Here is a 72,089-nt window from a genome sequence, read left to right on the forward strand (position 1 = left end):
CAGTTGCTCTACTGTCAGTTATCAGCCAGGATCTAAGTTGATGTCTTTATAAAACATAAATACATATAAAAATAATATAAACCTATTGTAAACAGAAATGACTTGCTTAGTAATATGAAAATGGTGCAGCTATTTTAATCTCATTTAAAATGATGTCCTCAATTACTTTAAGTTATCATTAATTATATAAACATTTTGACCACTTAAGTTTGTGTCTGAGTCATCTTGCAGCTCTTACATAGCAAAGCATTTTGAACTTTTATATTGCCTTTCCTATTTTCTCATGCTTATTAGGGACTTGCATAGGCACTATTTTTTCTATGACTCTATAAACAGATGTATGCCTGAGATTTTCTTTTGTGTCTCAGTGTCTCTAGCATTATATTACTGACAGATTTTTTGTTGGTTATCAATCTAATTTTTTTCTTGGTATATATAGTCCTTTCAAATATATATATATATGTAGTCAGTTTACACTGTTGTGTCAATTTCTGGTGTACAGCACAATGCTTCATTCATACATGAACATACATATATTCATTTTCATACTCTTTTTCACCATAAGTTACTACAAAACAGTATTGGATATAGTTCCCTGTGCTATACAGTATGAACTTGTTTATAAATTGGGAGTTTGATTTGCAGGTACTAAATATTAACATTACATTTTATGATGCTCACTTTATCCCATATTCAGACATGCTTTTAAAACTTTATGTTCACTTAATATATAAGTAAGCAGACTTACTCTAAATTGTTTTATTTTCTGTCTGTTTCTAAAATAGAATTAGCTAGTAAATTCAGTGATAAAAGCTTGAATTATACTTTTATTTTATTTGCCAAGATCCCACTCCTGGCTGACCATTTTGGGTATTTAAGTATAAAGTAAGTAAATGTCAGTAGAATTAGGAAACCATTCCTGTGGTAATATTATTTTCAGTCCTTTCAAATAAACTCAGTGCCCAATATTTTGCAGAGGAAGCATTCTAAACATGATCAGGGTCTTCTATCTTGTACGTTAGTCATAAAGTGTCAAATGTTAAACAGTTTGATAAACAGAATAGTGCACCACACTGACCCCTACCTATATCCATGCTCTAATCCTGAAATCTGTGAATATGTTATTTTACATGGCAAAGGGGATTTTGCAGATGTATCAGGTTAAGGACTCTGAGACAGGGAGATTAGCCTGGATTATCTACATGGGCCTAGTCTAACAACAGGAGTCCTTAAAAATTGAAAATCTTTCCCAGCTGTGGTCAGAAAGATATGACTTTGGAAGAGGGATTATAAAGCTGTAAAGCTGTTAGCTTTGAAGATAGAGGAAGGGCCATGGGTAAAGAAGTGTGGGTGAACTCTAGAAGCTGAAAAAGACAAGGAAATTCATTCTTTCTTTGACCTACAGAAGGGCATAGTGCTGCTGACATCTTGATTTTTAGCCAAGTGATACCTGTTCCTGACGACCTACAGAACCATAAAACAATAAGTTTGTGTTGCTTTAAGCTGCAAAATTTGTGATAATTTGTTACAGCAGTGATAAAAATAAGTATAGGGGAGATAATCCAAATTTATGGATTGGAGGGCTCAACATTTTAAAGATGTCAGTTCCCCTTCAACTGTTTCAAAGATTTATATATGCACATCAAAATCCCCAAAAGTTAATTGTTGTTACTGTTTTTTTGTAGAACTTGACAAACTGATTCTAAATACATAGAGAAGCGTGAAGAGCCAATAGCCAAGATGATATTAAAGAACAATGTTAAAGGACTTATTATAAAACAATATTAAGTCTATGTGATAACTACCTAAAGTTAGACATATAGACCAATGGAACAGTATTGAATTAAACCCTGTACCATACATGAACAGTAATTTTAGATAGATTATAAATCTAATAAATTTGAAACATAAAGCAAAGCATCTGGGGGAGGGTAAAGCTCAGGTGGAATGTGTGCTTAGCATGCATAAGGTCTTGGGTTCAACTCCCAGTACCTCCATTAAAATAAATAACCTAATCCCCCACCAAAATAAAGCATCTAGAAAATAGTGTAGGAGATATTTTAATGACTTTGAAGTGGCAAAGAGTTCTTAAACAGGACACAGCACTAAACATAAAAGAAGAGTTTTAAGTTGGACTTCAGTAAAATTAAGAATTATTTTTATCAAGAGATACCATTAAGAAAGTGAAAAGCTAAGCCACACGGTGGGAAAATATATTTGCTATACCTATATCCAACAAAAGACTTGTATCTAGGGCATATAAAGAACAAAAACCAGTGGAGAAAAAGGCAGAACCTTAATATTAAAATGTGCAAAAAAATTGAACAGGTGCTTCTCACACACAAAAAAAAATCCACATAAGCTATGAAAAGGGGCTGACCTCTTTAGTAATAATGGAAATACGTACTAAACCCACAATTGGAACACCATTAGACATCCACTAGTATAGTTAGTTGTTAAGTGATACGAAGCATTGGTGAGGGCAACAAGCAATGAGGACTCTTACACATGGCCAGTGGGAATATAAATTCTTACAAATACTTTGGAAATAGGCTTTTTGAATGAAAGTTATATATGTATATGTGTGTGTGTATATGTGTACACACACACACACCCACACCCTATTACCAAGGGTAGGCCATGTGTGTACCCTTCAGAAACTTCTACATCTGAGCACCAAAGGACATCCAGAAAATTCTCATAATCACTATTTGTTATACCCCCAAATAGAAAATGACCCAAACACTTTTCAACAATACATGACCATAAGTGGTGGCACATGCATACAAGTTGTATAATTTAAAGCAATAAAAATAAATATACTAGTTTACAGAAAACACTAGTGGATGAATCTTACATAATTTTGAGTGGAAAGTATGGGACCAAAAATTTCAAAAGCACAAAAGCCAATCCATGGTGGCAGAATTTAGGATGGTGGGTCCATCAAAGGGGTGCCGTAGTATCTGGGAAGAAACCCAAAGTGGAACAGCAATGTTCTGTTTCTTGACTGGATGAAGGTTACATAGATGTATTTACTTTGTGAAAAATCACTGAACTGCATACTTAAGATGTGTTCACATTTAAGCATGTATATTATATTTGCATTTTTTAAAAAAAATGTTTGCTTGCAAAAAAAGATATCCAAAGCCTAAATATTTATTAGTAGGAGGATGGGTAAAACAAATGATAGTATATTCAAATAATGGAATACTATTCAACAATAAAAAAGAATCAACTACTGATACAAGGATGAACCTCAAAAGCCTAATTTATACATCTCATTGTCAGGTAAATTTTAACTCAGAAGGTAAACAAAACTGTAAACAGGAATGTGCCCTGGGGGGAGGGGTGCTTTAGCCTTTGTCTCCTCAGACCTGTGCCATTACTGGCACATCTCGCAAGAAGAGAGGCAGGGCTCAGCCACAGCTACCATCTCCTCCTGTGCATAGTGCCCCGGCGGGGACAGGGCTGAGGCCTGAATCTGCACGTGGGGGCTCCACAACCTCCTAGGCAGGACTGAGACTTGTTTATAGCCTGAGGCAGGGAGGATCTTTCTACCCTGACACCTCAGAGAACTTGTGCTGCCAAGAGAAACAAGGAGCTCAGATTTGGCACAGAGCGTAGGCGGGGCTGTTCCGCGGTCTTCCCCGAGCCCACCTACAGACCGCCTACCCGAGGCAGAGCAGGCAGCTGCACAGAGCAGCGGAGTGACCAGCACCAGGAGAGGGCACAGCACCTGAACACTGTGCTGGGATGGGGTGTAATCTGCCCACCTGCCTCCCCCTGAGCACAGCATCTGACTGTGGCATCAGGAGGGGGAGTGACCTTCCCGCCCACTGGGTAAGAGCTCAGCTCCTGACCTAGTGTTAGGAGGGGGCACAATCTGCTAGCCAACAGCCACTGAGAGCAGCACAGATGAGGGCGCCAACAGAAGGCCTATGAAACAGCAAGCTGAGTTCGCGAAGCAGGGCGAAGACACAAAGACCTCTCGATCAAATCATTAAGGGCACACCATCTCCAGGTTAAGTAGGTAACTGATACTCCTTAAGCCACGGTGCCAGAGAGATATGAGCAATGTGAAGAAGTAGAGAAACCACTCCCAATGAAAAGATCAAGAGAAATCCCCTGAAAGCATGATCAAGGAAATAGACATTGATGGCCTACTAGATCAAGATTTCAAGAAAAGAGTGATCAAAGTACTGAAGGAACTAAAAGAAATAGGGTTTAGGGATATAAAATATGTCAAAAATGAAATAGAAACTATAGAGAAGAACCAAGTAGAATTAGTAAACTCATTGGCTGAGATGAGAGCTGACCTAAAGGCTGTGCAAAGCAGACTAGAAAATACAGAAGAACAAATATGTGATCTAGAAGACAGGACAACAGGAAGCACCCAATCAGAACAGCTGAGAGAAAAACAAATAAAAAACAATGAAAACAATATATGGGACCTATGGGGTAATATAAAGTGTGCCAATCTATGCATAATAGGAGTTCCAGAAGGGGAAAAAGAACAAAGGGGATTGAAAAGGTATGGGAAGGACTCATGACTGAAAACTTCCCAAACCTAAAGAAGGAATCATATCCAAGCACAGGAGGCTCAGAGGGTCCCAAACAGGAAGAACCCAAACAGACCCTCACCAAGGCACATCCTAATCAAGATAGCCAGAGTCAAGGATAAAGAAATGATCCTAAAGGAAGCAAGAGAAAAACAGAGTGAGTTACAAGGGAACCCCCATAAGGTTTTCAGCTGATTTCTCTACACTGTTTACAACAGCTAAGACATGGAAACAGCCTAAAATGTCCATCAACAGATGACTGGATAAAGATGTGGGATATTTATATGATGGGATACTATTCAGCCACAAAAACTGACAACATAACGCCATTTGCAGAGACATGGATGCTCCTGGAGAATGTTATTCTAGGTGGAGCAGAACAGAAAGAGAAAGAGGAATACCATATGAGATCACTCATGTGTGGAATCTTAAATATATGCAAGATCTTGTGGTAACTCACAGCAAAAAAAAAAAGTGACAATGAATACATGTACGTTCATGTATAACTGAAAAATTGTGCTCTACACTGGAATTTGTCATAACATTGTAAAATGACTATTACTCAATAAAAATGTTTAAAAATAAGTAAAGTAAAATATAACCTTTAAAATACTGTATAATGAGAGGTGTGATGTTCTAGTATCTGTTCTAAGAAGTACGTTAGACACACATAAGAATAGCCAATGGTCAGAAAGATCACATGTTATCAGCTACCACCCCATGCAAATTAATGGCATTTAGTAGATATTCATATATGTGTGTACATATATAAAATGTGTATTAGTATATATGTAAATCAAATAAAATAATTATATTATAATCTAATGTAAAATCATATCAGCAAGCACACTGTGCTGACATAAGTGTCTTGGTGTAAACAGATTACAATTTTTCATTGAGTTTTCATAATGGGATAATATTGTGAACCAAGTGGAAATTGTAAAAAAATGTTATCCAAAAAAAAAAAAAAAAAATCCTGACTACATGAAAAGATGCACAGTTACTATAAGGGCTCTCCCCTTATTTACTATCAGTGTCAGAAAGTCTCTTGGAATAAGTTAGCAGAATTAAAAACTCTAAAAAGACACAAGTATGCACTCTCTGTTAAAGAAACCAAAAGAAAAAACAAATGAATGGACAATTAAGATCCTACAGATAAAAATACCAATTTTTATGGGAAATAGCCTTAATATAAAAAATAAGGAGATTATATTCTAATTTCACTTTTTGAATAAAGATATACAAAATTTAGCTGAATACTTTCGTATTTTGCACTTATGAAGAAAAAATGTATTTGCAATGAAAAAGCAGCCATTATCCTGCCTTTTGAGTATTCTAAAGTTTTAGGTTTGAATATATTTCATCTTAAATGGTCTTAAGCACTATGCACTGGTTGGTGTTTTAAAAATACCAGTGTGTGTGGAACTTCTAAAAGTGATTCAAAAAAAATTTATATTTTTGTAATAATTTAGTAATGGCCCGGATATTATTTTTAACAAGACTACTCACCATGGAATGCTGCAAGATTTTTTCAATGAGTTTATATTCACACATGTTGAAGATTGTCACTATATTATGAGAAAATGTCAACCATGGCAGTATTTTGACTTGAAAACGAGATAAGATGAGAAGCATATTTTAAGTATAAAATAAATGATTGCATGCCTTTAAAGACAAGAAAGTAAAAGCACGATAAACTCTGACTTTGACACACTTAAAATATAAAAATTAACATAATGTGATTTACACACTTCTCTTTAACTCTTTCAGTACTTTCACAGCCCCTTTCCCATTACACCCGCATCCCCGCTCCTGACCCTTAGTGTACACACCCCTGATCACACGGGGGAGCGGGGACCCGGGCAGTGAGGACCAGGGGCACGGACACTCCAGCGGCCCGGATGGACGCGGACACTCACCCGCTCCCGGCGGGCGAGGAGAATAGTCGAAGCGTGCCCGCCAGCGCACCCGTCCCCTCCTGCCCAGCCGGCCGGGGCCCCAGCTCGGTCAGTTCCACACACACCCCGGCAGGAAGCGGGCGCAGGCAGTGGGAAACCGGCGTAACTTCAGACAGCGGGCGGGGAGCGTCCTCCTCCCGCGGACACGCAGGCAGCGCTGTCCCTGAGCTTCCATGGCGCCGCCCGCTCAGTCCTGAGGAAAACCAGCTCCGCCCCCAGGGAAGACGCTGGCTGCTTACGCGAACTGCGCATGCGCACCGCAACCTAAGACACGCTGGCTTCGCGCGCCCCCTGCAGGTCCTCGAGGGCGGTGCAGGATACTCAGAACTCACTCTAGAACACATGACCCCTCCCAGCCAGGATGCTAAATCACTGGAAATCTCAGTGCCCTGGCCTCTTTGTTGATGGCACTGGCGATGCTCTCATCCAGCCATGCCTGCTCTCTTGCCTGACACATGCCTCAGTCCTTGGAATCCCGCCTGAATCAGATTCTGTTCTGGAGGAAGGACAGGTGCAGAAGAATCTCAAAATTCCAAACTTAGAAGATGATCAGGAACCCAAACTCAACTCTGTCAACTCCCTGGGGTCCCCTGAGGAGTGTGGTTTTCTCAGACCATCTGCCCTGTGTCAGGAGCAGACCAAGCCTCAGGTAGCTTAGAGAGACTATCATGCAGCACATGCTTTAGACGGTTCTCAGTTCTGACCTGCATGACCTTGAGACCCTTTTGTAACTCCTAACACTGTTTTCTCATACCTATAGTGATGGTTATTGATGACTGAGTTAATCCTCTTACAATGCTGAGGTGCTGTTGTTCTTTGGATAACCGAATATTTTGAAGGGATCAACTGTTTATCACTTCCCCCTAATTATGTTTTTAAAACTAGAAATGTTTCAGGGGGCACTCAGGTCCTCCTCTTGCACCAGTTCCTGGTGTTGGCAGTTTCTGCTCTGAGCTCCAGATCTTGATCCTGCCGGTGGTCTATGGTGATGCCAGTGTGTACATGCTCTTCCTTGTGCACTGGTGAGGAAAGGAGGCAGCCCTTCCCCTAAATGAGGCTGCAACATGCTGACACTCAAAGCAGGCACAATGAAGAATCAGCTAGAGTTCCCGGTACCAGCTGTCCCAGGTAGAAACATCACCTTCACCACAGTGTTCCTGTGCTCCTATCAGGCCTTCACTACTCGCAGCAGGCCATGCATGAGCAGTGTGACAGGTGACTGCCTGTCCCAGCACAGCATGGTGGTGATGATCCCACCTTATCTGTTTGTCTTTGGAGTGTCCCCACACCTCTCTGAGCTTCACTTTGCTCTTCTCACAGGCAGGCTTGTACAGGCATGAACCTCACAGGATTATGGTAGGTAGTCATGGTAGCTGCTCACCCAGTGGCAGGCTCTGCCGAGAGGGCTGCTGGGAGTGCTGTGTGTCTTCACACTTGTCCTTCACTCTCCCCAATGAAAACACTCTTGGCCTTATCCTTCCCTGGCCTGTGGCCTTTCTGTGTTTGCAAAAGAACATGGAAGCAATCTGCAAAGAAGTTTTGAGGTTCTGTCCATCTGGTCCAGGAAATGCTGACTCTGCTAGATGTGCTGTTGTGTGGGGTCTCATGGGAGAGGCTTGGGCAGGACTTCCCTTGGCAATAAGCTGCCCCACCCAGGCCTTTCCATGATCCAGACTCCTGGGACCAGGGTGCAAATCCCCAGCTCCTCACTTGTCAACAATGTGACCTGGGCAACTTTCTCAAACCCAAGCTTTGTCCACCCAAGGTCAGCAGAGATGGGGGATAACAGGATGTCCTGCACAGAGTGTCTGTGCAGATTAAGTGAGGTAGAACAGACAGAACAGTGGTGGGGCCTGGCCCGTTGGTTGGCAGAAGGGAGCTCACCATGTGCAGCAATTTCCGCGGGTCACCCAGCAATCTGCCCAGAGGCTTAGCCACTCCATCACTATCATGTGTCTGAAGTCCACTTAACCACATGGGAGAGAAACAAACACATATTCTGAGTGTAGCTGCCACAGGAAAAAGTGCATCTGAGCGGGGAGTAATACCAGAGGCTGATCAGGATGGTGGAAGATGCCCCCTTGGGTTGAGCAGAGTGTAGCTGCCCTCTGGAGCCTGGGGTTAGTGAGGATGTGCTTGTAGAAATGCCCCTCTCCTTTACCCATCAATGCTGGGTCCTGCGGGTACTGAGTCCCACAATCGGTGTGCTGCTAGTGCCCTCAGCACAGAGAAAAACCCAGGGGTTCCCACAAGGCTTCGGCCACATCCTCTGCTTCCTGAACTCCCATTCTGGTGACCCCACCTGGGATGCAGAGATGAGGTGAGGCAGGGGCTTGTGCTGTCAACACCACTGCTCTACCCTGGGAATCTGACACACAGTAGGTTCTCGGTAAGTCATTGTTGAATGAACAGCAATACTGGGTCAAGTTTCTGTGGGTGTCTGTGCCCCCAGATCAGGGACCCCTCAGGGCCCACCTCACAAGTGACATGAAAATAATAATGCCACCAGGAGCAATAACAGTTCCTCAGAATAAGTGGGCTTTTCCAAGCACTCTCCACCTGTTGCAAAGGCCTCCCAGCAGGGAAGTGGGCTGTCAGGGGCAACACTGCACTCTCCACTGTAACAAGGAGAAAGCCAAGGGCCACAGAGAGGAGTGCCTTTCCAGTGTCACTGCTCACTTTCCCACCTTTTGGGAGACTGGGAGGCTTTTCTACTACATTCTGGCTCTGAAGCCCCAATATTGTTTGGACATGCCTCCCTCCCTGGAGCAGGGAACCACTAAGTGACCTGTCACTTGTCACCAAGCAGACAGGCTCATTTCAGCTCATTGTGCCACCTGCAGTTTGTGCTAGTAGCAGGATCCTCTGGGAGACATCACAGTCTCCCAACCTGAAAACAGGTGAACAGCTCACAGGTTTCCTGGAGAGGATGGTCACATGGCCTTGATCTGGCCAATCAGCATTTTCCATCCTCCCTGGCCACTGTGATTGGCTCAGGGCTGGGCACCAGCCCAATCAGGCTCCACGGAGGTCAGGCCTAGTTGCTGGAATCCTGGGAGCAGAGAAGTTCTATTTCAGTTGGGAGTTGAGGGGTGGTGATGTCAGCCTCTGGCAGTTGGTGACTATCTTGCTCTCGTAAAGGCAGAGCCATGTGAAGATGACACCAGTGGCAGAGCCCAGAGGTGGGGAAGGATGACTTCTGCTGATGTCACTGAGCACCAGGTACAGCCCTGCCTGAAGCTATCTCCCTGTGGATGTCTCAGTTAGGTAAGTCATTCTCTCCTGCCCTGTTTGCTTCTTTAAGCCACTTTGGTTTTCTGTCACTGGTTTTAAGAAAAAGTTTCACTATTCCTTCAAGCTGGCTAAATGGAGACCCTGGAACTGCAACAGTGTGGTGACAGGCAACAATGTGGCTAATAGACTCCAGAGGCCTCTGTTCAAACAGGGGATTGTAAATGACAAGGGAGAGTACACATGGCCTCAGTGAACAGATTTGCTAGTGGTAGCTCGCAGTTCCTGGATATTAGAGTGCATGCACTCAGCCAAGTCTCAGCCCTGCTCTCACACCTGCTAACCCATACATCTCCTCTCCCACCTGCCCGGCCTAGGGGCCTGGACACCCCCAGGCACCTGAAACAGCCCAGGGCTTTGTGTTGTAATTTACACAGGCTGCCCCCACTTCTGAGGGTGAGGGTGACTGGGTTCCAGTTTACAGAGAAACAGACTAGATGGTCTCACTGGTGAGCTGTGGGGGTGGGACCCCAATCTACCATCTGACCTATGACTTCAGAGTGGACAGCCTCCCCACCCTCAGCCAGGATGCTTGCTAAGCCTAGGGGCTCAGGAGTCCTGCTCCCTCCAGCACCCCTCCTGGAGGTGAGAGTGGGGGCTCTGCCCTATACAACATTCACCCCTGCAGGGGCACACGTGTGACCTCACAGTCTGTCATCCCTTCCTTATGACCTGGACCTCCTTGGCAGGGCATGAGAGGTGCCTTGATGTGTGAGAACTGCAGTTCATGGCTGCACATGTGGGGAGGTGCACCATGACTGAGAGGACAGCACCCCAATTTAAGCCCCCTCCATGCTCAGATGATTACATCCTGGAATTGAGGGGTTCCCAGGGGTCAGGTAGCCAATTCTGGCCTTAAGGACAAATTCTTATCACCCAGGAGGCTAATTTTTAAATTAAATTACACATTTACAATTCAATAGTCAAGCCCCTTTCTCAGCAGCCTTGTAGCCTCTCAGCTTTTACCCCTCGCTGTGACCATGTTCTTAGCTTCAAATTGAGTGCCATTATGGACATGAACATGTCCCTGTCATGTGTCACCTTCAGAGTAAGGGGCCACCCAAAACTCCCCTCCCTTCCCCTTGTCGATACCTCCACACAGGGAGTAGGGCCCTTTCGATGCAGTTGTGCAAATGTGTGAGCTAAGGGTTTAGAATGACCAGGCTAGGAGGGGTCTGCCCCACATGGCAGGGCAGGTGGGCTGGCAGGGGGTGATGGTTCACTTGTAAAACTCAGCTGGTGTCAGGCAGCGACAACAGACTGGCAGCCAAGGGCTCAGCTGGTGCAGAGTAAGCGGATTAAATGTGTTCACCCAGACGCCTCGGGGATGGCAGCCCCAGAGTAAGACTACAAGTGGGGAAGGTGGAGGGTCCCCAGTGCCTGGACCTCCACCTTCTAAAAATCAGGACTGAGATGTGGCTTTGAAATCAGAACACTGGAGTTCAAAGCTTCCCCCAACACTTGGTCAATAATTCAAAGCAAATGAGCCTCAGTTTTCTCATGTGTAAAATCGGAACATTGAAGCCTCTCCCTCTGAGGGTGTGGAGGGAAGTAAATGCGGTGACAGCAGAGCACAGGAGCTGTCTGGGCTGAGCCTGAACACAGGCAGGCCGTTGTTGCTGCCATGACCACCGTCTTCCAGGGCAGGGTCTGCACACTCTCCCTGTGAAGGTCCAGACAGTAAACATTCTAGGCTTTGAGGGACCTACAGTCCCTGTCACAACTACCACCCTCTGCTGTTGGAGGACAAAGGCAGCTCCTGCAGTAGGTAATCCAGGCTCGCACCCCCGCTTCCTGGGATAAGTATTCCTGAGATACAATTGTCACATAACTTTGTTGGCTTTAGGTGTGCAGCATAATGGCCTGTTACATGTGCATATTGTGAAATGATCACTGCATTAAGTTTACTTGACGTCTGTCATCACCCATAGTCACACACTATTTTCCTTGTGATCAGAAATTTTAAGAGGTACTCTCTTAACAACTGTCAAATGCACAGTGCAGTGTTATTAACTACAGTCACCTTGCAGTACATTATGTCCCCAGGACTTTTTTATCTTCTAACTGGAAGTTTGTACATTTTGATTATCTTCCCGTATTTCAATCACCCCCTGACTCACCTCTGGCAACCACCAACCTGATCTCTGTTTCTATGGGTTTTGGTTTATTTTATAGATTCCACATATAAATGAGATCATAGGTATTTGTCTTTCTCTGTCTTATTTATTTCACTTAGCATAATACCCTGAAGGTCCATCCAAGTTGTCACAAATGGCAGGATTTCATTTTTTTAATGTCTGAATAAGATTCCATTATATATACATATATATGCATCACGTTTTCTGTATCCATTCATCTGTTGATGGACACTTAGGTTGTTTACATATCTTGGTTATTGTAAATAATGGTACAGTGAACGTGAGGGTGCAGTTGTCTCATTGACATAGTGATTTCATTTCCTTTGGATATATTCCCAGCAGTGGACTTGCTGGATCATATGGAAGTTCTAATTTTAAATTTTGGGGGAGTCTTCTTACTCTTTTCCAGAGTGATGGCACCAATTTACATTCCCACCAACATTGCAGAAGTTTCCCTTTTCTTCACACCACCACTATCACTTGTTATCTCTTGTATTTTGATGACACCCACCCTGACAGGTGTGAGGGGATATCTCATTGTGGTTTTGATTTGCATTTCCCTGATGGTGAGTGATGTTGAGCACCTTTTCATGTACCTGTTAGACATCTGTGTGCCTTCTTTGGAAAAATGTCTATTCAGTTCCTCTGCCCACTTTTTAAATCAGATTGCTTGTTTTTTTGCTGTTGAATTGTAAGAGTTATTTATATGTTTTGGGTGTTAACCCCTTATCAGATACATAGTATGAAAGTACTTTCTCCCCTTCTGTCTGTTACCCTAACCTCTGCTTTCTGGATGACAGGGGTCCAGGCACTTGGGAATCTCTGCTTCTCACATGTTTCCAATGGTGGGTGGGTGAGGGCTGTGTTCTGATAAAACTGTGCACAACCGTGGGTCACTACCCCTTCTTTTAGAAGGTGGGCTCTGAAGACTGCAGTGTGGGCAGGGATGTTTTCCTGAAGTCATCATTTGGATGGTCATGTGCCCTGGAACTCACATCTTCTAGCCCGGATGTGATGGGGGAATTTGCAAAGGGAGGACCTTGCAGCTAAGAGACTGACCAGGTGTTCTTGTGTCTTGTTGGAAGCACCTGGAAAAAAAGTTTTGTGGAACAGGGACTCCTCCAGGTCACAAGGCTCAGTTCAGGCTTCTGGGATGCAGAGACCTGCTTTGAGCCACTCACTGAGGAGGGAAGGGCCTCAGGCAGGAGGGAGGTGTTGCTGGATTTCACTTGCCCTGTTTGTCAAGTATCAGCTCTGTTGATGTGTGGCACATGGGCTTAGCTTTGGGCATGTAAGAGGAGAGGTTCCTGGGGAAGGGCTGGCTTTTTCCTCTGATTGAGGTCCTACTGTTTGCCAAGCACAGCAGTCCTCTGAGTCAGAGCTGGAAAGCCAAGCACAGAGAGGTCAGGGAGTTTCCAGGTCACACAACATTAGGGGCATCATTAGGGTCTGATGCAGACCTGACGCCCAGCCTACATTCTCTCTCCTTTCCCAGGACCATCATGATCCCACATGTCAGCATCACCCAGAGAGGCCCAGGTATGGGCACTGGGACCTTTCCTGCCTAACATGCCAGGAGCCTTAAGAGGGAGGACAAGACACTTCCTAAGTCCATGATGCCCAGAGGCTGCTCTCAGCGAGAGGCCCAGCACACACTCTTGGATGAATCCTATCTCTGTACTGAGTCACTGTGTCCTCCTTGCCTCAGTTCTTCTGCCCACATGGGGCTGGAAACAGCAGCCACTTCACAAGGGTCTAAGGAACCTCCAGGATCCTGGAAGCAGCGCCCTCACACAGGGAGCATGGTGGGGTCAGCCTCCATTGTCTCCTTAATTTTTCCTCACCTCTTTGCTGGATGAGGAGCCCTAGCGGGGCCCTGGCTTGTCCCAATTCTCACCCCAGATCAGGGTCCAGCAGGGGGTGGTGTCCAGGCTGGACTCTGTCCTCTGCCCCTTCTGGGCAACCTCATTCCCCACACCTTGGCTGCCTGGACACTGTCTTCCAGGGGCCACTCTGTGCCTCCCACACCTACCTAGCATCCACCCACCATGGGTTAGTCCATCGCCCTCTGGCCCTTGGACACACACCTCCGTGTTGAGTGGAAATGAGGTGACGGACATGCTGGGCCTCCTAGACAGTCTGGGGGAGCCCGATATCCCCATCCTGCCCATCGCCCCAAGAGCTCAAGTTGGGGAGAGGGTGTGCCTCCATTCATACTCTGATTTGCTCAGATTCTCAGCACTTACTTTGCTGGGTGGATATGGGGGCAGAGGGATGATGTAAAAGCAGGAGACCTGGACAGCAGAGCATGAGAAGGGGGCTAGCACAGGCTGGTCTCATAACCCCCTTAGCCTTGGCTTTCTCATCTTTAAAGTGGGACAGACTATTGTGAGGTGAGCAGGATCCTGACCCATAGCCAGGCACTGTCCTACAAGCATAAGAGATCACTGACTCCTCATGAAAACCTGTGGGGCAGGGACAGGCGTTATCACCCATTTCTGCAGAAGTAACTGAGGCACAGAGAGAACAGGGGAGGTGACCACCCCAGATTACAGAGCCCAGGCCATCTGATTCCAGTGTCCAGGCTCATGGTCAGTGCCCAGTCTGGGTTTCCTTCCTCCCTTCACCCTCCACTGGGACCCATGGCTGCAGCCTCATCTCAGTGTGATTGTTCATGGGAAACAGGATGGGGGCTCTGAGGGCCTGTTTCTCTGAGCACTGCTTTCCCAGAAGGCTCAAGGGGTTGACTGTATTCACTACTGGACACCCAGGCCTGGGCCCAGGCCAGCCACACTGCAAGGCCTGAATCAATGATTGTTGAGTGAATACCTGAACCTCTGCATATACCTGCATGTTGCTCCCATTTCTTCATCTCCACAGCTGGCTACCCGACCAACACCTCGTGTCATCTGGCCTCTGCCAGGGACAGTCAAGGGGACTAGAGCTGCTCATCTGGGGACAGGGAGCCTCAGGGGCCCTGTGTCTGTCCCAAGCATCTCCTGGGCCAATTCACAGGGAAGCCCAGCCAGCTTCCAGGAACAGCAATCAGGTCCCAATCCCAGGGGTGTAGAGTAGGTCTTGAGGGGTGTTTCCTGAGACTGATTTTGTGTATGAAGGGGTCCTGGGGGTCAGGCTGCTTTCAACCTCCATTCCAGGCCCACACCACTGCTGGCAGCATTGAGCTAGTCATAAAGGACACAGGCCGTGGGGCCAAGGCTATAGCAGGGCTCTGCTCCCTCTCTGTGGCTCAGTGTCCTCATCTGTAACAGAGAACTAGTAACAGGGCCAAGGGAGGGCTCACTGAGACCCTCCTCTGTAGCTTTGGTTGGACACTGCCCTCTCTCTGCTCAGTGCCCTTCTCTGTAATAGAGAACTAGTAACATTTTTCTTAGCCCCTTTTGGCCCCATTTTTCTGAGTCTCTTTCCACATTGAGCCCAGGGCTTTCACAGAGATCACAGACTTGGGAGGTAATCAGAGTGTGGTCTCAGCCCTAGTGGTCCCAACTGAGGCCAGAGGAACTTCAGGAGGGGTGGGAATCCAGAAGTGCTTCATGGAGGAGGTGAGATCTGAGCTGTGTCCCCAAGGATGAGCTGTCATCCAGCTGAGACCTGGCACTGAGCAGGACCCATGTACATGGTGAATGAGGGTGTGAATGAATGAATGGGCACCCCTCTAACAGAGAGTGAGGGGGGAAGTCCCCCAGGCCAAAGCAGGAAACACAGGGCACCCTGGGGGAGCAGAGGGCGGGGCTGCAGTGTGATGCCTGCCTCACCCTTTATGGGTGTCTTGCCCCCACTTTAGCCTGTGTTCTGGTGGATTGGGAGCCCTTGCCTCTCCTCTGCTACAGTATCCTGCTCTTCATTCCTAGCAACACCCGCCTGTGTCACCTCAGTGTCCCCAAGTGGACCTGGACCTGTCTTGTGGGAGATTGTGAAGAGGGAATTGGTGTGCAGCCCAAGACTGAAGTGGGAGGGAGAGGATAATAGGGACCTCCAGAGGGGATCATGGGCTGGGGGAAGTCGGAGGGGTGGGGAAGGCAGAGACTCAGGGCTGAAGGATCCTGCTAGTGGTGGCTCCTTCACAAGGGGCTTCACAGGGAGGAAGCATTCATGGGGTAAAGGCAGAGCTCAGTTTGGGGCTCGCTGACATGGAACAGCTCATCACAGAGACGTCCAGAGGAGCTGGATATAGGGAACAAAGGTGCCACTGATATCAGGGTCAGAGCCTGAGACCCAGATGAGGTGGGGTGGTGGTGCAGGGTAAGGGGCTTGAGAATGTCAAGATGTTCATTCATTGGGTTCCTCAGGGTGGGGAACTTCATGTTCATTTCACAGCCACCTGGTTTCTGACAGAGCTAGGCTTAGGGAGGTCACTGAGTAGACACGTGCTGACAACTTAGATTCTCCTGTTTTCACATAAAGTCCCTGGTGTGAAGCCAGGTGGCACTCTTTAGAGTCATACGCCCTCACCCATGGGCTCTCTGTGTGTCTAGAGCCCAGTGGCACCTTTCCTCCCACTCCCCACTGCAGGACCCTTTGCACACCTGAATTTCCACAAGCTATAAAACATCTTCTCTTGCTGTGTGTTTACCCTATGAAAACTCATTGCCCTAGGAAGAGAGGCCTCACATCCTGCCCTTATTAAAGTGGTAAAGCCTGTTGTTCAGAGAAGCCCCTGTCAGATCTCACAACCAACCAGGTACCTGTGCAAGAATTGATCATGCAGCCCCCTCCTCCTTGTGTGAACAGCACCCCCCCAATAACAGACCCCACACACTCAACCTTGGCCCTCATGTAGGCACCTCTTGCCTGTGTGGCCTGATGTTGCCTATAGCAGTGTCCCTATTAAACTTTCCTAGACCCTTCTCAGACGCTGGTAATTCTTTACCAACCCAAGTAACTAGCCCGCCATTGTGCCCACAACACCTGAAACAGAATTGGCTAAATTATGCAGATTGATGATGCAGTTTAATTTGCTATAAAGGTGAAATCAAGGTTTACAAATAAAACAACATACGTACTCAAGGCAGGACTAAGAACTCACACGGATAACTAAGACCCTCCACCCGCATCCCACTGTGGCCTCAGGGCCTTTGCGCTGGCTGCTCTTTCAGCCAGGATCTCTCTCCGCCTGCTTCTTGAACACCTTCAGGAATCTGCTCAAATGTCCTCCCTGACCTTATTTTTCTCCATGGAACATATCACCTCCGGACATTGTGTATATTTTACTTAATTTTCTCTGTGTCCCCCACCAGGCTGTCTGCTGCATGAGAATGGAGACCTGCCTGCTTCACTCCCTGCTGTGCCCGGTATATGGAACCCGCCCAACACACAGTAGAACCTCAGCGAATGTGTGACGGGTGTGTGATCACTGTAGGTCACAGACAAAGGTCTTCCCAGCAGTGATGGTAAGAGTCATTCATTCTCTACTTACTGAGCCCTACTGTGCACTGGATACTGACCTGGGTGGGAGGCATGCAGTGGATGAGACACAGTGAACACACACAGCATGTTAGGAGGGACACGTGCTCTGGAGAGCACACAGGGCTGGGGGAGTGCAGGAGAGGAGGAGAAGAGAGCCAGGTGGAGACAGTGGTGGCAGAAGAGACAGAGAGGTGGGGCCCAGGTCGTGCAGGGCTTGATGGCTCCTGTGAGGGCTTTTCCTCAGGGCAGCGGAACCATAGCTGGGCTTGGAGCAGGGGCCCGGTTCCTGAATGCTATGCAGGAGATGGAGCAGGTGTCTGCTTTGGAGATGTGCGTGGAGGAGGCTGTCCCTGTAGACTGTGCAGGCAAGGAATGCTCCTCTGAGGGGGTGACATCTGAGCTGAGCCCTTGTATGGGCCATGTTTCCACCTTCTGTAGACTGGATGCTTTCGTCTGCCCTGCAGGCCAATGCAGGACACACCCTTTTCTCAGTCACCTGGGCTTGGCCTCCTGCCTCCATTATGGGCCTTCCCACCCCAGAAGGAGTCCTTCTAGATCTAACGCAGTACCCCCTCCACTGGACTTGGACTCACACTGAGCCACTGTCCACCTGCCCAACTCACCCAGAGTCAAGTCCAGACACTTGGGGGAGCCCCTCCACCCCAGAGCCCATGAACTTACTCAAATGGCCAGTCCTCAGCCTGCTCACATGCCTCACCCTCCCCTCCTGCAGAAACCCTGTGACAGATCCTGTCCACAGCACCCTGCTCCTCCGATCCTGACCCCAGGCTTTCCCATGGGGTGTGACCCCACATGGGGTGCAGTCCCCTCCTCCAGTCTGGTGAGTAGAAACTACCTTTTCTTTTTTCTTTTGTTAATATATTTATTTTTTAATTTTTATTTTATTGAGTTATAGTCAGTTTGCATTGTTGTGTCAATTTCCAGCATAGAGCATAATTTTGTCAATTGTGTTTACTCTTTCAAGAAACCATCTCTTGGCTTGATTTTTTCAAATGTTTCTAATATCTCTATTTTATTTATTTCCTCCCTGATCTTTATTATTTCCTTCCTTCTGCTTACTTTTGTTATTTTTTGCTCTTCTTTTTCTAATTCTTTTCGGTGGTAAGTTTGATTGTTTATTGCAGTTTTTCCTCTTTTTTGAGGTAGGCCTGATTCTCTCGCTATAAACTTCACTCTAAGCACTGCCTTTTCTGGATCCCATAGGTTCTGTGTGGTTGTGTTTTCATCATCATTTGTCTCACTGTGTTTTTTTTTTTTATTTCTTCTTTGATTTCATCATCCACCCATTTTTTTTTAAAGTAATATGTTGTTTAATCTCCATGCTGTCATTTATTTCTCCTTTATTTTTCTGTAGTTAATTTCTACTTTTATGATATTGTGTTCAGAAAAAGTTGCTTCAAATATTTTCTATCTTCTTCAAATTGTTAATGCTTCTTTTGTGCCAAAGTATATGATCTATCCTAGAAAATGTGGTTCGTGCACTTGGGAAGAATGTATATTCTATTTTAGGGAAATATAATGTTCTGAAAATATTAACCAAGACAAATTGTTCTATTTTATCATTTAATTTCTACATTGTCTTATTAATTTTATGTATGGAAGATCTGTCCAGTGATGTTAATGGATAGTTAAAGTCTTCTACCATGACTGTATTCTGATCAAATTTTCCCTTTTTATCTGTTATGTATTTAGGTGCTCCTATATTGGGTTCATATATGTTAATGAGTGTAATATCTTCATCTATGACTCCTTTAATCAATATAAAATGTCCTTCTTAATCTTTCTTTATAATCTTTGTTTTAAAGTCTATTTTATTTGAAATCACTGTTGATATTCCTGCTTTCTTGTCATTTCCATTTTTGTGGAATATCTTTTTCAATCCTCTCGCTTTCAATCTATGTGCGTCCTTCTACCTAACGTGGGTCTTTTGTATACAGTGTATTGTAGATACTTGCTTTATTATCCACTCTGCACTCTATGTCCTTTGATTAAAGCATTTAGTCCATTGACATTTATAATAATTATTGATAGATATGTGTTTATTATATTTTGAACTTTGTTTTGCAGTTGATTTTGTATTTCCTCTTTGTTACTTTTTTTTTCTTTTTGTGGTTTGATAATTTTCCTTTTTATTATCTTGGTGTCTTTTTAGTTTTGTGACTCTATTGTAACTTTTTGGCTTGTGGTTACCTTACTTTGTTCATATATTAACCCATTACTATACCTGTTTGTTTTAAACAGATAGTAATATAAGCTCAAACTCATCCTACCAAGAACAAAAGAGAGAGAGAGAGAGAGAGAGAGAGAGAGAGAGAGAGAGAGAGAGAGAGAGGCCTGTACATTTTCTTGTTCGCCTCCCCCACCCTTAATGATTTAGATGTCCTCTTTTATGATTTCATGTTTATTCTGTTGTAATTCATTGTAGCAATCACCTTTCCAATCATGGTTTTCTCCTTTTTGTAGCATCCTGCTTCTTTTCTGTTTAGAGTAGGTCTTTCAATATTTCCTTTAGCATAGGTTTAGTGTTGCTAAATTCTTTTAGTTTTTGCTTGTCTGTGAAGTTCTTTATCTCTCCTTCTATTCTAAAGGATAGCCTTGCTGGATAAAGTATCGTAAGCTGCATCATATTTTCATTCAGGACTTTGAATATTCCTTGCCCCTCCCTTCTGGCCTGTACTGTTTGTGTAGAGAAATCAGCTGAAAATCTTATGGGGGTTCCCTTGTATCTCATTCTTTGTTTTTCTCTTGCTGCCTTTAGAATCATTTCCTATTCTCAACCCTGGTCATCCAAATTGTAATATGTCTTGGTGTGGGTCTGTTGGGTCCTCCTTGTTTGGGATGCTCTGTGCTTCCTGCACTTGTGTATCTGATTCCTTCTTTAGGTTTGGGAAGTTTTCAGTCATGATTTCTTCAAATACCTTTTCAATCCCCTTTGTTCTTTCTTCTCCTTCTGGGACCCCCATTATGAGTAGGTTGGCATGCTTTATGTTATTCCATAGGTCCCTTATATTGCTTTCATTGGTTTTTATTTGTTTTCTCTCAGCTGTTCTGTTGTCCTGTCTTCTAAGTCACATATTCATTCCTCTCAATTATCTAGCCTACATTTTACAGCCTTTAGCTCAACTCTCATCTCAGGAAATAAGTTTTCCAATTTTCGCTGGCTCCTCTTTAGAGTTTCAATTTCGTTTTTTGACATATTCTCTGTCTCTATAGACAATCTCTTTTAGTTTCTTCAGTATTTTGATCACTCCTTTCTTGAAATCATCTAGTAGACTATCAATGTCTATTTCATTGATTGTTCTTTCAGGGGATTTATCTTGTTCTTTTAATTGAGAGAGGTGGCTCTGCTTCTTCATCTTGCTTATATCTCTCTGGCACTATGGCTTATGGAGTATCAATTATCTACTGTGGTCCTTAAGAGTTTATTTATTTATAGAAAGTGGATGCAGAAATAAAACTAAGCACAAAGAAATTAGTTTTAAAAGCAGTATAATCAATAATAGAAGAACATATTGAAACAAGATAACAATTGAGTTGGGATGAATTTTTAAAATATTAAAGTAAGAAAATATTTGAGAACAGTATAATCATAACAGAAGAACAGAACAAAGATAAAAATGAAATTGGACAAATTGAAAGATAATAATATAAGTATTTTAAAAGAAAATTTTAAAAGGCATTAAAAATAGAAATATAAAAATTATTTAAGAAGTAACATTTAAAAAGTAAAAGAAAATGGAACAGAAAAAGAAGAGGGTATGTTCCCGTGAAGATTGTGTGCCCTTAATAATTTTATCAAGAGGTCCTTCTTAAATATGTGTGGTTGCCAAGTCTTACTTCTGTGCCTTTTGTCTGTTATCCCTTTGGTTAGGGATGTGGCCGTTAACATGTTAACCAGAGCCTACCCTGGTTATTGAATGGGGTCTCCTATTTTTTTTGTGGTTGTCACAGCTCCTGCCCTTGCCTTGCTTCATGAACTCAGCTCGTTGGTTCCAGAGACCCTCTGGTCACACCCTTGGTCTGTGCTGCTCCCAGTGCCTGTAGGTAGACATGTCACATCTCCTCCCAATGCTGCATCTTGGTGCTGCTCTCCTGCATGTTAGGTGGGCAGGTTGTGCCCCTTCCCAATGCCATGTCCAGGTGCAGCAGTGCTGCACAGTAGTTGGGTTGGTTGCTCCCCTGTTCAGTGCTACTCCCCACTCCACATCTGTTCCACACTCTGTAGGTGGGCTTGAGGCAAATGGCCACACCAGCCCTAGTCCCTGCTCTTTGCCAGAACTCTGCTCCTTGTTCATTTGTCTTAGAGGTGCGAGTTCGTAGAGGCACCAGGACAGAACCTTCCTATATGTCTGGGGATGTAAGCAAGTCTGAGTCCCACCTATGAGGCTGCAGAACTGCCAGGTACATATTCAGGTTTCCACCCTGCCTCTGCCTGGGTGGGTATGATGGCTGTGGCTGAGCCTCATCTCTCTTCTTCTGAGAAATCACCAGTTATGTTGCCGTGGGTCAGCAGAGACAAAGGCAAAACTCCCCTTCCCCCAGGCAAGCCAGCAATGTTGCTTTGCTTTATTTTTTTCTTATTTTATCGGGGTCCCAGGCTGTTCTGCTCTGTATAGAATCCAAGCAGTTGTCCACAGCACACTGTAGTCCCCCAGGGTTACCACTGTACATTCAACCAGAGTCTGCCTGGATCCAGCAGCCTGTCCCTTCCCATCCCTGATTCACTTCTAGGTTTGGGGGTTGTTGACACACTTTGTGCCCATGTAACTTAATTCTGTCAGTCAAGGCGGTTCTGTACACTTCTGAGCCTCAGAGGTTCCCTGTCGATCCTGCTGACCTCTCCGTTGGGAAGGGGGAGACCCAGTCAACCAGCACTATCCCTCCTTTGCTGCTCCCTCTTCAAAGGACCAAACCCAAGCCATTTTGCATTTTCTTCCTTCTTTTTTCCGTTTCTCCTACCAGATTGGTGGCACATTTTGTCTTTTGAAGATGGCAATGTTTTATCAAAGTTCAGCAGATGTTCTGAGTGGGTGGGTGTGTCTGTGAATGTCAGTCTTGGTGTATTTATTGGAGAGGATAAGATACAAGTATCCTTCTACTCCACTAACTTGGCCTTTCTCCAAGAATATGCACTCAATAATTTTGTCATAAGGTTGTTTTTAATTATGGGTGGTTGCCAAGTCTTCCTTCCATGCCTTTTGCCTGTTATCCCCTTTGTTGGTGGTGTGGCTAGTGTTCTGGTGTCCTGAGTCTGCCCTGGATATTGAGCAGGAGCTCCTTTTTTCCTGTGGTTGTCACACTCCTGCCCATATCCTGCTGTGAAAACTCCACTTGCTGGTTCCAGAGGCCCTCCAGTCGTGCTCCTGGTCTGTGTCCCAGCATCAGTAAGTGTGTGGTCTGCACCCCCACCAGATGCCTGGTCCCAGTACCACACTTGTGCAAGGTAGTTGGCAGGTAGCTCCCCTGCCACATTAGGTCCATGCTTCATAGGTGGACTCAGAGAAAACAGCTGCACTAGCCCTCACCCCTGCTCTGTTGCAGAACACTGCTTCTTGTCCATTTGTCTTAGAAGAGCCAATTCAGAGAGGCATCGGTGTGTAATGGTCCCCTCTGCTTGGGACTGTAAACAAATCTCAGTGCCACCTATGAGGTTGTGGAGCCCCTAGGTAGGGATTCGGGTTTTGACCCCTCCTTTACCTGGGAACCATGAACCAGAAAATATGGTGGCTATGGCTGAGCCTTGACACTCTTCTCCCAAGAAGTCTCCAATAATGGCACTGTGGGTCTGTGGACACAATGGCTACGGATCCCCTTCCCCCCAGGGCAGACCAGCAGTGTTGCTTTGCCTTTTTTTTTTTTTTTGGATTTTATGGGGGACCCAGGCTGTTCTAATCTGTATACTCTCCCAGCCATGGCACACAGAACATTGCAGTCCCCCAAGGTTTCCTCTGTACAGTCAGCCCGAGTCCTCTGCTCGACTCAGACAGCTTGTCCCATCCCACCTCTGCTGGTTCACGTCTAGGGCTGGGGATCGTTGGGGCTCTTTGTGCCCAATTAACTTAGTTCTGTCAGTCAAAGGCTATTCTGTACAGATCCGAGCAGCAGATGTTCCCTCTCCATCTTGCTGAACTCGCCATTGGAGTTGGGTAGACCCAGTGTATTAATGCTATTACTCCTTTGCAGCTCCCTCCTCATTGGAATGGTCCTGAACTATTTTCCTTTTTCTTCTTTTCTCCTTTTCTCCTACCAGATTTGTGAAAATTTTATCTTTTGAAGAAGGCAATATTCTGTCAAAGTTCAGCAGGTGTTCTGGGTGGTGGGTGTGTCTGTGGATGTCACTTTTGGTGAATTTGTGGTAGAGGGGTGAGCTCTGAGCATCTTTTTTACTCCACCATCTTTCCCCCTCCTTCACTTTTTCTTTTGATTGGAACACTTTGTCCATTGACATTTATAGTAGTTATTTTATAGATGTGGTTTTATTGCCATTTTGAAATTTGTTTTCCAGTTGATTTGGTATTTCTTATTTGTTTCTTTCTTTTATTTTTTTTTTTTTATTTTTGTCATTTGATAAATTTCTTTTCTATAAGCTTGGTTTCTTTTTGGGTTTTATGACTCTTTATATACTTCTGATTTGTGGTTATCTTGTCTTTCAAGTATGGTAACCCCTTACTTCATCTGTTTGGTTTTAGTTGATAGTCATGTAGGCCCAAGTGCATCCTAAAAAGAAAGAAGACAAAAAGAAAGAAGAAAAAAAAAAAAGAAAGGGAACAAAATCTATATTCTCTTGCTCTCCTCTTTCACCTTTTATGATTTTGCTATTCTCTCTTTCTCTCTTTCTTTCTTGCTTTCTTTATTGACTTGCTGACTTATTTATATATTCATGTTTTCCCTTGCAATTCACTGTATTTATTGCATTTCCAATTATGGTTTCCTAATTTCTATAGTTTCCTGTTTATGTTTTATTTAGATTAGAACTTTCAATTTTTTTTTTTTTTAGCATACATTTAGTACTGCTGAATTCTTTTAGTTTTGCTTGTCTGTGAAATTCTTTCTCTCTCTTTCTGTTCTAAAGGAGAGTCTTTCTAAATAGAATATCCTAGTTTGCAGCCTTTTCTCATTCAGGACTTTGAATATACCTTGCCACTCCCTTCTGGCCAGAAGTTTTTATGTAGAGAAATCTGCTGAATGCTTATGGGGCTCCCTTGTAACTAACATTTTGTTTTTCTCTCACTGCCTTTAGAATATTTTCTTTATCTTTAATTTTAACCATTTTAATTATAATATGTCTTGGTGTAGGTCTGTTTGGTTTCTTCTTGTTTGAGACCCTCTGTGCCTCCTGTACTTGGATAATTCTTTCCTTCTTAAGGTTTGGAAAGTTTTCAGTCATGATTCCTTTAACTATCTTTTCAATCCCCTTTTCTCTTTCTTCTCCTTCTGGGACCCACTATTATGCATAGGCTGGCACACTGTATATTATCTTGCTTTAATTGGTTTTTATTGGCTTTTCTGTCTGCTGTATTGGGTTATTTCTTTTATCTTGTCTCCTAAGTCATTTATTCATTCCTCTGCGTTATCTAGTCTGCTTTTGATTGCCTGTAGTTGAATTTTCTATTTTTAACTAGCTCTTCTTTATAGTTTAAATTTTCTTTTCAAAGTTTTCTGTCTCTATTGACAGTCTCTTTTAGTTCTTTCAGTGTGTTGTTCATTCCCTTTTTGAAGTCTAGTAGACTATCAGTCTATTTTACTGATTGTTCTTTCAGGGGATTTCTCTTGTTCTTTTAATTGAAAGTGGTTCCTCAGCTTCTTTATTTACTTATATTTCTCTGGCTCTATGTATTTCTTCTAGACCCGTTTCTGAGCTGTGGTGTGTAGTAGGCAGTGTGGGAGCACTTCAGTTGTGAAGAAAAATAGGCAGATGTCCACTGGGGAGTTCCCTCTGTGGTGTTGTCTGTCACCTGTTATGCAGACTTACAAAGTACTATTTGTTGATGTTGACTTTATCCCTGCCTTAGCTATGGGAATGTCAGCCACCTACTCTGGTGCCCCTCAGGTTCTGAGCCCCAGGAAACATCAGTGCAGATCCAGCAGTGTCAGTCCCTTGGACCTGCCTTAGCAAGTGTGTAGTCACACACATGAATTTGTGGTCCACTACAGGTTCAGCTCAAACCCCAATCCCGCATCCACATATGGAACCATACACCACCCTGTTGTAAATACCCTCACTGGCCACCCTTCTTGAGTCACAACTCCACTCACTGCCTGTAAGTCCCAGAGGTGTGGATCCACAAAGTGACCAGAGAGAGCAAATCCACCCTCTCTGCCTGGGGCTGTAAACAAATCTCAGTCCCGCCTGTGAAGTTGCAATGGCACAGGATATGGATTCAACATTCAGCTCTGCCTTTGTGCAGCAGTGTTGGCTATGACCAAGCCCCATTTCTCTTCTCATGAGAACACACCAACAATGGAGCCAAGTGGAGAAAGTGACTTTGGCACAGCCATGCGTCATTCCTTCCCCATTTTACCAACATTGGTGCTTTTTTATGAGGGTTTCAGTCTGTTCTGTTCCACACACACACACACACACACAGCCAGAGCTCACACTGCCCTCTAGTTTCCTGATGCTGCCTCTCTGCAGTGTGACCCAGCCCTCTGCCTGGGCTCTTCACTGACTCCAGTAGACAGTCCTGGCTCATCCCTGCTAGCTCATGTCTAGTGCTGGTCATCACAGGGACCCTCTGTGTCAGTTCCCCAGTTCTGCCTGCCATGCAGTTGCCACTGTCTCCTCCAAACCTTGGAAGCTCTGCTTCTTTCCTAGTTGATCTCCCAGCTAGAGAGGTTGTGTCCCAGTGTGAGGGTGCCTTTCTTCCTATGCTACTCTTTCCCTGCAGGATCAGTCCTGCACTGAATTTTTCTTTTTTCTTTTTATTCCTTACCATATTTTGTGAGAATCTTCCTGTATTTCAAAATGAGAGACAGTCAGCCAGATTTCAGGAGGCTTCTGTGCAATTCAATGTTTTTGTAGATGTAATTCTTTGTGTATTTGTGGGAGAGGTCAAGCTGTGAGTCTGTCTACTCTGTCATTTTGGCTCCTTCAAATTTTAAAATAGGGCTAGGTCTTTCTTAATTACTCTCAACAAGCTGTTGTAGTTTCCAGCGTACATGTCTTGTAATTTTTCCTTGCCTCTATTGGATGCTGATTCAGAACATACACAACCTTCTGGAAAAACATGTCCCACCCTGCCATTTGCTGCCAACTAGCTGGCCTGTGTCTGAGTCACCAAAAGGTTTTGTTCTTTATCTGATTCTTAATTCTTTAGAATTTATCATTTTACTCTCATAAATGATGATTGTACTTGTAACAAATACTTTAAATAAAAATAATAAACTTTATGCTGTGGATGCAATATGAATGAATCTCAAGTAACATATGCTTTAAATACCTTAGAATTAGTAAAGCAATATAGATACATTATGAACACTTGAAATGTTGCCTAAAGGAAAAGTGCAGAGATTTGCAAATCCCACACCCAGAAGTGACCGTCATGAATGGCTTGGTGAACATCTCTCAGTCTCTATCTCTCTTATTCTCTCTGCCTCTGTCTCTCACACACCACAAGATTCATTTACATCTATGATGATTTGACACATATGTGGTCATAGATGGAATCTGGGATGTAGATGATGGATTAACAAGCATCCAAACTGAGGGCTTCCTTGACATCAGGTAAAGACCTAGCAGTCATTTTTCCAGCTGCACAACAATCATTCCTCCATGTGAACCAGAACTGATGAATCCCACCCCCTCTCCATGAACATTAGTGTTGCTTCCAATCTCCTACTAGTTAAACCAGAACTGTGATGAACATCCTTGGAAAGACATCTTTGAAAAATTGTGCAAGAATTTTAGTATGATCAACACTAAGCATCAGCACTACTCGGAAAGGGGTGAACTTGTGGAACTGTAATTCATCCTGCATACTCTTCTCCCAGAGAGGAGTGTCTGCTCACTCTTACCTCCAGGGTATCTACTGTGGCCTCTGCCTCCTCATGTTGTCACTAGAGCTGGTTGTCAACAGGCTAAAGTCCTGCCAGTGTGATGGTGACCAATGCTGTCTCCAAAGTGTGTACATCTGTGTGCATCCTCACTTGAGAGGTCAAGCACCTCTAATATACACTGGCCACCTGCATTGCCTCTTGTTGGAATTGCATGTGTTTGTTCTGTTTCTGTTTAGAACACAGTGTTTCAAGAAGTTTTTGGACCACAGGGATGTGAAACCTTTCTCTGACTTTAGGTTATGAAAAATGATTTTTCCAGGTTGTGGTTTGTCTTTCATGGCTTTTGAATATTATTATTTTTTATTTTGTAGGTTATGTTTTGCCACAGGAAGAGCTAAGCATCTCCCTTCTGGCTCTGGTTTCACACATAGAATAGCAGTGCCTATCTCGAGATTATGCACATAGTTACTAAATTTTTCATTTTGTACATCTCATGTTTAATCCACCTGGGTTTCCCTTTCAAATAACCAAAATGCTACTTCAAGTAAAAAAAAAAAAAAAAAAAACACCAGTCCCTTGTTAAAATATGAGAGCAGACACAAACAGCCATCTTTTGTATGATTTCATTGATAGGGAACATACAGGGTAGGGAAAGACACACAGAAAGAAATAGGATTAGGGCTTGTCAGGGGCTGGGGGAGGGAGAAAAGAGAATATGTGCTTTGGATACAGGGTTTTATTATGAGGAAAGAAACAGTCTGAAACTAGACAGTGATGATGGTTACACAGCATTGTGAATGCACTTAATGCTCCTGAATTGCACAATTTAAAATGGAAAAACATCTAAATTTTATTATTGTAAACTTAAAACATAAAAAAAGATGATACTCTAAGTGACATGAAAGAAAACAAGGAAATTACAGAAAAAACAAACAAAAATGATGCCAGGAGAAGGGAAGTAAATTTTGGGTCTGGGAGTGGGTTGATTCTGAGAATTAGATGACAGTGTTGGTGTTTGCAGAGGCATCTCAGACCCTGAATTGGCTCTGGGTCTCATAGAAGTGTGTGTGTAGGTGCAGGAGGAGCTACAAGATCAGGCTCAGGGTCTCCCTGCAGGACTGGTAAAGTAACCTGTCTCTAGGTCTCCTGTAGGGCTAGTCTTACAGTCTCCCTGCAGAGCTGGTGGGATGTGACACGGTTCTGTGTTTTTTGCAGGTGCAGGTTCGGGTTCCCCTGCAGGGTTGGTAGAATGGGACCCAGTCCTGTGTCTCCTGCAGGATCCAGCTCAGGATCTCATGCAAGACCAGGCTCAGGGTCTCCTTGTAAGGCTTGTGGAATGAGACTCCATCCTTTTTCTCCTGCAGCAGCAGATTCATGGTGTCCCTGCAAGGTTTTTCAATTTCACCCTACTCTGTATCACCTGCAGGAGCAGGCTCAGACTGTCCCTGCTGGGTTGATGGCATATGACCCATCTCTGATTCTCTGGCAGAAGCAGGCTCAGGGTCCCTCTACAGGGCTAGTCAATTTTGTTCCAGTCCTAGGTCCCTTGCAGGTGCAGGATTGGGGTCTTCTTTCAGGGCTGGTGAAATGTGACTCAGCTGTTGGTCTCCTGCAGAAACAGGCAGAGTTTCTCCCTGCAAGCCTTGTGGAATGAGACCCAGTGCTGGGTCTCCTACAGGAGCATGCTCGGGGTCTCTATGCAGGGCTAGTGGAATTGGACCTGGCTAATGGTCTCCCTGCAGTCCTGTTGGAATTGGTCCAATTCTTGGGTGTCTTGAAGGTGCAGGCTCTAAGTCTCCCTGCATTGCTGGTGAAATGTGAGCCAGTTCTGGTTCTCCTGAAGGAACAGTCTCAGGGTTTCCCTGCAAGGCTGGTGGATGGGACATAGTCCTGGGTATCCTGGAGGAGCAGGCTCTGGGTCATTTTAGAGCTGTTGCAATATGACCAATCTCAGGTTCTCCTGCAGGAGTAGGCTCGGGGCCTTCCTACAGGGCTAGTGGAATTGGACACGGCTCATGGTCTCCCTGCAGTGCCATTGGAATTGGTCCAATTCTTGGGTCTTTTGAAGGTGTAGGTTCTAAGTCTCCCTGCATTGCTCATGGAATGTGACCTGGCTCTGGGTCTTCTGCAGGAGCAGGCTGATAAATTACCTGTAGGGCTGGTGGAATGTGACATGGCTCTTAGTCTCCTGCCAGAGCTGATTCAGGGTCTTTCCACAGGGCTGGTAGAATTGGCCCCAGGCCTGGGTCTCCTGCATGTGCAGGCTCAGGTATCCCTGCAGGGCTTGTGGAATGTGACTGGGTTTCTGTTTCCTTCAGGGGCAGGCTCAGACTCTCCTTGCAGTGTTGCTGGAATGGCACATGGCTCTGAGTTTCCTGTAACAGCAGTCTTATGTTCTTCCTACAGGGCTAGTGGAATATGACTCAGACCTTGGTCACTTGCAGGAGCAGGCTAGATTTCTCCCTGCTGGGGTGGTGGAATCAGACCCTGTCCTGGGTCTTCTGCAGAAGCAGGCTCCAGGTCTTCCTGCAGGGCTGTTGGAACATGACCCCATCACTGGTTCTGCTTCAGGAGTAGGCACAGGGTCTCCTTGCAAGGATAGTGTAATTGGACCCAGCTCAGGGGTCACTACAGGGCTGATGGAATGTGACCTGGCTCTGTGGTTCCTGCAAGTGTAGGTTCTGTGTCTCCCTTCAGGGTTGGTTTAATGGGACCCATTCCTGGGTCTCCTGTAGAAGTAGGTTCAGAGTCTCCCTGCAGGGCTGGTGGAATGGGACCCATCTCTGGGTCACCTGCCAGAACAGATTTGGACACTACCTTCAGGCTGGAGGAATTGGGCCTGTTCTTGCATTTCCTGCAGGAACAGGCCTTGGGTCTTCCTGGAAGAATACTGTAATATGACCCATCTCTGGTTCTCTTGCAGGAGAGGCTCATGGTCTCCCTAGAAGGTTAGCAGAATTTGTCCCATTCCTTGGTCCAAGGCTCAGGGTATCCCTGCAAGGTTGGTGGAATGGGACCTAGTCCTGTGTCTCCTGCAGCAGCAGGTTCTGTTCTCTTTGCAGGGCTGGTGGAATGTGACTCCACTCTGTAGTATTTTTTGCAGATGCAGGCTTAGGGACCCCACCAGAACTGATGGCTCTTAGTCTCCTATGGGAGCAGGTGAGGGATTCCCTGCTGAGCTGGTGGAATTCGTCCCAGTCCTTGGTCTCTTGCAATTGCAGACTCAGTGTCTCCCTGCAGGGTTTGTGGAATATGACTTGGCTGTGGGTATCCTGCAGGAGCAAGCTCAGTGTTTCCGTGCAGGGTTGGTGGAATGAGATCTAGTTCTGTCTCTCCTAGAAGAGGAAGCGGGGTTCTCCCTGGAAAGGCTGATGGAATTGGACTGGGATGTCTGTCTCCTGCAGGAGCAAGCCTAGGGATTACCTGCAGAGCTGGTAGAATGTCACACAACTCTTGTTCTTCTGCGGGAGCTGGCTCATGTTCTCTGTGAAGGGCTTGGTCTCCCCCAGGAGCAGGTTTGTAGTCTCACTACAGGGCTGGTGTTATGTGACCCACTCTGTTTTCTGCAGATGCAGTCTCAGTGTTTGACTGCAGGTTTGGTGGAATGGGACGAAGTCCTGGGTTTCCTGGAGTAGCAGGCTTACAGTCTCCCTTCTGGGATATTGGAATGTGACCCAGTCATGTGTTTCCTGCTGAAGTGGCCTCAGGATATCCCTGCAGGGCTGTTGGAATTGTACCTCGCTCTGTATCACCTGCAGGATCAGGTTTGTGCTCTCCCAGCAAGGCTGGTGGATTTGGACCTATTCCTGTGTCTCCTACAGGAGCAGGTTTTCAGTCTTCCTGCAGGGCTTCTGGAATATGACATATCTCTAATTTTCCTGCAGGATCAGGCTTGTGGGTCACCCAGCAAGGCTAGTGGAATTGGACCCACTTCAAGGTCTTCGTGCAGGGTTGATGGAATGGGACCCAGTCCTGGGTCTCCTGCAGGAATTGGCTTAGTGTCTCCCTGCAGAACTGGTGAAATTAGACCCATTCCTGAGTCTCCTGCAGGAGGAGGCCCTGCATCTTCCTGGAGGGATGGTGGAATATGACAGAGATCTGGTTCTCCTGCAGGAATAGGTTCAAGGTCTCCCTACAAGGCTAGTGGAATTGGACACATTCCTGGATCCATTGCAAGTGAAGGCTTGGGGGTCTTCCTACAGAGCTGGTGGAATGTGATTTGGCTCTGAGTCTCCTGCAGGAGTAGGCTCAGGGCCTCCTTGAAAGATTGGTGAAATGGGACACAGTGCTGTGTCTCCTGCAGTAGCAGGCTCAGGTTCTCCCTACAGTGTTGGTAAAATTGGACCTGGCTCCAATTCAACTGCAGTAGCAGACTGAAGGTATACCTGCATGGCTGGTTTAGTGTGAAGGAACAGCAAGTCTTAATACATTGGGCCACTCCTGGTAAAACTATAAAAAGGGCTTGGTGCATGGTCTCTTGTATTGTCTGAAAAAGCCCCTTGAGATGTGTTGATTATGATGACCTCTTCCAAGAACTTGAACACTTATAGAATCTCTGCCAACTCATCTTGTTTAGACTGAAGGAATCTGCCTTTCATCAGTTCTTGGAATGGGGATCAACACAAAATGAAAGAGGGAAGAAAAAATTACCAATCTATCTATTAAGAAATCAGCTGAAGACATTAGAAAGTTCTCTTGCAATGCACTTGTTTCTATTTTGGTGCATTTAGAATCATTTCTTTATTATCAATTTTGGCCATTTAAGTTAGAATATATATTGTTGTAGGCCTACTGGGGTTCATTATGCTTGGACCCTCTGTGCTTCCTGTGTTAAGATAGCTGGTTCTATCTTTGGTTTAAGAAAATTTCAGTCTGATTTCTTCAAATATCTTTTCAAACCATTTGTCTTTCTTCTTTTCCATGTGGGATCCCTATGAGTCATAGACTGGTATGTTTTCTCTTATCCCAGGTTTCAGTTGCATTGCTTGCATTGGTTTTCAATTGCTTTTCTATGTCGTGTTCTGACTGACTGATTGCGGTTATCCTGCTTTCGAAGTCACTTATTTGTTCCTTTGCATTATCTAGTCCGATTTGGACTGTCTTTAGCTTAGCTATTCTCACCATTGAGTTTTCTGATTATATTTGGCTCATCTAAAGTGTTTCTCTTTCCATTTATACTAGCCTGCATTTGTACTCATAGACTCAAGATTTCCTTCAGTGTTTTAATGTACTCCCTTTTCAAGTCATGTTCTAGTAAATTTTGGTGGTCTAATACATTGGATGTTCTTTCAGGAGACTCCTGTCTTTTGAAAATTTGGAATGGTTCTTTTAATTTTATTATATCTCTCTATCGCTATGGGTTAAGGATTATCAGTTATCTATTATAGACTTGAACAGCTTTTGTAAGTGAAATCATTTCTGTGCACATTTAATATTAATGCTGTGAGGATTGTTTTTGGTATGTAATGATGCCATGCATTCCTTCTGTGTCTGTTGCCTGTTATATCTATGATTGCTAGTGTGGTTTTTGTTGTGGTGAATACAACCTATTCTAGTAAAGTTAGCAGAGTGTCATTTTGCTTAAATGCTTATCATAGCTCTGACAGTCCTGGGACTAGTAATTTTTGCTGGAATAGAGGCTTCCAAATGGTTTCTGGGCTGCCGGCTGGATATGTGGATAGGGAATGGTTCCAATACACTCTCATGAAAGTGCATTCATCCTTACTATTGCCACGGAAAAGTCAAAATTTTATAATGGGTTCCCTCAGGTTCTCTGCAAACAAAAACAAAAGTGGAAACAAATCTAATGATGTCACACATTAGAACCTGTTGAAGCGTGCAGTGCCACAGTTGGGTCCTTAGTGTAGTACTGGGTCAGCACCACAACTATTGTTGCATTAGCATGTGGTAGTCACGTCTGATGGAAAGGCTTCAAATTCACATATTGTTCAGCAGATCTCTGCTCCAAGAACTCTTGCAATAAGGCATTGGAACTCAAAGGCAAGCATGGGGCATTTCAAAAACCTCTGCTTTGGACAATAAGAAATTTCAATCCTGCCTATGAAAGTTGCAGATCCTTGGGCTATAGAATCTGATTTCAACAATAAATTGCCCTGGATTCTAGAAACTAGATGAAGATGGCTCTGAATGAGACCCATTTCTCCTTTATGGAGAAAATGAGCAATTATACCGTGGATGTGGAAAGACTGTGACTAAGGCCCTGGGTTACTAAGCTAATTCACAACACATATGCCAGCAGATTTAATATTAAGAGAGGACCCAGGCAGATCTGTTCTCTAGATAGTACCAACCACAGACCAAAACAATCTCCAAACCCCTGGGAATAAATTTGTGACATCAGCCACAGCCCTAACACACAGATTCCACAGGCACTCCTAGCTCAAAATTAACAGGTGGAGTATTGGTCTGGGAATGAATTGCAGAGAAATTTTGTGATTATTGCTTTCAGATATGTCAACCAAACGTCCACTATGCACTCTTTTAACCCTCAGCACATTGTCTTCCGTCTCAAATGACCTGTCCACTTTAGAGTGTGCATTCCAGTAAAACACAGTTTCCCCTTTACTGCTCCCTCACCAAAGGTCAGGTCCTGCACTGATTTCCATTCTCTAATTTGCCTTCTACTCTTTCCAGGTTATGTGAGAATTCTTTCTGACTTTTGAAGTAAGAGATGTTTGGGCATTATTCAGCAGGGTTCCTGGGCCAAGGGCTGGGAGAGTGTATGTTTATCTTGCTGTATACATGGGAGAGAGTGAGCAAAGTTTGCACTGGTACTCTGCCAGTTTGGCATGGATAAATTAACACAATTTAGTCATAACTCACAGACACTTGATTCTTGTTTAGCTAATTTTCTGTATATCAATTGTGGGAGGATGTGTCCGAAAACTCCAGGTCTGACAATGTGTTCATACCTCATTGCAGACTTTCAAATAATAAACAGAATTAAATTACATACATGGGAAATGTATCAAAATAAATACAGTTTTAGAAACATACTAAATCTAACTATAAGACAGAGTTGCCAAATTTAGGTACCAGCTTGAAATATCCAAATAAGAAAAATGCCCAGAAAATATAAATTAGCAGCCAAAAGTCAAGAAGGAGGCAGGTCAACAGTTTTCTCTTGGTGCCTCCAGCACTAACAGAAACAATGAAATTATTCTTAGAACCATTAACAACCACAACCCTAGGTTTCCATTGTGCATGTGGTGCCCTTTCCTAATAATGCCACATACTGGTCAATGTTGGCGATTCAAGGGGAAAAATTATTATTTAGGAAACCACAAAGAAACCCAAACTATGTATTTTTACATAGGCTTGGTTTCAATAGCACTTAGAGATATTATAGATATGAGAACACTGCCGCAGCTTTGCTAGGCTATTGAGAATCATGTGCTCTTCTATCAAAGATGAGAATGTTTAATTGACTAATTATGTTGAGAAAAGCAATTTAACCCAAAAAATACAGCAATCACATTATATCCTGCTCCTGGGACTTGACAAAAGGGAAAAGACGGTCCACAAAAGAAGTGTCACTACATATCTATGCCAACAATTACACTTCATTTCAATAACTGAATTATAATAGTTACAAATACTGTTTTGAAAAAATGAGGATAAATAAATATCCAAATTCAGGCAAAAAATTCACTCACTTACAAAACTCCCTTCACACCAAAGTAGACATAAGCCCAGCATTTGCTGAATTTAGGGGAAGATCATCATTTCAAGGTGTGAGCGAAGAATTCAATACCAATCTATTTTAGTCGAGAGTAGTTGACAATGGAGGAGTTCACTGTTGTGCACAGAATGTGAAGGAGGAGGAACTCTGATACAAGGAGGGGCTTGCTCAGCTCCTACTGGCTTCATTGCAACTCAAGTGCTGATTCTTTGAAATGGATACATGAGGGGAGGGGAGGGAAGAGCAAGTGCTTGGTACCAAGGGCCAACCCTGGGAAAAGGCTTACCTGTGCTTCGTGCTTGGTCGTCTGAGTGGTTTATAAATGCCCCTTGGGACTTGTGGATTCTCACGACCTCTTCCAAGAACATGAGCGCTTTTATCATCTCTGCCATCTCTTCTCTTTTAGACGTCAGTAATCTTGGACCCGTTCTTGGAGCAGAGAATTGAGTACCTTCCTAAAGTGCACGTTGACACTCCATATGTTTCTGCCAGTATCAGCGAGGTTCAATATGTCTCATGAATGTCTTTTGAGCCTGGTATTCTCAACAGAAGTCTCCGTGCCCGTATTCTCCATTGTAGCAGAACAACTCTCATCAATGTGTTCGCATCTCACCTCAATTCGTGCAGCCAGCTTTTCTGCCAACTTCCTTCATGTCTCCTATAAAGTCAAATTCTAAAGGACAGGGCAAGTCTGAAAGTACCTCGGAGCCTCACCTGTAAGCTGATGACAGGCAGATCTTCCACTATCTGCCCTTTCAGATTCTGGAAACTGACCCGTGAACTCAGGCCATTGCGCAGCACGAGTATCTCGAACTTAAACAGATTCCAGAAAAAGAGACTTAAGCCAAGCTCCATAGAGGGCGGTACCGCCTCCATGACACTGATCCACCCACAGAATTCTGCCCAGTTACCTTGGATCCACCAGCCACAACAATCCTGGCGGAACACACCAAGATTCCACCTGGAATCCAACCGGTAACTGCCATCCCCAATGGTTGCTGCATCTTGTCAGTGTTGGGGGAGGGGCTGCATCAGACGAGAGGTTCCAAAGGTAAATGTGATTCTCTCCATTAGCGTCCCATGATCAGTTTTTTCTTCCCTCTATTCTTTTGTACAGATCTGTATACACAGTACAAACGGAGGGAATTCTGTCCATGTTAAGTTTATGGTTTCACACGTCTTTAAACTTTCTAACAGTTAACATTACACAAAGACCCACTATAAGAATCTTTTGTTTGTGTAATATCCATTCACCCACAATGCATATCCATCTGTTGCTTTTCTGCTGAAATACACACTCTCTCAGAACATGGATCCATTTGTTTCATGGTGGCTGAAATTCCTAGAAGTGAAACCAATCCCAATGTGCACTTTCCTGTCTGTCTCTTTTGCTCTTAGTACAGTTTTGCAGAGCTACTTGTCTTTGTTATAGGTGTATGCCATTTATTCTCTACGTAGTGTTGAATATGCCATTCATTGATCCTGTTGGAAGACTTGTAATCCTATATCACGGACTATGACTCCATCTTATTCAAAATCGGCATTTGGGTTAGGTCACGATATGCTCTTTTGAATCAATATTTATGAATATTAATGCACACGTCTGTGTTCTGAATACATGTGTGTTGATTACATGCAAGCCTCGATACTGGGTCAATGCAGGCTGAATGATCCTTGACATCACTTTGAGTAATTTATTTTGAATTATCATGTTTCCTTTGGATAGATGTCAGCCAACCGTACACTTTTTGTGTTTATTTGTTTGACTGTTTGCTTGTTCTTTGTTTTGCAAACACATTACACCATGAATCTCTCCGTTTGCTTCAGAGAGTTATGTAAGATGATTTACTTAGTATAGTGCAGAAAATCACCTATGATTTCCTGCTCCCCACTTCCATCTTCAGGATTTTGATTTCCTCATTGCCTTCTTGTTTATTCTTTGCAACTCTTTGCTCTTCCTGCATTTCCAATAATGGTTTTCTTATTTACATTTCTACTTGCTACTTTTCGATTCAGGGTGGAATTCTCAATCTTCCTTTAAGGCTAAGTTCCTAACTGCTGAATTCTTCTAAGTTTTGCCGGTCTGTGAAATTATCTAGCTCTGCCTTTAATAGGAATGGCAGTCTTGTAGCTTAGGCTACCATAGATTGCAGCTTTTTCTTATTCAGGATTTGGTCTATGTCTTGTCACTCCTTCTATCCTGCAATATTCCTTTCGAAATATAAGCTGAAACCCCTCTGGAGGTAGTGTTGTGACTAAGTTGTTTTCCTCTAGATGCATTTAAAATCACTCGGTAGATCATGAACTTTGTTGATTTGAATAATACTGCTGAATGTAGGTGTATTGGGTTTCCAACTCCTTTGGTATGTGTACTTTCTGATTTCGTATACCTCATTCTTTCTTGTCTTTCAGCAAGTTACAGTCTGATTTTTCTACAAATATCTTTTCAGACTTTTTTGTTAATCTTGCTTTTCCATCTGGGACTCTTACGAATCTTACTCTTTCATGCTTTGTCTTACCCCAGGCTTCAACAGCAAAGTTTGCATTGGGTTGCACTTCTTTTTCTATGTCTTCTTCTGATCGAGGGATTTCTGTTCCCCTGTCTTCACAGTCTTTCACGAGTCCGTCTGCATTATCAAGTCTGCTTTGGACTGACTTTAGCACTGATATTATCTCATCCTTGAATTTTCTGGTATTATTTGGCTCGTTTTTAGAGTTTCTCTTCCCCTTTCCTGGATAACTGCCTTTTGTGATTCTGAGACACTGTTGTACTTCATGTTTTCCTCACCTCCGTTTTCAATACATGCTCTGGTAGCGTTTTGCAGTCTAGATGTTTGAAAGCTTATTTTTTGGGCCTTCAAACTCTTTGGAACTGAAAATGGTACTTCCTGTTTCTTTTACTCTACTTCTTTATCTCTACTGGTCAAGTAATATCAGATATCTAATATAGATTTATAGGGCTTTGTTAAGTGAAAATTTTAGACCATTGGGTGTACAAAGTTCCATGATATTTCTGTGAGGACAATTTTCCCTAGGCATTGATGCCATGTCCTGTTCCTGTGTGTGTTGTCTGGTATATCTCTAATTGCTGGTGTTGCCTTTGTTGTGATGAACAAACCATATAATTTCAATTAGTAAAACTTCGTTTTATTGCACTTACCTCACATTTCTGAAAGTGCAGAGTACACTTCCTGTTCTGGAAATGAAGCTTAAAGATTTTCAGCTCGGCATTCTGCTGTATGTCATATTGGAGTCTTTCCAAAACAGCAAATTGAGAGTGCGCTTGTGCTTTCTATTGCCATGGGAATGTCCCAACGTTACCAGTTCTTCCCAGAGCTCCTCTGTCTACAGAAACACCAGTGGAAGCATATGTATGGATGTCATACATCAGGGCCTGCTGGAATGATCCCGCAGACCAATCTTTGTGTCCTCTGTGCAGTACCATGTCAGTGCCATCCAAAATGTAGCATCTGCATTTGGGAGATAATGCTGAAGGAAATGCTTCAACTTCTCACGTTGTGGACTTTGACCACTATTCCTTGATCACTCATCCTTGGGTCATGGGTGAACGAATGCAACCACAGAGCTGTACTGAATTCTCTTCCTCAAACCAATCCATAATCCCTGTCCAGGTTATGACTGTAGCAGATCCTAAAGCTTTTAATACTGATTTCAAACCCAAGGGCCACTGAATCCCTCAGACCAGATGCACGACATCTCTGAGCACCACACGTGCTCTATTGGCAAAATGCCAAATTGATCCTGGGCCTGCAAGATGCAGTGGATGTGGCCATGGCACATATTGAAAAACTCAACCTCACACGCCAATGTGGTTGCTTTCTTAATGGGGTAACAGGTCGGTTTGCTCTCTTGATAGAACCCACCACAACCCACAATGCACTCCAGATCCCTGAGACTCAGCGTGTGCCATTATCTGTAGCTCTATAACTCATTTTCTGCTGCCTCTGCTGGCTCAAATTTGGCAGATCGGATCTTTGTCTCAGAATCAATTGTGAGAATATTTTGTGCTGATTTCTATGAGTTACGTCATCCAAGCATCTGCTGTGCACTCTTCTAACACTCAGCGCATTGCCTACAATCCCATCTGTGCTGTCCGCTTGAGAGTGTGCGTCCACGTAAAACAGAGTTTAACCTTTGCTGCTCCATCAGCAGGGGTCAGATCCTGCACAGATTTCCATTCTCTACTTTGCCTTCTCCTGCTTCCAGGTTTTCTGAGGCCTCATCCTGTCTTTGGACGTAACAGGCCACACTTTGGAAAGTGTCCTGTGCCAAGGGCTGGGTGAGTGGATGTTTACATTGCTGTGTACATGGGTGGGAGTGAGCGCAGGTTGCACTGGTTCTCTGCCAACTGGGCATCGATAAATCAACACTTTACAGATATAATTCACAGAATTGTGATGTTTGTTTAGCTCTGTTTAATATGCAGCCATGGTGGGAGGGTTTGTTCTTAGCCTCCAATTTTCACATTGTGTTGATAACTCAGTTGCAGTTTTTAAGAAGGTTAATAGAATTGATTTACATGTTTTGGGATTTATAAGAAAATGAAGGTAGATTTTGAGACATACTAAATCCACCTAGATGCCAGACCTATCAATTTTGTAACATTATGTCAACTATAAGAAAAATATAGACAGTTATAAAGTAAAATCGCTATCCAATATGTTGAAGGGGATATGTCAACTCTTTATTGTTGAAAACAACACCAACCGGAACCATGAAGTACCTATTGGAACCACGAAATAACCGAGAACCTGGGTTTCCCTTGTGCATGTGGTTCCCTTTACTCCCAATGACACATACTGGCCAATGTTGGCATTTCAAGGGGTAACATTCCTCTTTAGGAAAATACAAGAAAAACCAAACAAAATTATACATTTAGGCTTGATTCCAAAGCACCTAGAGGCATTTTAGCTATGAGAACCCTGCTGCAACTATGCTAGGCAATTGAGAACCAGGTGTTCTTCTATCATTGATGAGAACGCTTAATCATCCGATCATATTGGGTAAATCAATTTCACACAACCAAGTGTGCACCCCCATGATATCTTGCACCCAGAGCTTGTCTGAAGGGAAAGACGCCCCACATAACCTGTGTCTTTAATGTCTTTCACGACTTTTACAGTTCAGTTCACTATCTGACTTATAATATTTGACTATACTGTCTTGAAATACTGATGCCTAATACATATTCAAGTTCAGTCAAAGATTCCCCTCACATACCACACTCCCTTCACCTGAAAAAGACTTAACCACAGCATTTGCTGAATCTACGGGAAGGTCATCATTTCTTTGTGTGAGCTGAGTATTAAATACCTATCTATTTTAGTCGAGAGTATTTGACTTTTAAGTAATTCAGCATTCTTCACAGAGTGTGAAGTTGGAGGAACTCTGATTCTAGGAGGGGCTTGCTCTTCTCCTACTGGCTTCATTGCAGCTCAGGATCTGATTCTTTAAAATGGATGACTGAGTGGAGGGGTGGGAAGTGCAAGTGCCTGATAGCTATGCCCAAACCTGGGAAAAGGCTTACCTGGGCTTGGTGCATTTTGGTCTGAATGGTTTGTAAATGCCCCTTGGGACCTGTGGATTCTCATGACCTCTTCCAAGAACATGAGCGCTTTTATCATCTCCACCATCTCTTTTCTTATAGACATCAGGAATCTTGGACCCGTTCTTGAAGCAGGGATTTGAGTAACTTTCTCAAGAGCACGTTGACACTCCATATATTTCTACCAGTATCACCGAGGTTCAGTAGTTCTCATGAAAGAATTTCGAGTCTGGAATTCTCTAGAGAAGCCTCCATGCCGGTATTCTCCATTGTAGCAGAACAACTCTCATCAATATGTTCGCATCTCAGCTCAATCCATCCAGCCAGCTTTTCTGCCAGGTTCTCTTCGTGTCTCCCATAAAGTCGACTTCAACAGGACTTGGCAAGTCTGGAAGTAACTCAGCCTCACCAGTAAGCTGATGACAGGCAGATATTCCACTGTCTGCCTTTTCAAATTCTGGAAACTGACCCGTGAACTCAGGTCTTTGGGCAGCAGCAGGAACTCAAAGTTGCACAGCTTCCCGAGCAAAACACCAAAGCCAAGCTCCACAGAGGGCGGCAGACCCTCCATCACACTGATCCACCCACAGAATTCTGCCCAGTTACCATGGATCCACCAGCCACAACAAGCCTCGCGGTACACAGCAACATTCCATCTGGAATTGCATCCGGTAACTGCCATCCCCAATGGTTGCTGCATTTTTTCAGTGTTGGGGAGGGGCTGCATTAGAGTAGAGGTTCCTAAAGGAAATGTGATTCAATCCACTGGCGTCCAATCGTCCTTTTTTCTTCCCGCTTTCCTTTGGTCCAGACTGTATACACAGTACAAACGGAGGGAAGTGTGTCCATTTTTAGTTTATGTTTTCAAACGTCTTGATACTTTCTAAAAGTTCACAGTACACGGAGACCCACTAAAGTAAAGTCATGTTTGTGTAATATCCATTCACCCAGAATACATATCCGTCTGTTGCTTTCTGCTGAAACATCCACACTCACAGAACATGGATCCATTTGTTTCATGGGGGCTGAAATTCCTCGAAGTGAAACAAATCCCAATGTGCCCTTTCAAGTCTGTCTCTTTTGCTCTTAGTACAGTTTTGCAGAGCTACTTGTCTTTGTTATAGGCTTATGCCATTTCTTCTCTACGTAGGGTAGAATATGACATTCGTTCATCCTGTTGGAAGACTTGTAAGTCTATATCACGTTCTATGAACCAATCATATTCAAAACCGTCATTTGGGTTGGCTCACGATATGCACTTCTGGATAAGTATCTATGAATAGTAATGCACGAGTCTGTTTTTGGAATTCAAGTGTGTTGTGTACATGCTAACAGCGATAATAGGTCGATGGGTGCTGAATGATTCTTGACATCACTTTGAGTATTTTGTCTTGAATAATCATGGTTGTTTGGTATATGTCAGCCAACTGTAACCTTTTGGTGTTTGTTGGTTTGTCTGATTGTTTGGCTAACACATTAGGCCATGCAAATCTCCATTTGCTTCAGAAAGTCATGTAAGCTGATTCACTTAAGATAGTGCATAAAATCAACTATGATTTCCGGCTACTCTCTCCCATCTTTAGGATTTTGATGTCCTCCTTGCCTTCTTCTTCATACTTCTTTGCAAATGAGGCTCTTCTTGCATTTGCAATAATGGTTTTGTTATTTCCATTTCATCTTGCTACTTTTCTACTCAGGGTAGGATTCTCAATTTTTGTTTTAGGATCACTCTCAAACTGCTGAATTCTTTTAAGGTTTGCCGGTCAGTGAAATTCCCTAGCTCTGCCGTTGTTATAAAAGGTGGTCATTTGGCATACACTACCCAAGATTGCAGCTTTTTCTCATTCAGGATATGGTCTATGTCCTGGCACTCCTCCCCGTGCTGCAAAATTTCTGACTAGCTATCAGCTGAAACCCCTCTGGAGGTTCTGCTGTGACTAAGTTGCTTTCCTCGAGGTGCATTTTACATCACTGGGATGATCATGAAATTTGTTTGTTTGAATTCTACAGCTGCTTGTTGGTTTATTGGTATTCCACCTCTTTTGGACGCTGTGTACTTCCTGAATTCGTATACATGATACTTTCTTGGCTTTCAGCAAGTTTCATTCTGATTTTTCTACAAATTCCTTTTCAGAATTTATTATTTTATCTCTTGCTTTTCCATTTGGGAATCCTATGAGTCCTATTCTTACCTGCTTTGTCTTAACCCAGGATTCAACATTGATGTTAGCGTTGGTTTGCACTTGCTTTTCTGTGTCTTCTTCTGATGGAGGTATTTCAGTTCCCCTGTCTTCACAGACATTCACGAGTCCCTCTGCATTATGTAGTCTGCTTAGGATTGACTTTAGCCCAGTTTTTATCACATCCATTGAGTTTTCTGATACTATTGGGTTCTTCTTTAGAGTTTCTCTTCCCCTTTTCTGGTATTCTGCCTTTTGTGATTCTGAGGCATGGTGGTTCATCAGTGTTTTCCTCACCTCCATTTTCAGAGCTTGCTCTGGTATCGTTTTGCCGTTTAGTTGTTTGAAAGCTTATTTTTTGGGCCTTTAATCTCTTTGGAACTGAAAATGGTTCTTCCTGTTTCTTTTACTATGCTTATTTTATTCTACAGGTCAGGTAATATCATGTATCTAATATAGACTTATAGAGCTTGTTTAAGTGCAAACTTTAGACTCTTTGGTGTACGCAATTCCATGGTATTTCTGTGAGGACAATTTTCCCTAGACCTTGATGCCATGCCCTGTTCCTGTGTGTGTTGTCTGGTATATCACTAAATCCTGGTGATGCCTTTGTTGTGATGAACACACCATAATGTTTCAGTTAGTTCAACCTCATTTTTATTACACTAATCTCACAATTCTGAAAGGGCGCAGGGCAATTCCTCTAGTGGAAATGAAGCTTCTATAGGTTTTCAGCTCTGCATTCTTCTGTATGTCATTTTGAAGTGTCTCCAAAACAGCCAACATAGAGTGCGCTTGTACTTTCTACTGCCATGGGAATGTCCCAATGTTACCAGTTCTTCCCAGAGTTCTCTGTCTACAGAAACACCAGTGGAAGCATATGTATGGATGTCATACTTCAGTGCCTGCTGGGATGATCCCGCAGACTGACCTCTCTGTCCTCGGTGCAGTACCCTGTCAGTGCCGTCCAAAATGTAGAATCTGCATTTGGGTGATAATGCTGTAAGAAATGCTTCATCTTCTCATGCTGTGGACTTTGACCACTCTTCCTAGTTCTCTAATTCTTGAGTAATGGGTTCACGAAAGCAACCACAGAGCTGTTCCGCATCCTCTGCCTCAAACCAGAATTTAATCCCAATCCAGGTTTTGAATGTAGAAGATCCTAAATCTTTTAATACTGATTTGAAACCCAACGGCGCCTGGAACCCTCAGTCCAGATGCATGATACCTCTGATTGTGCCCCACGTGTGCTGTATTGGCAAAATATCAAATTGAACCCTGGTCCTGCACATGCAGTGGATGTGGCCATTGGACATATCGATAAACTCAACCTCACGCGCCAGTGTGGTTGCTGTCTCACTGAGGTCACAGTTCTCTTTGCTATCTTGAAAGTGCCCACCAAAACCCACAACACACTCTAGATCCCTGAGTTGTGCAAGAGCCATCATCCGAAGCCCTATCCTTCTTTTTCCGCTGCCTCTGCTAGCTCAGATTTGGCAGCTCGGATCTTGGTCTCAGATTCAATTGTGGGGATATTTTGAGCTGATTTCCTTGAGTTCTGTCAGCCAAGCATCTGCTGTGCACTCTTCTAACACTCAGCGCATCACCTTCAATCCTGTGCCTGCTGCCCGCTTGAGAGTGTGCTTCCACGGAAAACAGAGTTTCACCTTTGATCCTCCATTACCAGAGGTCCGATCCTGCACTGATTTCCATTCTCTACTTTACCTTTTCCTGCTTCCAGTTTTTCTGAGTCCTCAACCTGTCTTTGGAATTAACAGACCACTCTTAGGCAAGTGTCGTGTGCCAAGGGCTGGGTGAGTGTGTGTTTACAATATTTTGTGTATGGTAGCTACTGAGAGCAGTTTGCACTTGTTCTCTTCCTACTGGGCATCGACAAATCAACACTTTTCACAAATAATTCAGAGAAATTGGATATTAGTTTCGCTCTGATTTCTTTACAGCCATGGTCGGCGGGTTTGTCCAAAGAATCCAGCTTTTACATTATGTTGATAAGGCAGTTGCAGTCTTTAAGAATGTTAATAGTATTGATTTACGTGTTTTCGGATTTATATGAAAGTGAAGTTAGTTTTTGAAAATTACCAAATCAACCTAGAAGCCAGACTTGAAAATTCCTGAAAGATTTTGTCAGCTCTAAGGAAAAAACACACAGTCTCAATGTAAAATAGCTGTCCAAATGTTTGAAGGGGACATGCCAACTCTTTACTCTTGAAGCCTCCAACAACAAAAGGAACAATGAAATACCTATTGGAACCCTGATATAACCCCCAATCTGTGTTTCCCTTGTGCATCTGGTGCCCTTTACTCCCAATGACACATACTACGCAATTTTGGCATTTCAAGGGCTAACAATCCTCTCTAGGAATATACAAGAATATCTAAACAGAATTTATAGATTTAGGCTTGATTCCAAAAACACCTAGAGGCATTTAACTATGAGAAACCTGCAGCAGCTATGCTATGATATTGAGAACCAGGTGCACTTCTATCAGTGCTGAGAATGCTTAATCATCCGATCATGTTGGTTAAAGCAATTTAACACAACCAAGTCTGCACCTCCTAGGTATAGTGCACCCGGGGCTTGAAGGAAGTGAATGACTGTCCACATAACCTGTGTCTTTAATGAGTTTGGCGACTTGTACAGTTCAGTTCACTATCTGACTTCTAATATTTTCCTGTAGTTTCCTGAAAATTTGAGGCCTAATACATATTCAAATTCATTCAATGATTCCCCTCACTTCCCACACTCCTTTCAGCCCAAAGAATACATAACCCCAGCATTTCCTTAATCTAGGGGAAGGTCATCATTTCTTTGTGTGAGCTAAGTATTCAATTCCTATCTATTTTAGTCGAGAGTAATTGACCTTTAAGCATTTCACTGTTGTTCACCGATTGTAAAGGAGGAGGAACTCTGTTTTTAGAAGGGTCTTGTTCTCCTCCTACTGGATTCATTGCAGCTCAGGTTCTGATCCTTTGAAATGGATGACTGAGTGGAGTGGAGGGAAGTGCATGTGATTGATAGCTACAAACAAACCTGGGAATAGGCTTACCTAGGCTTGTTGCATTTCGGTCTGAATGATTCGTAAATGCCCCTTGTGATTTGTGGATTCTCACGACACCTTTCAAGAACATGAGCGCTTTATCATCTCTGCCATCTCTTCTCTTTTAGACGTCAGGAATCTTGGACCCGTTCTTGGAGCAGAGAATCGAGTTACTTTCTCAAGGGCACGTTGACACTCCGTATGTTTCTGCCAGTATCAGTGAGGTTCAGTAGGTCTCATGAAAGTCTTTCGTGCTTGGTATGCTCTAGAGATGTCTCCATGCCGATATTCTCCACTGTAGCAGAACAACTTTCATCAGTGTGTTCGCACATCTCCTCAATCCTTGCAGCCATTTTTTCTGCAAGCTTCTCTTCGTGTCTCCCATAAAGTCGACGTCAAAAGGACAGGGCAAGTCTGAAAATACCTCGGAGCCTCACCAGTAAGCTGATGACAGGCAGATCTTCCACTATCTGCCCTTTCAGATTCTGGAAACTGACACGTGAACTCAGGACTTTGGGCAGCAGCATTATCACGAACTTAGGTTCCCGATCAAAAGACATAATCCAATCTCCACATAGGGCAACAGACCAACCATCAAACTGATCCACCCACAGAATTCTGCCCAGTTACCTTGGATCCATCAGCCGCAACATGCCTCGTGGTACACACCAACATTCCACCTGGAATCCAACCGGTAACTGCCTACCCCTCTGGTTGATGCATCAGGACCTTTTGGGGGGTGATGCTGCATTAGACGAGAGTTACTTAAGGGAAATGTGATTTTAACCACACGGGTCCCAAGGTCATTTTCTCTTCCCTCTTCCTTTTGTTAAGTTCTGTATACACAGTACAAACGGAGGGAAGAGTGTCCATGTTAAGTTTATGGATTCACACCTATTTAAGCTTTCTAACAGTTCACAGTACACAGAGACCCAATCAAGGAAACTCATGTTTGTGTAATATCCATTCACCCAGATTACATATCCTTCTGTTGCTTTCTGTTGAAACACCCACACTCTCAGAACATGGATCCATTTGTTTCATGGGGGCTGAAATTCCTAGAAATGAATCCAATCCCAACGTGCACTTTCCTGACTGTCTCTTTTGCACTTAGTACAGTTTTGCAGAGCTACTTGTCTTTGCTATAGATTTATGCCATTTCTTCTCCACGTAGGGTAGAATAAGGCATTCGTTCATCCTGTTGGAAGCATTCTAAGACTGTATATCGTTCTATGACACAAACTTATTCAAAATCATCATTTGTGTTGGCTCACGATATGCACTTCTGGATCAGTATCTATGAATAGTAATGCACGCGTCTGTTTTCTGAATTCAAGTGTGTTGAGTACATGCTAGCCTTCATAATGGGTCGAAGCGTGCTGAATGATCCTTGAAAACACTTTGAGTATATTGTTTTGAATATTCATGGTTGTTTGGAATATGTCAGCCAACTGTAACCTTTTGGTGTTTGTTTGTCTGATTGTTTGTATGTTTTGCAAACATATTAGGCCATGCATCTCTCCTTTTGCTTCAGACAGACAGTCATATAAGCGGATTCACTTAAGATAGTGCTTAAAATCATCTATGATTTCCAGCTACCCTCTACCATTTTTAAGATTTTGATGTCCTCCTTGCCTTCTTCTTCTTACTTCTTTGCAACTCAGGCTTTTCTTGCATTTGCAATAATGGTTTTGTTATTTCCATTTCATCTTGCTACTTTTATACTCAGGGTAGTATTCTCAATTTTTGTTTTAGGATTAGTTACAAACTGCTGAATTCTTTTTAGGTTTGCCGGTCAGTGAAATTCCCTAGCTCTGCCGTTGTTATAAACAGAGGCCATTTGGCATAGGCTACCCTAGATGGCAGCATTTTCTCATTCAGGATATGACCTATGTACTGGCTCTCCTCCCCGTGCTGCAAAATATCTGCCGAGATATCAGCTGAAACACCTCTGGAGGTAATGTTGTGACTAAATTTTTCCTCGAGGTGCATTTTACATCACTGAGAAGATCATGAATTTTTTTATTTGAATTCTACTGCTTCTTGTTGGTCTATTGGTATTCAAACAATTTTGGACTCCGTGTACTTCCTGAATTCGTATAGATGATACTTTCTTGGATTTCAGCAAGTTTCATTCTGATTTTTCTACAAATTCCTTTTCAGAATTTATTATCTTATCTCTTGCTTTTCCATTTCGGAATCCTATTAGTCCTACTCTTACCTGCTTTTTCTTAACCCAGGATTCAACAGTGATGTTAGCATTGGTTTGCACTTGCTTTTCTGTGTCGTCTTCTTCTGATGGAGGGATTTCTGTTCCCCTTTTCTCACAGTCAATCACGAGTTCCTCTGCATTTTATAGTCTGCTTAGGATTGACTTTAGCCCAGTTTTTATCTCATCCATTGAGTTTTCTGATACTATTGGGTTCTTCTTTAGAGTTTCTCTTCCCCTTTTCTGGTATTCTGCCTTTTGTGATTCTGAGGCACTGTGGTTCATCAGTGTTTTACTCACCTCCATTTTCAGAGCTTGCTCTGGTACCGTTTTGCCGACTAGTTTTTTGAAAACTTATTTTTTGGGCCTTCAATCTCTTTGGAACTGAAAATGGAAATTCCTATTACTTTTACTATACTTCTTTTACTCTACAGATCAGGTAATATAATGTATCTTATACAGAATTTTGGGGCTTGGATAAATGCAAACTTTAGACAATTTGGTGTACGTAATTCCATGGTATTTCTATGAGGACAATTTTCCCTAGTCCTTGATGACATGCCCTGTTCCTGTGTGTGTTGTCTGGTATATCTCTAAATCCTGGTGTTGCTTTGGTGTGATGAACACACCATACTGTTTCAGTTAGTTGATCCTCTTTTTTATTACATTTATGTCACAATTCTGAAAATGCGCAGGGCACTTCCTCTAGTGGAAATGAAGCTTCTATAGGTTTTCAGCTCTGCATTCTTCTGTATGTCATTTTGAAGTGTCTCCAAAACAGCCAACAGAGAGTGCGCTTGTACTTTCTACTGCCATGGGAATGTCCCAATGTTACCAGTTCTTCCCAGAGCTTCTGTGTCAACAAAAACAACAGTGGAAGCATATGTATGGATGTCATACTTCAGGGCCTGCTGGGATGATCCCGCAGGCCGACCTATGTGTCCTCGGTGCAGTACCCTGTCAGTGCCGTCCAAAATGTAGCATCTGCATTTGGGTGATAATGCTGTAAGAAATGCTTCATCTTCTCGTACTGTGGACTTTGACCACTCTTCCTATTTCGCTCATTCTTGAGTAATGGGTTCACGAAGGCAACCACAGAGCTGTTCCGCATCCTCTGCCTCAAACCAGAGTGTAATCCCTATCCAGGTTTGGAATGTAGCAGATCCTAAATCTTTTAATACTGATTTCAAACCCAACGCCCCCTGGAACCCTCAGTCCAGAAGCATGATACCTCTGATTGAGCCCCACGTGTGCTCTATTGGCAAAATGTCAAATTGGACCCTGGTCCTGCAGATGCAGTGGATGTGGCCATAGGACATATCGATAAACTCAAACTCACGTGCCAGTGCTGTTCCTGTCTCACTGAGTTCACAGTTTCCTTTGCTCTCTTGAAAGAACCCACCAAAACCCACAATGCATTCGAGATCCCTGAGTTCTGCGAGAGCAATCATCCTTAGCCCTATCCCTCTTTTTCCGCTGCCTCTGCTAGCTCAGATTTGGCAGCTCGGATCTTGGTCTCAGATTCAATTGTGGGGATATTTTGAACTGATTTCTTTGAGTTCTGTCAGCCAAGCTTCTGCTGTGCACTCTTCTAACACTCAGCACATCACCTTCAATCCCATGCCTGCTGCCCGCTTGAGAGTGTGCTTCCACGGAAAACAGAGTTTCACCTTTGATGCTCCTTTACCAGAGGTCAGATCCTGCACTGGTTTCCATTCTCTACTTTGCCTTTTCCTGCTTACGGTTTTTCTGAGGCCTCATCATGTCTTTGGATGTAACAGACCACTCTTACTCAAGTGTCCTGTGCCAAGGGCTGGGTGAGTGTGTGTTTACAATATTTGGTGTATGGTGTCTAGTGAGAGCAGTTTGCACTTGTTCTCTTCCTACTGGGCATCGACAAATCAACACATTTCACAAATAATTCACAGAAATTGGATATTAGTTTCGCTCCTTTTTCTTTACCGCCATGGACGGATGATTTGTCCTAAGACTCCAGCTTTGACATTATATTGATAAGACAGTTGCAGTCTTTAAGAAGGTTAATAGAATCGATTTACGTATTTTGGGACTTATATGAAAGTGAAGTTAGTTTTCGAAAATAACCAAATGAACCTAGAAACCAGACTTGACAATTTTTGTAAGATTTTGTCAGCTCTAAGGAAAAAACAGACAGTCTCAATGTAAAATAGCAGTCCAAATGTTTGAAGGGGACATGCCAACTCTTTTCTCTTGAAGCCTCCAACAACAAAAGGAACAATGAAATACCTATTGGAACCATGAAATAACCCACAACATTGTTTCCCTTGTGCACCAGGTGCCCTTTACTCCCAATGACACATACTAGGCAATGTTGTCATTTAAAGGTATAACATTCCTCTCTAGGAATATACAAGAAAATCTAAACAGAATATACACATTTAGGCTTGATTCAAAAAGCAATTAGAGGCATTTAACTATGAGAAACCTGCTGCAGATATCCTAGGCTATAGAAAACCAGGTGTTTTTCTATCAGTGCTGAGAAGGCTTAATCATCCGATCATGTTGGGTAAAACAATTTAACACAACCAAGTCTGCACCTCCAAGATATAGTGCACCCGGGGCTTGACGGAAGTGAATGACTGTCCACATAACCTGTGTCTATAATGTGTTTTCGACTTTTACAGTACAGTTCACTATCGGACTTCTAATATTATCCTGTAGTGTCTTGAAAAACTGAGATTCAAGTTCATTCAAAGATTCCCCTCACTTCCCACACTCCTTTCAGCCCAAAGAATACATAACCCCAGCATTTCCTTAATCTAGGGGAAGGTCATCATTTCTTTGTGTGAGCTAAGTATTCAATTCCTATCTATTTCAATCGAGAGTATTTGAATATTAAGGAGTTCACAGTTGTTCACCGCGTGTGAATGAGGAGGAACTCTGAATCTAGTAGGGGCTTGCTCTCCTCCTCCTGGATTCATTGCAGCTCAGGTTCTGATCCTTTGAAATGGATGCCTGAGTGGAGTGGAGGGAAGAGCATGTGATTGATAGCTAGGCACAAACGTGGGAATAGGCTTACCTGTGCTTGGTGCATTTCGGTCTGAATGATTCATAAATGCCTATTTGGGTGTGTGGATTCTCACGACCTCTTCCAAGAATATGAGCGCTTTATCATCTCTGCCATCTCTTCTCTTTTAGACGTCAGGAATCTTGGACCCGTTCTTGGAGCAGAGAATCGAGTAACTTTCTCAAGGGCACGTTGACTCTCCGTATGTTTCTGCCAGTATCAGCGAGGTTCAGTAGGTCTCATGAAAGTCTTTCGAGCCTGGTATTCTCTAGAGATGTCTCCATGCCGATATTCTCCACTGTGGCAGAACAACTTTCATCAATGTGTCCGCACATCTCCTCAATCCATGCAGCCAGTGTTTCTGCCAGCTTCTCTTCGTGTCTCCCATAAAGTCGACGTCAACAGGAATGGGCAAGTCTGAAGATACTTCGGAGCCTAACCAGTAAGCTGATGACAGGCAGATCTTCCACTGTCTGCCCTTTCAGATTCTGGAAACTGACCCGTGAACTCAGGTCTTTGGGCAGCAGCAGTATCTCGAACTTACTCAGCTTCCCGAACAAAAGACCTAAGCCAATCTCCACATAGGGCAGCAGACCCACCATCAAACTGATCCACCCACAGAATTCTGTCCAGTTACCTTGGATCCACCAGCCGCAACAAGCCTCGTGATACACACCAACATTCCACCTGGAATCCAACCGGTAACTGCCATCCACAGTGGTTGATGCATCAAGTCAGTGTTGGAGGTGATGCTGCGTTAGACGAGAGTTTCCTAAGGGAAATGTGATTCTATCCACAAGGGTCCAATTTTCCTTTTCTCTTCCCTGTTTCCTTTTTTTTCAAATCTATATACACAGTACAAACTGAGGGAAGTGTGTCCATGTTCAGTTTAAGGATTCACACCTATTTAAACTTTCTAACAGTTCACATTACACAGACACCCACTCAAGGAAACTCATGTTTGTGTAATATCCATTCACCCAGATTACATATCCTTCTGTTGCTTTCTGCTGAAACACCCACACTCTCAGAACATGGATCCATTTGTTTCATGGGGGCTGAAATTCCTAGAAATGAAACCAATCCCAACGTGCACTTTCCAGTCTGTCTCTTTTACACTTAGTTCAGTTTTGCAGAGCTACTTGTCTTTGTTATAGGCTTATGCCATTTCTTCTCTACGTAGGGTAGAATAAGGCATTCGTTCATCCTGTTTGAAGACTTCTAAGACTATATCCCGTTCTATGACCCACTCTTATTCAAAACCGTCATTTGGGTTGGCTCACGATGTGCACTTCTGGATCAGTATCTATGAATATTAATGCACGCGTCTGTTTTCTGAATACAAGTGTGTTGAGTACATGCTAACAGCGATAATAGGTCGATGCGTGCTGAATGAAACTTGACATCACTTTGAGTATTTTGTCTTGAATAATCATGGTTGTTTGGTATATGTCAGACAACTGTAACCTTTTGGTGTATGTCTGTTTGTCTGATTGTTTATTTTGCAAACACATTAGGCCATGCATCCCTCCTTTTGCTTCAGACAGACAGTCATGTAAGCTGATTCACTTAAGATAGTGCTTAAAATCACCTATGATTTCCTGCTACCCTCTCCCATCTTTAGGATTTTGATGTCCTCCTTGCCTTCTTCTTCTTACTTCTTTGCAACTCAGGCTCTTCTTGCATTTGCAATAATGGTTTTGTTATTTCCATTTCATCTTGCTACTTTTCTACTCAGGGTAGGATTCTCAATTTTTGTTTTAGGATCAGTCTCAAACTGCTGAAATCTTTTAAGGTTTGCTGGTCAGTGAATTTCCCTAGCTCTGCCGTTGTTATAAATGGCGGTCATTTGGCATAGGCTACCCTAGATTGCAGCTTTTTCTCATTCAGGATATGGTCTATGTCCTGGCACTCCTCCCCTTGTTGCAAATTTTCTGCCGAGATATCAGCTGAACCCCCTCTGGAGGTACTTTTGTGACTAAGTTTCTTTCCTCGAGGTGAATTTTACATCACTGGGATGATCATGAAATTTGTTTATTTGAATTCTACTGCTTCTTGTTGGTCTATTGGTATTCCACCTGTTTTGGACGCTGTGTACTTCCTGAATTCGTATAGATGATACTTTCTTGGATTTCAGCAAGTTTCATTCTGATTTTTCTACAAATTCCTTTTCAGAATGTACTAGTTTATCAATTGCTTTCCATTTGGGAATCCTATGAGTCCTATTCTTACCTGCTTGGTCTTAACCCAGGATTCAACAGTGATGTTAGCGTTGGTTTGCACTCGCTTTTCTGTGTCTTCTTCTGATGGAGGGATTTCTGTTCCCCCGTCCTCTAAGCCATTCACGATTCATTCTGCATTAATTAGTCTGCTTAGGATTGACTTTAGCCCAGTTTTTATCTCATCCATTGTGTTTTCTTATACTATTGGTTTCTTCTTTAGAGTTTCTCTTCCCCTTTTCTGGTATTCTGCCTTTTGTGATTCTGAGGCACTGTGGTTCATCATTGTTTTCCTCACCTCCATTTTCAGAGCTTGCTCTGGTAACGTTTTGCCGTCTAGTTGTTTGAAAGCTTATTTTTTGGGCCTTCAATCTCTTTGGAACTGAAAATGGTACTTCCTGTTTCTTTTACTATACTTCTTTTACCCTATAGTTCAGGTAATATCATGTATCTAAAATAGACAAATTGGGCTTGGATAAGTGCAAACTTTAGACTTTTTGGTGTACGCATTTCCAAGGTATTTCTGTGAGGACAATTTTCCCTAGACCTTGATGCCATGCCCTGTTCCTGTGTGTGTTGTCTGGTATATCTCTAAATCCTGGTGTTGTCTTTGTTGTGATGAACACACCATACTGTTTCAGTTAGTTGTTCCTCTTTTTTATTACATTTATCTCACAATTCTGAAAGGGCGCAGGGCACTTCCTCTAGTGGAAATGAAGCTTCTATAGGTTTTCAGCTCTGCATTCTTCTGTATGTCATTTTGCAGTGTCTCCAAAACAGCCAACAGAGAGTGCGCTTGTACTTTCTACTGCCATGGGAATGTCCCAATGTTACCAGTTCTTCCCAGAGTTTCTGTGTCTACAAAAACAACAGTGGAAGCATATGTATGGATGTCATACTTCAGGGCCTGCTGGGATGATCCCGCAGGCCGACCTATGTGTCCTCGGTGCAGTACCCTGTCAGTGCCGTCCAAAATGTAGCATCTGCATTTGGGTGATAATGCTGTAAGAAATGCTTCATCTTCTCGTACTGTGGACTTTGACCACTCTTCCTATTTCGCTCATTCTTGAGTAATGGGTTCACGAAGGCAACCACAGAGCTGTTCCGCATCCTCTGCCTCAAACCAGAGTGTAATCCCTATCCAGGTTTGGAATGTAGCAGATCCTAAATCTTTTAATACTGATTTCAAACCCAACGCCCCCTGGAACCCTCAGTCCAGAAGCATGATACCTCTGATTGAGCCCCACGTGTGCTCTATTGGCAAAATGTCAAATTGGACCCTGGTCCTGCAGATGCAGTGGATGTGGCCATAGGACATATCGATAAACTCAAACTCACGTGCCAGTGCTGTTCCTGTCTCACTGAGTTCACAGTTTCCTTTGCTCTCTTGAAAGAACCCACCAAAACCCACAATGCATTCGAGATCCCTGAGTTCTGCGAGAGCAATCATCCTTAGCCCTATCCCTCTTTTTCCGCTGCCTCTGCTAGCTCAGATTTGGCAGCTCGGATCTTGGTCTCAGATTCAATTGTGGGGATATTTTGAACTGATTTCTTTGAGTTCTGTCAGCCAAGCTTCTGCTGTGCACTCTTCTAACACTCAGCACATCACCTTCAATCCCATGCCTGCTGCCCGCTTGAGAGTGTGCTTCCACGGAAAACAGAGTTTCACCTTTGATGCTCCTTTACCAGAGGTCAGATCCTGCACTGGTTTCCATTCTCTACTTTGCCTTTTCCTGCTTACGGTTTTTCTGAGGCCTCATCATGTCTTTGGATGTAACAGACCACTCTTACTCAAGTGTCCTGTGCCAAGGGCTGGGTGAGTGTGTGTTTACAATATTTGGTGTATGGTGTCTAGTGAGAGCAGTTTGCACTTGTTCTCTTCCTACTGGGCATCGACAAATCAACACATTTCACAAATAATTCACAGAAATTGGATATTAGTTTCGCTCCTTTTTCTTTACCGCCATGGACGGATGATTTGTCCTAAGACTCCAGCTTTGACATTATATTGATAAGACAGTTGCAGTCTTTAAGAAGGTTAATAGAATCGATTTACGTATTTTGGGATTTATATGAAAGTGAAGTTAGTTTTCGAAAATAACCAAATGAACCTAGAAACCAGACTTGACAATTTTTGTAAGATTTTGTCAGCTCTAAGGAAAAAACAGACAGTCTCAATGTAAAATAGCAGTCCAAATGTTTGAAGGGGACATGCCAACTCTTTTCTCTTGAAGCCTCCAACAACAAAAGGAACAATGAAATACCTATTGGAACCATGAAATAACCCACAACATTGTTTCCCTTGTGCACCAGGTGCCCTTTACTCCCAATGACACATACTAGGCAATGTTGTCATTTAAAGGTATAACATTCCTCTCTAGGAATATACAAGAAAATCTAAACAGAATATACACATTTAGGCTTGATTCAAAAAGCAATTAGAGGCATTTAACTATGAGAAACCTGCTGCAGATATCCTAGGCTATAGAAAACCAGGTGCTTTTCTATCAGTGCTGAGAAGGCTTAATCATCCGATCATGTTGGGTAAAACAATTTAACACAACCAAGTCTGCACCTCCAAGATATAGTGCACCCGGGGCTTGACGGAAGTGAATGACTGTCCACATAACCTGTGTCTATAATGTGTTTTCGACTTTTACAGTACAGTTCACTATCGGACTTCTAATATTATCCTGTAGTGTCTTGAAAAACTGAGATTCAAGTTCATTCAAAGATTCCCCTCACTTCCCACACTCCTTTCAGCCCAAAGAATACATAACCCCAGCATTTCCTTAATCTAGGGGAAGGTCATCATTTCTTTGTGTGAGCTAAGTATTCAATTCCTATCTATTTCAATCGAGAGTATTTGAATATTAAGGAGTTCACAGTTGTTCACCGCGTGTGAATGAGGAGGAACTCTGAATCTAGTAGGGGCTTGCTCTCCTCCTCCTGGATTCATTGCAGCTCAGGTTCTGATCCTTTGAAATGGATGCCTGAGTGGAGTGGAGGGAAGAGCATGTGATTGATAGCTAGGCACAAACGTGGGAATAGGCTTACCTGTGCTTGGTGCATTTCGGTCTGAATGATTCATAAATGCCTATTTGGGTGTGTGGATTCTCACGACCTCTTCCAAGAATATGAGCGCTTTATCATCTCTGCCATCTCTTCTCTTTTAGACGTCAGGAATCTTGGACCCGTTCTTGGAGCAGAGAATCGAGTAACTTTCTCAAGGGCACGTTGACTCTCCGTATGATTCTGCCAGTATCAGCGAGGTTCAGTAGGTCTCATGAAAGTCTTTCGAGCCTGGTATTCTCTAGAGATGTCTCCATGCCGATATTCTCCACTGTGGCAGAACAACTTTCATCAATGTGTCCGCACATCTCCTCAATCCATGCAGCCAGTGTTTCTGCCAGCTTCTCTTCGTGTCTCCCATAAAGTCGACGTCAACAGGAATGGGCAAGTCTGAAGATACTTCGGAGCCTAACCAGTAAGCTGATGACAGGCAGATCTTCCACTGTCTGCCCTTTCAGATTCTGGAAACTGACCCGTGAACTCAGGTCTTTGGGCAGCAGCAGTATCTCGAACTTACTCAGCTTCCCGAACAAAAGACCTAAGCCAATCTCCACATAGGGCAGCAGACCCACCATCAAACTGATCCACCCACAGAATTCTGTCCAGTTACCTTGGATCCACCAGCCGCAACAAGCCTCGTGATACACACCAACATTCCACCTGGAATCCAACCGGTAACTGCCATCCACAGTGGTTGATGCATCAAGTCAGTGTTGGAGGTGATGCTGCGTTAGACGAGAGTTTCCTAAGGGAAATGTGATTCTATCCACAAGGGTCCAATTTTCCTTTTCTCTTCCCTGTTTCCTTTTTTTTCAAATCTATATACACAGTACAAACTGAGGGAAGTGTGTCCATGTTCAGTTTATGGATTCACACCTATTTAAACTTTCTAACAGTTCACATTACACAGACACCCACTCAAGGAAACTCATGTTTGTGTAATATCCATTCACCCAGATTACATATCCTTCTGTTGCTTTCTGCTGAAACACCCACACTCTCAGAACATGGATCCATTTGTTTCATGGGGGCTGAAATTCCTAGAAATGAAACCAATCCCAACGTGCACTTTCCAGTCTGTCTCTTTTACACTTAGTTCAGTTTTGCAGAGCTACTTGTCTTTGTTATAGGCTTATGCCATTTCTTCTCTACGTAGGGTAGAATAAGGCATTCGTTCATCCTGTTTGAAGACTTCTAAGACTATATCCCGTTCTATGACCCACTCTTATTCAAAACCGTCATTTGGGTTGGCTCACGATGTGCACTTCTGGATCAGTATCTATGAATATTAATGCACGCGTCTGTTTTCTGAATACAAGTGTGTTGAGTACATGCTAACAGCGATAATAGGTCGATGCGTGCTGAATGAAACTTGACATCACTTTGAGTATTTTGTCTTGAATAATCATGGTTGTTTGGTATATGTCAGACAACTGTAACCTTTTGGTGTATGTCTGTTTGTCTGATTGTTTATTTTGCAAACACATTAGGCCATGCATCCCTCCTTTTGCTTCAGACAGACAGTCATGTAAGCTGATTCACTTAAGATAGTGCTTAAAATCACCTATGATTTCCTGCTACCCTCTCCCATCTTTAGGATTTTGATGTCCTCCTTGCCTTCTTCTTCTTACTTCTTTGCAACTCAGGCTCTTCTTGCATTTGCAATAATGGTTTTGTTATTTCCATTTCATCTTGCTACTTTTCTACTCAGGGTAGGATTCTCAATTTTTGTTTTAGGATCAGTCTCAAACTGCTGAAATCTTTTAAGGTTTGCTGGTCAGTGAATTTCCCTAGCTCTGCCGTTGTTATAAATGGCGGTCATTTGGCATAGGCTACCCTAGATTGCAGCTTTTTCTCATTCAGGATATGGTCTATGTCCTGGCACTCCTCCCCTTGTTGCAAATTTTCTGCCGAGATATCAGCTGAACCCCCTCTGGAGGTACTTTTGTGACTAAGTTTCTTTCCTCGAGGTGAATTTTACATCACTGGGATGATCATGAAATTTGTTTATTTGAATTCTACTGCTTCTTGTTGGTCTATTGGTATTCCACCTGTTTTGGACGCTGTGTACTTCCTGAATTCGTATAGATGATACTTTCTTGGATTTCAGCAAGTTTCATTCTGATTTTTCTACAAATTCCTTTTCAGAATGTACTAGTTTATCAATTGCTTTCCATTTGGGAATCCTATGAGTCCTATTCTTACCTGCTTGGTCTTAACCCAGGATTCAACAGTGATGTTAGCGTTGGTTTGCACTCGCTTTTCTGTGTCTTCTTCTGATGGAGGGATTTCTGTTCCCCCGTCCTCTAAGCCATTCACGATTCATTCTGCATTAATTAGTCTGCTTAGGATTGACTTTAGCCCAGTTTTTATCTCATCCATTGTGTTTTCTTATACTATTGGTTTCTTCTTTAGAGTTTCTCTTCCCCTTTTCTGGTATTCTGCCTTTTGTGATTCTGAGGCACTGTGGTTCATCATTGTTTTCCTCACCTCCATTTTCAGAGCTTGCTCTGGTAACGTTTTGCCGTCTAGTTGTTTGAAAGCTTATTTTTTGGGCCTTCAATCTCTTTGGAACTGAAAATGGTACTTCCTGTTTCTTTTACTATACTTCTTTTACCCTATAGTTCAGGTAATATCATGTATCTAAAATAGACAAATTGGGCTTGGATAAGTGCAAACTTTAGACTTTTTGGTGTACGCATTTCCAAGGTATTTCTGTGAGGACAATTTTCCCTAGACCTTGATGCCATGCCCTGTTCCTGTGTGTGTTGTCTGGTATATCTCTAAATCCTGGTGTTGTCTTTGTTGTGATGAACACACCATACTGTTTCAGTTAGTTGATCCTCTTTTTTATTACATTTATCTCACAATTCTGAAAGGGCGCAGGGCACTTCCTCTAGTGGAAATGAAGCTTCTATAGGTTTTCAGCTCTGCATTCTTCTGTATGTCATTTTGAAGTGTCTCCAAAACAGCCAACAGAGAGTGCGCTTGTACTTTCTACTGCCATGGGAATGTCCCAATGTTACCAGTTCTTCCCAGAGCTTCTGTGTCTACAAAAACAACAGTGGAAGCATATGTATGGATGTCATACTTCAGGGCCTGCTGGGATGATCCCGCAGGCCGACCTATGTGTCCTCGGTGCAGTACCCTGTCAGTGCCGTCCAAAATGTAGCATCTGCATTTGGGTGATAATGCTGTAAGAAATGCTTCATCTTCTCGTACTGTGGACTTTGACCACTCTTCCTATTTCGCTCATTCTTGAGTAATGGGTTCACGAAGGCAACCACAGAGCTGTTCCGCATCCTCTGCCTCAAACCAGAGTGTAATCCCTATCCAGGTTTGGAATGTAGCAGATCCTAAATCTTTTAATACTGATTTCAAACCCAACGCCCCCTGGAACCCTCAGTCCAGAAGCATGATACCTCTGATTGAGCCCCACGTGTGCTCTATTGGCAAAATGTCAAATTGGACCCTGGTCCTGCAGATGCAGTGGATGTGGCCATAGGACATATCGATAAACTCAAACTCACGTGCCAGTGCTGTTCCTGTCTCACTGAGTTCACAGTTTCCTTTGCTCTCTTGAAAGAACCCACCAAAACCCACAATGCATTCGAGATCCCTGAGTTCTGCGAGAGCAATCATCCTTAGCCCTATCCCTCTTTTTCCGCTGCCTCTGCTAGCTCAGATTTGGCAGCTCGGATCTTGGTCTCAGATTCAATTGTGGGGATATTTTGAACTGATTTCTTTGAGTTCTGTCAGCCAAGCTTCTGCTGTGCACTCTTCTAACACTCAGCACATCACCTTCAATCCCATGCCTGCTGCCCGCTTGAGAGTGTGCTTCCACGGAAAACAGAGTTTCACCTTTGATGCTCCTTTACCAGAGGTCAGATCCTGCACTGGTTTCCATTCTCTACTTTGCCTTTTCCTGCTTACGGTTTTTCTGAGGCCTCATCATGTCTTTGGATGTAACAGACCACTCTTACTCAAGTGTCCTGTGCCAAGGGCTGGGTGAGTGTGTGTTTACAATATTTGGTGTATGGTGTCTAGTGAGAGCAGTTTGCACTTGTTCTCTTCCTACTGGGCATCGACAAATCAACACATTTCACAAATAATTCACAGAAATTGGATATTAGTTTCGCTCCTTTTTCTTTACCGCCATGGACGGATGATTTGTCCTAAGACTCCAGCTTTGACATTATATTGATAAGACAGTTGCAGTCTTTAAGAAGGTTAATAGAATCGATTTACGTATTTTGGGATTTATATGAAAGTGAAGTTAGTTTTCGAAAATAACCAAATGAACCTAGAAACCAGACTTGACAATTTTTGTAAGATTTTGTCAGCTCTAAGGAAAAAACAGACAGTCTCAATGTAAAATAGCAGTCCAAATGTTTGAAGGGGACATGCCAACTCTTTTCTCTTGAAGCCTCCAACAACAAAAGGAACAATGAAATACCTATTGGAACCATGAAATAACCCACAACATTGTTTCCCTTGTGCACCAGGTGCCCTTTACTCCCAATGACACATACTAGGCAATGTTGTCATTTAAAGGTATAACATTCCTCTCTAGGAATATACAAGAAAATCTAAACAGAATATACACATTTAGGCTTGATTCAAAAAGCAATTAGAGGCATTTAACTATGAGAAACCTGCTGCAGATATCCTAGGCTATAGAAAACCAGGTGCTTTTCTATCAGTGCTGAGAAGGCTTAATCATCCGATCATGTTGGGTAAAACAATTTAACACAACCAAGTCTGCACCTCCAAGATATAGTGCACCCGGGGCTTGACGGAAGTGAATGACTGTCCACATAACCTGTGTCTATAATGTGTTTTCGACTTTTACAGTACAGTTCACTATCGGACTTCTAATATTATCCTGTAGTGTCTTGAAAAACTGAGATTCAAGTTCATTCAAAGATTCCCCTCACTTCCCACACTCCTTTCAGCCCAAAGAATACATAACCCCAGCATTTCCTTAATCTAGGGGAAGGTCATCATTTCTTTGTGTGAGCTAAGTATTCAATTCCTATCTATTTCAATCGAGAGTATTTGAATATTAAGGAGTTCACAGTTGTTCACCGCGTGTGAATGAGGAGGAACTCTGAATCTAGTAGGGGCTTGCTCTCCTCCTCCTGGATTCATTGCAGCTCAGGTTCTGATCCTTTGAAATGGATGCCTGAGTGGAGTGGAGGGAAGAGCATGTGATTGATAGCTAGGCACAAACGTGGGAATAGGCTTACCTGTGCTTGGTGCATTTCGGTCTGAATGATTCATAAATGCCTATTTGGGTGTGTGGATTCTCACGACCTCTTCCAAGAATATGAGCGCTTTATCATCTCTGCCATCTCTTCTCTTTTAGACGTCAGGAATCTTGGACCCGTTCTTGGAGCAGAGAATCGAGTAACTTTCTCAAGGGCACGTTGACTCTCCGTATGATTCTGCCAGTATCAGCGAGGTTCAGTAGGTCTCATGAAAGTCTTTCGAGCCTGGTATTCTCTAGAGATGTCTCCATGCCGATATTCTCCACTGTGGCAGAACAACTTTCATCAATGTGTCCGCACATCTCCTCAATCCATGCAGCCAGTGTTTCTGCCAGCTTCTCTTCGTGTCTCCCATAAAGTCGACGTCAACAGGAATGGGCAAGTCTGAAGATACTTCGGAGCCTAACCAGTAAGCTGATGACAGGCAGATCTTCCACTGTCTGCCCTTTCAGATTCTGGAAACTGACCCGTGAACTCAGGTCTTTGGGCAGCAGCAGTATCTCGAACTTACTCAGCTTCCCGAACAAAAGACCTAAGCCAATCTCCACATAGGGCAGCAGACCCACCATCAAACTGATCCACCCACAGAATTCTGTCCAGTTACCTTGGATCCACCAGCCGCAACAAGCCTCGTGATACACACCAACATTCCACCTGGAATCCAACCGGTAACTGCCATCCACAGTGGTTGATGCATCAAGTCAGTGTTGGAGGTGATGCTGCGTTAGACGAGAGTTTCCTAAGGGAAATGTGATTCTATCCACAAGGGTCCAATTTTCCTTTTCTCTTCCCTGTTTCCTTTTTTTTCAAATCTATATACACAGTACAAACTGAGGGAAGTGTGTCCATGTTCAGTTTATGGATTCACACCTATTTAAACTTTCTAACAGTTCACATTACACAGACACCCACTCAAGGAAACTCATGTTTGTGTAATATCCAATCACCCAGATTACATATCCTTCTGTTGCTTTCTGCTGAAACACCCACACTCTCAGAACATGGATCCATTTGTTTCATGGGGGCTGAAATTCCTAGAAATGAAACCAATCCCAACGTGCACTTTCCAGTCTGTCTCTTTTACACTTAGTTCAGTTTTGCAGAGCTACTTGTCTTTGTTATAGGCTTATGCCATTTCTTCTCTACGTAGGGTAGAATAAGGCATTCGTTCATCCTGTTTGAAGACTTCTAAGACTATATCCCGTTCTATGACCCACTCTTATTCAAAACCGTCATTTGGGTTGGCTCACGATGTGCACTTCTGGATCAGTATCTATGAATATTAATGCACGCGTCTGTTTTCTGAATACAAGTGTGTTGAGTACATGCTAACAGCGATAATAGGTCGATGCGTGCTGAATGAAACTTGACATCACTTTGAGTATTTTGTCTTGAATAATCATGGTTGTTTGGTATATGTCAGACAACTGTAACCTTTTGGTGTATGTCTGTTTGTCTGATTGTTTATTTTGCAAACACATTAGGCCATGCATCCCTCCTTTTGCTTCAGACAGACAGTCATGTAAGCTGATTCACTTAAGATAGTGCTTAAAATCACCTATGATTTCCTGCTACCCTCTCCCATCTTTAGGATTTTGATGTCCTCCTTGCCTTCTTCTTCTTACTTCTTTGCAACTCAGGCTCTTCTTGCATTTGCAATAATGGTTTTGTTATTTCCATTTCATCTTGCTACTTTTCTACTCAGGGTAGGATTCTCAATTTTTGTTTTAGGATCAGTCTCAAACTGCTGAAATCTTTTAAGGTTTGCTGGTCAGTGAATTTCCCTAGCTCTGCCGTTGTTATAAATGGCGGTCATTTGGCATAGGCTACCCTAGATTGCAGCTTTTTCTCATTCAGGATATGGTCTATGTCCTGGCACTCCTCCCCTTGTTGCAAATTTTCTGCCGAGATATCAGCTGAACCCCCTCTGGAGGTACTTTTGTGACTAAGTTTCTTTCCTCGAGGTGAATTTTACATCACTGGGATGATCATGAAATTTGTTTATTTGAATTCTACTGCTTCTTGTTGGTCTATTGGTATTCCACCTGTTTTGGACGCTGTGTACTTCCTGAATTCGTATAGATGATACTTTCTTGGATTTCAGCAAGTTTCATTCTGATTTTTCTACAAATTCCTTTTCAGAATGTACTAGTTTATCAATTGCTTTCCATTTGGGAATCCTATGAGTCCTATTCTTACCTGCTTGGTCTTAACCCAGGATTCAACAGTGATGTTAGCGTTGGTTTGCACTCGCTTTTCTGTGTCTTCTTCTGATGGAGGGATTTCTGTTCCCCCGTCCTCTAAGCCATTCACGATTCATTCTGCATTAATTAGTCTGCTTAGGATTGACTTTAGCCCAGTTTTTATCTCATCCATTGTGTTTTCTTATACTATTGGTTTCTTCTTTAGAGTTTCTCTTCCCCTTTTCTGGTATTCTGCCTTTTGTGATTCTGAGGCACTGTGGTTCATCATTGTTTTCCTCACCTCCATTTTCAGAGCTTGCTCTGGTAACGTTTTGCCGTCTAGTTGTTTGAAAGCTTATTTTTTGGGCCTTCAATCTCTTTGGAACTGAAAATGGTACTTCCTGTTTCTTTTACTATACTTCTTTTACCCTATAGTTCAGGTAATATCATGTATCTAAAATAGACAAATTGGGCTTGGATAAGTGCAAACTTTAGACTTTTTGGTGTACGCATTTCCAAGGTATTTCTGTGAGGACAATTTTCCCTAGACCTTGATGCCATGCCCTGTTCCTGTGTGTGTTGTCTGGTATATCTCTAAATCCTGGTGTTGTCTTTGTTGTGATGAACACACCATACTGTTTCAGTTAGTTGTTCCTCTTTTTTATTACATTTATCTCACAATTCTGAAAGGGCGCAGGGCACTTCCTCTAGTGGAAATGAAGCTTCTATAGGTTTTCAGCTCTGCATTCTTCTGTATGTCATTTTGCAGTGTCTCCAAAACAGCCAACAGAGAGTGCGCTTGTACTTTCTACTGCCATGGGAATGTCCCAATGTTACCAGTTCTTCCCAGAGTTTCTGTGTCTACAAAAACAACAGTGGAAGCATATGTATGGATGTCATACTTCAGGGCCTGCTGGGATGATCCCGCAGGCCGACCTATGTGTCCTCGGTGCAGTACCCTGTCAGTGCCGTCCAAAATGTAGCATCTGCATTTGGGTGATAATGCTGTAAGAAATGCTTCATCTTCTCGTACTGTGGACTTTGACCACTCTTCCTATTTCGCTCATTCTTGAGTAATGGGTTCACGAAGGCAACCACAGAGCTGTTCCGCATCCTCTGCCTCAAACCAGAGTGTAATCCCTATCCAGGTTTGGAATGTAGCAGATCCTAAATCTTTTAATACTGATTTCAAACCCAACGCCCCCTGGAACCCTCAGTCCAGAAGCATGATACCTCTGATTGAGCCCCACGTGTGCTCTATTGGCAAAATGTCAAATTGGACCCTGGTCCTGCAGATGCAGTGGATGTGGCCATAGGACATATCGATAAACTCAAACTCACGTGCCAGTGCTGTTCCTGTCTCACTGAGTTCACAGTTTCCTTTGCTCTCTTGAAAGAACCCACCAAAACCCACAATGCATTCGAGATCCCTGAGTTCTGCGAGAGCAATCATCCTTAGCCCTATCCCTCTTTTTCCGCTGCCTCTGCTAGCTCAGATTTGGCAGCTCGGATCTTGGTCTCAGATTCAATTGTGGGGATATTTTGAACTGATTTCTTTGAGTTCTGTCAGCCAAGCTTCTGCTGTGCACTCTTCTAACACTCAGCACATCACCTTCAATCCCATGCCTGCTGCCCGCTTGAGAGTGTGCTTCCACGGAAAACAGAGTTTCACCTTTGATGCTCCTTTACCAGAGGTCAGATCCTGCACTGGTTTCCATTCTCTACTTTGCCTTTTCCTGCTTACGGTTTTTCTGAGGCCTCATCATGTCTTTGGATGTAACAGACCACTCTTACTCAAGTGTCCTGTGCCAAGGGCTGGGTGAGTGTGTGTTTACAATATTTGGTGTATGGTGTCTAGTGAGAGCAGTTTGCACTTGTTCTCTTCCTACTGGGCATCGACAAATCAACACATTTCACAAATAATTCACAGAAATTGGATATTAGTTTCGCTCCTTTTTCTTTACCGCCATGGACGGATGATTTGTCCTAAGACTCCAGCTTTGACATTATATTGATAAGACAGTTGCAGTCTTTAAGAAGGTTAATAGAATCGATTTACGTATTTTGGGATTTATATGAAAGTGAAGTTAGTTTTTGAAAATAACCAAATGAACCTAGAAACCAGACTTGACAATTTTTGTAAGATTTTGTCAGCTCTAAGGAAAAAACAGACAGTCTCAATGTAAAATAGCAGTCCAAATGTTTGAAGGGGACATGCCAACTCTTTTCTCTTGAAGCCTCCAACAACAAAAGGAACAATGAAATACCTATTGGAACCATGAAATAACCCACAACATTGTTTCCCTTGTGCACCAGGTGCCCTTTACTCCCAATGACACATACTAGGCAATGTTGTCATTTAAAGGTATAACATTCCTCTCTAGGAATATACAAGAAAATCTAAACAGAATATACACATTTAGGCTTGATTCAAAAAGCAATTAGAGGCATTTAACTATGAGAAACCTGCTGCAGATATCCTAGGCTATAGAAAACCAGGTGCTTTTCTATCAGTGCTGAGAAGGCTTAATCATCCGATCATGTTGGGTAAAACAATTTAACACAACCAAGTCTGCACCTCCAAGATATAGTGCACCCGGGGCTTGACGGAAGTGAATGACTGTCCACATAACCTGTGTCTATAATGTGTTTTCGACTTTTACAGTACAGTTCACTATCGGACTTCTAATATTATCCTGTAGTGTCTTGAAAAACTGAGATTCAAGTTCATTCAAAGATTCCCCTCACTTCCCACACTCCTTTCAGCCCAAAGAATACATAACCCCAGCATTTCCTTAATCTAGGGGAAGGTCATCATTTCTTTGTGTGAGCTAAGTATTCAATTCCTATCTATTTCAATCGAGAGTATTTGAATATTAAGGAGTTCACAGTTGTTCACCGCGTGTGAATGAGGAGGAACTCTGAATCTAGTAGGGGCTTGCTCTCCTCCTCCTGGATTCATTGCAGCTCAGGTTCTGATCCTTTGAAATGGATGCCTGAGTGGAGTGGAGGGAAGAGCATGTGATTGATAGCTAGGCACAAACGTGGGAATAGGCTTACCTGTGCTTGGTGCATTTCGGTCTGAATGATTCATAAATGCCTATTTGGGTGTGTGGATTCTCACGACCTCTTCCAAGAATATGAGCGCTTTATCATCTCTGCCATCTCTTCTCTTTTAGACGTCAGGAATCTTGGACCCGTTCTTGGAGCAGAGAATCGAGTAACTTTCTCAAGGGCACGTTGACTCTCCGTATGTTTCTGCCAGTATCAGCGAGGTTCAGTAGGTCTCATGAAAGCCTTTCGAGCCTGGTATTCTCTAGAGATGTCTCCATGCCGATATTCTCCACTGTGGCAGAACAACTTTCATCAATGTGTCCGCACATCTCCTCAATCCATGCAGCCAGTGTTTCTGCCAGCTTCTCTTCGTGTCTCCCATAAAGTCGACGTCAACAGGAATGGGCAAGTCTGAAGATACTTCGGAGCCTAACCAGTAAGCTGATGACAGGCAGATCTTCCACTGTCTGCCCTTTCAGATTCTGGAAACTGACCCGTGAACTCAGGTCTTTGGGCAGCAGCAGTATCTCGAACTTACTCAGCTTCCCGAACAAAAGACCTAAGCCAATCTCCACATAGGGCAGCAGACCCACCATCAAACTGATCCACCCACAGAATTCTGTCCAGTTACCTTGGATCCACCAGCCGCAACAAGCCTCGTGATACACACCAACATTCCACCTGGAATCGAACCGGTAACTGCCATCCACAGTGGTTGATGCATCAAGTCAGTGTTGGAGGTGATGCTGCATTAGACGAGAGTTTCCTAAGGGAAATGTGATTCTATCCACAAGGGTCCAATTTTCCTTTTCTCTTCCCTGTTTCCTTTTTTTCAAATCTATATACACAGTACAAACTGAGGGAAGTGTGTCCATGTTCAGTTTATGGATTCACACCTATTTAAACTTTCTAACAGTTCACATTACACAGACACCCACTCAAGGAAACTCATGTTTGTGTAATATCCATTCACCCAGATTACATATCCTTCTGTTGCTTTCTGCTGAAACACCCACACTCTCAGAACATGGATCCATTTGTTTCATGGGGGCTGAAATTCCTAGAAATGAAACCAATCCCAACGTGCACTTTCCAGTCTGTCTCTTTTACACTTAGTTCAGTTTTGCAGAGCTACTTGTCTTTGTTATAGGCTTATGCCATTTCTTCTCTACGTAGGGTAGAATAAGGCATTCGTTCATCCTGTTTGAAGACTTCTAAGACTATATCCCGTTCTATGACCCACTCTTATTCAAAACCGTCATTTGGGTTGGCTCACGATGTGCACTTCTGGATCAGTATCTATGAATATTAATGCACGCGTCTGTTTTCTGAATACAAGTGTGTTGAGTACATGCTAACAGCGATAATAGGTCGATGCGTGCTGAATGAAACTTGACATCACTTTGAGTATTTTGTCTTGAATAATCATGGTTGTTTGGTATATGTCAGACAACTGTAACCTTTTGGTGTATGTCTGTTTGTCTGATTGTTTATTTTGCAAACACATTAGGCCATGCATCCCTCCTTTTGCTTCAGACAGACAGTCATGTAAGCTGATTCACTTAAGATAGTGCTTAAAATCACCTATGATTTCCTGCTACCCTCTCCCATCTTTAGGATTTTGATGTCCTCCTTGCCTTCTTCTTCTTACTTCTTTGCAACTCAGGCTCTTCTTGCATTTGCAATAATGGTTTTGTTATTTCCATTTCATCTTGCTACTTTTCTACTCAGGGTAGGATTCTCAATTTTTGTTTTAGGATCAGTCTCAAACTGCTGAATTCTTTTAAGGTTTGCCGGTCAGTGAATTTCCCTAGCTCTGCCGTTGTTATAAATGGCGGTCATTTGGCATAGGCTACCCTAGATTGCAGCTTTTTCTCATTCAGGATATGGTCTATGTCCTGGCCCTCCTCCCCTTGTTGCAAATTTTCTGCCGAGATATCAGCTGAACCCCCTCTGGAGGTACTTTTGTGACTAAGTTTCTGTCCTCGAGGTGAATTTTACATCACTGGGATGATCATGAAATTTGTTTATTTGAATTCTACTGCTTCTTGTTGGTCTATTGGTATTCCACCTCTTTTGGACGCTGTGTACTTCCTGAATTCGTATAGATGATACTTTCTTGGATTTCAGCAAGTTTCATTCTGATTTTTCTACAAATTCCTTTTCAGAATGTACTAGTTTATCAATTGCTTTCAATTTGGGAATCCTATGAGTCCTATTCTTACCTGCTTTGTCTTAACCCAGGATTCAACAGTGATGTTAGCTTTGGTTTGCACTCGCTTTTCTGTGTCTTCTTCTGATGGAGGGATTTCTGTTCCCCCGTCCTCTAAGCCATTCACGATTCATTCTGCATTAATTAGTCTGCTTAGGATTGACTTTAGCCCAGTTTTTATCTCATCCATTGTGTTTTCTTATACTATTGGTTTCTTCTTTAGAGTTTCTCTTCCCCTTTTCTGGTATTCTGCCTTTTGTGATTCTGAGGCACTGTGGTTCATCATTGTTTTCCTCACCTCCATTTTCAGAGCTTGCTCTGGTAACGTTTTGCCGTCTAGTTGTTTGAAAGCTTATTTTTTGGGCCTTCAATCTCTTTGGAACTGAAAATGGTACTTCCTGTTTCTTTTACTATACTTCTTTTACCCTATAGTTCAGGTAATATCATGTATCTAAAATAGACAAATTGGGCTTGGATAAGTGCAAACTTTAGACTTTTTGGTGTACGCATTTCCAAGGTATTTCTGTGAGGACAATTTTCCCTAGACCTTGATGCCATGCCCTGTTCCTGTGTGTGTTGTCTGGTATATCTCTAAATCCTGGTGTTGTCTTTGTTGTGATGAACACACCATACTGTTTCAGTTAGTTGATCCTCTTTTTTATTACATTTATCTCACAATTCTGAAAGGGCGCAGGGCACTTCCTCTAGTGGAAATGAAGCTTCTATAGGTTTTCAGCTCTGCATTCTTCTGTATGTCATTTTGAAGTGTCTCCAAAACAGCCAACAGAGAGTGCGCTTGTACTTTCTACTGCCATGGGAATGTCCCAATGTTACCAGTTCTTCCCAGAGCTTCTGTGTCTACAAAAACAACAGTGGAAGCATATGTATGGATGTCATACTTCAGGGCCTGCTGGGATGATCCCGCAGGCCGACCTATGTGTCCTCGGTGCAGTACCCTGTCAGTGCCGTCCAAAATGTAGCATCTGCATTTGGGTGATAATGCTGTAAGAAATGCTTCATCTTCTCGTACTGTGGACTTTGACCACTCTTCCTATTTCGCTCATTCTTGAGTAATGGGTTCACGAAGGCAACCACAGAGCTGTTCCGCATCCTCTGCCTCAAACCAGAGTGTAATCCCTATCCAGGTTTGGAATGTAGCAGATCCTAAATCTTTTAATACTGATTTCAAACCCAACGCCCCCTGGAACCCTCAGTCCAGAAGCATGATACCTCTGATTGAGCCCCACGTGTGCTCTATTGGCAAAATGTCAAATTGGACCCTGGTCCTGCAGATGCAGTGGATGTGGCCATAGGACATATCGATAAACTCAAACTCACGTGCCAGTGCTGTTCCTGTCTCACTGAATTCACAGTTTCTTTGCTCTCTTGAAAGAACCCACCAAAACCCACAATGCATTCGAGATCCCTGAGTTCTGCGAGAGCAATCATCCTTAGCCCTATCCCTCTTTTTCCGCTGCCTCTGCTAGCTCAGATTTGGCAGCTCGGATCTTGGTCTCAGATTCAATTGTGGGGATATTTTGAACTGATTTCTTTGAGTTCTGTCAGCCAAGCTTCTGCTGTGCACTCTTCTAACACTCAGCACATCACCTTCAATCCCATGCCTGCTGCCCGCTTGAGAGTGTGCTTCCACGGAAAACAGAGTTTCACCTTTGATGCTCCTTTACCAGAGGTCAGATCCTGCACTGGTTTCCATTCTCTACTTTGCCTTTTCCTGCTTACGGTTTTTCTGAGGCCTCATCATGTCTTTGGATGTTACAGACCACTCTTAGTCAAGTGTCCTTTGCCAAGGGCTGGGTGAGTGTGTGTTTACAATATTTGGTGTATGGTGTCTAGTGAGAGCAGTTTGCACTTGTTCTCTTCCTACTGGGCATCGACAAATCAACACATTTCACAAATAATTCACAGAAATTGGATATTAGTTTCGCTCCTTTTTCTTTACCGCCATGGACGGATGATTTGTCCTAAGACTCCAGCTTTGACATTATATTGATAAGACAGTTGCAGTCTTTAAGAAGGTTAATAGAATCGATTTACGTATTTTGGGATTTATATGAAAGTGAAGTTAGTTTTCGAAAATAACCAAATGAACCTAGAAACCAGACTTGACAATTTTTGTAAGATTTTGTCAGCTCTAAGGAAAAAACAGACAGTCTCAATGTAAAATAGCAGTCCAAATGTTTGAAGGGGACATGCCAACTCTTTTCTCTTGAAGCCTCCAACAACAAAAGGAACAATGAAATACCTATTGGAACCATGAAATAACCCACAACATTGTTTCCCTTGTGCACCAGGTGCCCTTTACTCCCAATGACACATACTAGGCAATGTTGTCATTTAAAGGTATAACATTCCTCTCTAGGAATATACAAGAAAATCTAAACAGAATATACACATTTAGGCTTGATTCAAAAAGCAATTAGAGGCATTTAACTATGAGAAACCTGCTGCAGATATCCTAGGCTATAGAAAACCAGGTGCTTTTCTATCAGTGCTGAGAAGGCTTAATCATCCGATCATGTTGGGTAAAACAATTTAACACAACCAAGTCTGCACCTCCAAGATATAGTGCACCCGGGGCTTGACGGAAGTGAATGACTGTCCACATAACCTGTGTCTATAATGTGTTTTCGACTTTTACAGTACAGTTCACTATCGGACTTCTAATATTATCCTGTAGTGTCTTGAAAAACTGAGGCCTAATACATATTCAAGTTCATTCAAAGATTCCCCTCACTTCCCACACTCCTTTCAGCCCAAAGAATACATAACCCCAGCATTTCCTTAATCTAGGGGAAGGTCATCATTTCTTTGTGTGAGCTAAGTATTCAATTCCTATCTATTTCAATCGAGAGTATTTGAATATTAAGGAGTTCACAGTTGTTCACCGCGTGTGAATGAGGAGGAACTCT

The 72,089-nt window shown here is 43.2% G+C and overlaps 1 protein-coding gene and 1 long non-coding RNA gene across 2 annotated transcripts in view; both read left to right on the forward strand.

Annotated features, from left to right (window-relative positions):
- Nucleotides 1-5,810, forward strand: part of LOC141576734 (uncharacterized) — a 26,224-nt gene extending 20,414 nt beyond the window's left edge. Inside the window, exon 12 of the mRNA XM_074360146.1 lies at nucleotides 1-5,810. This exon is cut by the window's left edge and continues 1,303 nt beyond it. The gene's annotated coding sequence lies outside the window, so the exon portion shown is untranslated.
- Nucleotides 5,811-17,392: 11,582 nt separating this feature from the next.
- Nucleotides 17,393-41,573, forward strand: LOC141576730 (uncharacterized). The gene is made up of 4 exons (XR_012505134.1): nucleotides 17,393-18,211; nucleotides 35,496-36,064; nucleotides 39,317-39,389; nucleotides 40,758-41,573. It is a non-coding gene; the product is annotated as an uncharacterized LOC141576730 (long non-coding RNA).
- The last annotated feature ends 30,516 nt before the right edge of the window (nucleotides 41,574-72,089 follow it).

This window comes from Camelus bactrianus, unplaced genomic scaffold, assembly GCF_048773025.1.
Source record: "Camelus bactrianus isolate YW-2024 breed Bactrian camel unplaced genomic scaffold, ASM4877302v1 HiC_scaffold_27, whole genome shotgun sequence".
Classification (NCBI taxonomy): Eukaryota; Metazoa; Chordata; class Mammalia; order Artiodactyla; family Camelidae; genus Camelus; species Camelus bactrianus.